Raw genomic sequence first — 72,089 nt, forward strand, 5'->3', positions numbered from 1 at the left:
GTGGTGGCGCACTGCAACAGGTTGCCCAAGGAGGCTGTGGATGCCCCATCCCTGGAGGCATTCAAGACCAGGCTGCTCTGGGCAGCCTGGTCTGGTGGTTGGTGACCCCGCACATAGCAGGGAGGTTGAAAGTAGATGATCTTTGTGATCCTTTTCAACACAGGCCATTCTATGATTCTGTGATTACCATTAATTCTCTTACTGTTTTATTATACTTCAGCCACATGTAAGTTCTATCTCCTTACTCTATTTTTTCCATCTACTTGTCACCCATGTATAAAAATCACCCTTCTAAAAATTACAGACGTAAAAAACAAATAGTACAGTTCTAGCCCTCACCAATTGAGGGTTAGAAACATCTTTTCATCCAGCATGACTCAGCCTTGTCTATTCAGAGTTCCAATGCCTGCAACCATTGTACTCACATACACTCAAGAAATCTGGAAGCACTACCACTATTAAACAATTACTTACCACAATTACTATACCATTACTTTTATCTGAGTTCTCTGTATGGCATCCAGTTCTGGGTGAACTTGCTGCTCTAGGGAGAAAAAGCCACTTAAATATAAGTCAGAGATTTAAAAAAAAAAAAAAAAAAAAAAAAAAAAAAAGCAGTTTCCCCAGTTTTAAGCTATGGAATATTTATAGTATTATTGTACAGCCAGAGTACATTGCAAATTTTGCCCCTTTTTTCTTCTATTGAAAAAAATTCTGCAGGAAATGCTTCTTAAGTAAAGATATTTGAGACATTCTCTTTAAAAATGTAATCTGCTATCAACCATTGCTGGCCAAGACTAGATTATCATCAAAATTCACACTATGCAGTTTTGTTTTTTCTTCACAATAGTCAGCTTTTTACCTGGGTGTTGATTACATGTTTAAAAAAAAAAATCACACACAGGAGTAGGCATCTATATTTTATATATAAAAAACAGAAGAAAATGAAATATCAGTCTGAATTAGATACAGAAATCACTGAAGTACAGAAGAGTATTTACAGGCTAATAAAAATATATTCAGCTTAACTAGATATGATACATTTGTTGTTAAATGTTATACCTCCTATAGGAATGACTTTATAGATATTTGGACACGTACAATAAATACTTGGATTTCATTTGATATAATGGTCGATTAACATATATTGAGGTGGATACAAACCATCTTCACTGCCACAAATACACTTCTACAAAGGAAATACTACATAGTCTTTGATCAGAGTTAAATTTATTGCCATTTAGCACTTTCCTTAACTAACATGCTCTTAATTAACATTGGTCCCAGATGCCAACAAGCACTGTCTACCTTTAGCTTAAAATACAGTTGTCTCAATGAAGTTTGTTTGTTGTTGTTTTTTTTTTTTTAATTGGCAAGGAATTATCTACTAGGAAAAAAAATGCAGTTTTCTTTAGAATACTATTTTATTCTTGAAGTAAAAATATATATACATGCCAGTAAACGGTTTCACACTTTACAAAATAAAAATGAAGTCTGAATACTGCCTTTCCTCGGAAATTCTTCCAAGTCTATTTCTTTCAACCTCTGCGGATCAGCAGGACTGAGTCTTCCAGTTACTGACAAAGGAAAAAATACACATTTGTCTACTGAATCTGGAAATCTCAACTTGCAAACCTTTTCTCAATTTAAATATTAATCTCAAAGCATATCAGTATGACTACGGCACAGAAGGATGTTAAATCAGCTGGTACTAAGGATGGAGTATAGCCACTGGAGTGTCTGTGCAAATTCCTCCCATTCAGGGCTTTCTAAACAAAGATTATAAAAACTGCAGGGAAAGAAACACAGTGATGATTTACTGATACCTGATTTGTCTGCTCTTAGTCATTCTCCTCAGCCATTTTCCTTCTGTTGATCCCATACATAGATTAAAAATAGACAACAGACAAAGGATCCAGCAACTTCCAGATGATAAAGAAAAGCGTACAGCATCGTAACAGGTGGACAAGGAATGTCAGGAAAATAACTCCAGAAATACTCTCCCACCTCAGGCTGGAATAGATCAATGGGCTAAATGGAAAATGAGCTATGCCAGAAAGTAAGGAAGATCAAATAAATAAAAAAAATTAAACTTCCTCTCAGATACAGGGAAAATGTGCAGGCAAATTCAGTGCTTTTAAAAAGCTATTAGATTAGTTGGACCAGCCTCACTTCTTACAACTGCAGCAAAATTTTATACTGCTATGATTTTCAAAGACAGTAAAATTACTACTCAGCTTTAAATCACACTCTCTACCAGAGAGCATAGAGTGTTCTAGGCCACTGACCATTTCAGAGTGCATTCTACTTTACTAACTGTGAGGAAAAAATATAATAATAATTAAAAAAATAAAAATAAAAAATACCCACAGCAATCTGAATGTGAAGTTCTAGCAGTGGATTTATCTGCTAATTTGTACCCAACATGCCTGTAATTTCTGATGCATCAGAAAAAGAAGTATGTCTGGTGACCTGTTTCTTCTTTACACAAATTCATTTTTAAATACTAGTGCCTGTGTGGTGAAAACTGTACAAGTTTGACTATTCTAAAAGCCTTCAAACAGTATGCCATATGAGAAAGGCTATTACAAAAAATGAACCAAGTAACTCCACTGAGTGAATGGAACTCATGCATAAAAGCACACACACGAAACAATCTTGTAAATAGCAAAGTTAAGGGATTTATAAATAGAAAAATCTTTGAATAAAGTATATACATTTTTAGGATTTTTCTATTAACATATATATAGTGCTCCTAGGAGAAACAAGCAACCGTGTTCTACATCACAATTTTGAAGGTAAAATTAATTGATGTTACTCTAAAGGCCATCCAGGTTTTTTTTTTCTTTAGGTACATAATATCCTACATATTAACACTTGCAAAAATGTCTTTTCACATTAGTTCCACTGTCACATAATAAAATCTTTTCACATTACAGTCCAACAGCCTGCAAAGCAGTAAATAAGAAAGCTATCTTAGCAGGGTGAAATAATAAATGTGATTACAAAGAGAGTCTGTGTATGGAAAAAAGTTGCATTTCACCTAAAGATCTACAAGGTCAGTTCTTGTATATCTGCAGTTATACAAGAAACTGGCCAAGAAGCCATCCTCAACATTTCCATTTGCAACCATGCCATGGGCTTTTAGATGTACACCAAATAAAAGCTAGTTTCAGATACACTGCTGTTACAAAAACAGTATTTTTTCTCTTTCAACAGTAAGACAATTACAGGTTAATACAATCGCCCAAAAGTAACAGATAGGGCCAGACACTGTACAGTTCTGAGCACCTCCTATAAAGTACTATGCACTTTATTTTCACTTCTTTAAAGACTACTTTGATCTGAAATACGTTCAGTACCTATGGAGAGTACTCAGCATTTCATAAGCTCAAGCTAATAATGACCAAATCAGACAGCTCCACACGGGTAGTAACCACATCCATTGAAGAAAGCACACTGAACTGATGATGTTCAGAAAAGAATACCAAAGGGCACATATAACTGTGGATGTCTTTTTAAACTAATTTTGTTGGTAAAACCCAATAATACCCTGTTTAAATATGCTCGGAGCAATTTTCATATGGAACAATTAGCAGTGAATTAATTAAAATAATAATATCAAAAAGCTCACCCATTATCATGGGTCATAACTAACAACTATTCCATTGTTGCATTTGGGTTTTGATGGCCTTGCTTAAGTAAGAAAGTTTTGCTATTCTGAGAAAACAAAACAAAACAAACCAACATTATTTTTGGAAGTTACAAATCAAAAACTCCAAGTGGAAAATTCAGGTATGCAACAATACAATTCCCCCTCACCTTCCAGAGTCAAAGCTTGTTTCGCAACAAACTGAACACTGGTTGTCCCTTTAAAATATCAAGGGGTGAAAATAAAGCTGGTCACATCTTATTTTCCTTCCTTAGGGATATAACAGAAATTAAAAGCTGAAGGTATTGAGGTTATCTTTTTTAGAAATCCCATGCTTTGGTGCTTATTATTAAAAGGAAATTAGTTTCACATGCTATGTGTTAAGTAGCCATTGTGTGTCAAGCAAAAGACAGTTTTCCACACTTAGAAATGCTCACAATGAAGCCCTGAGGTAACTGCCTTTTTTCCAGGCAACAGTAACAGTTCCCTTTGACTTTTAATTACCATTTTACAACATACATTTGTATACGCAAACTCGGAGCAGTCAATATTGATTATCAATTGTTCCCAAAGATGGGATCTGTCCAGTTGCTTTTGTTTGTTTCTTCCTTTGTTTCTTTAGGATAAAGACTCAGCAGAACGGGTTAATTTGGGTGCAGCATCTCCTAATGAAGCTTCAACTGAATTTCCCAGGTCTCCATTTTCATGTCCATCAATACTTGGTTTCTTGTCAAACACTGCAAGAAAAAAGAAATTTTATATAAGGAGAGAAGTAATCTTGGGAATCGTAGATTAGTGAGATTTATTTCAGAAACCAGAAAATGTCCTGAAAAGAGTGCTAAAAATACAAGCTAATGTTTTAAGCAAAACACTACAGAAGGAAAACATGAACTCTTGACACACATCTCTGATCTAGAAAAAACATACTTGAAGAAGTGAACAAAATAAAATAATAGCTTACAGGGAATTAACTACATCTAGACTAGTCAGGAAAAAATAAGACCAACTGGGAAAAAGTGATTAGGAAAAAAACAATACACAAAACCCACAAAAGTTAGTTAATTCAGTTCTAAGTAAACCAGGCCAACGAGTAAGGGACCAACCAAAAGAGCTTACAACTTACTAGTAAGTTAACTGAATTAACAGAAGATAAATGTTACAATTAATACAAGAACAGTGTTCTCTAGAAACTGGTTTGCACACTGAGACCTCACAATTAAATACAACACTTTTTAGAAAGGTTACCTTGTGAGGGTTTGACATCCACATTTACTTCTTTCCTATTAGAACCTGAATTTGCCCCTTCTTCCAATTCATCAAGATATAAACGATAACGATGTCCACTCTCATCCTCATATTCTACGTTTTCATCATCTGAATCAACTTCTGGAGCAACATACACTACTTCAAATTCAATCTCGCCTCTCTAGAATAAAACCAAAGTAGGAATAAATTCAAGGGGACATAGGTTTAACTGAAGCAATATTGGCCCAGCCTTTTTCTCATAGATTGTAAGACACAACAGGACACAGTGTAAGGTGATGGAGCTTCAGGAATAATACTCTGTTTGACTGAAAACATTAAAAGTCAAGGTAATTCAATAGGCAGAATAAAGGAAGTGCATAAATTTGCCTGTTGTTAACAGGCCCCAACTGACCTGTTGGGAGAGGATAGTTACAGCTTCTTTATGTTTTGCATCTCTTAGATTAACTCCATTTACTGCCAGAATAGCATCCCCAACATGTAGTCCTCCACATCGATCAGCAGGTTGCCCAGGATGGATTTCAGAGATCAGTATTGGAACACCATGCTCCTTCCCACCCTACAGAAAACAAGAATTTTAATCAGCTGAAATGTGCACTGGCAGAAAACCAGCATTCTAATACCTGTTCTTAATGTGCTTATTTCAACTTTTATTGTAGAAACTAAGAATGAATGTTTTGGACAAAAAGAATATCGAAGTAGATGGTATGAGATGTTTCTCTTAATTCTTCTCCCCTGAGAAGAATAGCCAAATTTCAAACTTAGGGCCTAAGCCCAAAACAAACACTGAACATCTAACTTTTACATAAACTTAAGGATTTCACAATCAATCAGAATGAGTTGGATTCTTCAAGTCACACAACTATAGCTACAAATTTACATAATGCAACCTTTTTGATTGCTGTGCTCTAATGATATATTCACTGTTCCATATTTTATGAAGTGCAAATTTAAATTGCTTCTTCTTTGTAATGGAAAATAAAGCATTTACTGTGATTGAAATTCCTAGTCCTTCATGGTCTTCTTTAACTAGCAACACTTTTCTGATTGGACCAACACCTTGACTCTTCTTTAAGGCATCTGGATCCTAGTTTGATATAAAATAAAACAAAACACATAAAAACTCAATAAACTGTAAATACAAACACATGAACCAAAAAGTGATGCATTCCTGACTTTTTTTTTTAATTATTTGTAGAAGGACAGTATATCAGCAACAGACCAGCACCGGGCATGTCAATCCCGAGTGCCTCCTTACAGATAGGTTACAAAATCAGAAAAGGTTTCTTATTATGCACTTCTGACAAGAATAATTATTTCAATTATTTCAGTGATGAGTGTTGTAATTACACGTAACTTCCAAAAGCAAGAAAAGTAGCCATATATTAAAAATATAAAGGGACTACATAAAGGAATGCTGATCACTGTTGGAATGTTGTACGACAAATTGTAACTTAAAGCTAATCAAATGACAGATGCAATACAGTCCCAGAAAAGGGTTTATTCTTGTTATATTAAAAACAAACTACATCATAAGCCATTCAACTTAAGACTAGAAAAGAAGCTAAATTAATCCAAGTATTTATTTTACTGTTGCATTTGTGCATATCCTCAAAATCATACACACACATAAAGCATATTTTATACGCCATTAAGAACATAAGTAGTAAGATCCATCTGAACAACTAAGATATTTAAAACAGGTCAATCAAAGTAATGCCCTTTCCTGAAAGTGTTTGGTTTCATGCACTGAATGCTGGGGATTATTAACAGTTCATGTGCTAGGCTAGCTAAGACAACGTCTACCAAGGCTACACACGTTAAATTCATATTACTACACACAGCAGAGACAATTTTCAAAAGGACTTAGTGTTCCTAGATAAGGCAGCAGAATTGTCTTTCACATGGTCACTTCCGTAGACATGCTATTCAGAATGGATCTGTCCTCTACGATATCCAGCTCTGGGTTCCCCAGAGTAACAAAGACATGGACTTGTCAAGAGTGGGTCAAAAGAAGGGCCACTAAAATTATCACAGGGCTGAAACACCTCCCCTGTGAAGAAAGGCTGGGAATTGGGGTTATTTATCCTGGAGAAGAGACAGGTATGGGAACAGATGATCTTTAACAGTCCCTTCTAACACAAACCACTTTAGGATATAAAATAATTACATATATATAAAAGTGACAGTTAAAAGAACTCAAAAGTGAAGTGAAAATAAGCACAAAAATCAAAGAACTAACTCCCAATTTTTTTTCCTCAAATATCAGAAATTACAGAGGAATGAGTCACTCTTTCAACTTACATGTCCTGGTGGTGCTTGCATTGGTCGTTTTAGATCATTCCTACCTCGACAAGCTCTAATAACAGTTTTGTGACGGTGAAGGTGTATTTCTGCTTCAAGCTGATTCCAGAGCTTGTCATGAGCAGGTCCCTTCATATCTCGACCCAGTAACTGAATCTGTTGAACTCTACAAATGACAAAGAGAATAACAACACACTATAAGGCAACTTAAAATCAGTGCACTGTACAATTTACGCTCCATCAGACTACAGCATGCAGTCATGCAGTGACTAGTGTAAGTGCAGTAACTGCAAGTTGTGACAATGATGAGCATGTTAAACTTAAACAGCCATGCATGTATACAATTCTTCATAAGCTTAAAGGGCTTGTAAACAGCTCATCTACCACACAAAATCCAGAAAATTTTATAAAAAAAAAAAAACAAGAACACAACCCTATGGCTCTTCTTTGTAATGTGAAGCATTTTGGGATTCTTCCTTGTCTAATTAACTGCAAATACAAGACTCTTCCTACTTGGACTACTCTTAACTTTGGACCTGCCTTTGGGGATGCAGAGGAAGAGAATAAACAGAGTTACAGAAGTGACCATTTGTGTGACTAGCACAACCTCTTAAACACAAAGTTGCAAAAAGCAGAAGTGGCTGGGCTTTCCCCATGACCAGAGGCTCCAAAAACTGTCTTCAGAAGACTTATGCAGCTATCTTGTTTTTCATTTAAAAAAAAAAAGAAGAAGAAAGGAAGAAAAAAACCAACATAATAGATGGAATAAGTAATGTAAATTTTAAGGAGGAAATTTAAATCTAGTTGTAAGGGCAACAGACCCACAAGAAAAGATTAAAACTGCCAGCTCAGTACAATGTATTTAATAGTGCTTACAGCAAGATAAGAATTAATATATTGCTGAATCACTACACAAATATAACAAGCAAATTAATGATCAATTAGATGGACAATGCAAGAACATAGTAAAGATAGATGTCGAACACAGATAAAGTGACTGATCAATATCAGTCAGATCAGAACTGCCTCATCATGAACCATCTCTTGTCTCCACAAAATAAGTACAGAAGGCAATTTCTGTACTGCTTTCTTGGCACTTCTGCAGGGATAAAAAGACAACTTAGATGCTAAAGAGTGGGATGAGTAAAAAAAGATCAATGCAGCAAAGCCAGGTGTCTGAGAACAACGGTATCTCCAGCCCACCTCAACACACAGGGCACCCCGAGCCCTAAGCATAGGCACTAAAGATCCTTGCAGACCTTAATGGGACTGGAGAGCTCAGGAATAGGAGCATAATTGTAACACCATGCTGCTAACATAGATGAGAGTTGTATGCATCTAAGTTTACCATAGTTATCTACTGCCAGCTATCGCAGTTATGTTGTAGAAATATCACACTCATATGCTGCCAAATTTAAACCAGCATAACTGACATTACTTTATCTGCACTACTATGCTTGAGCTATCACAGTGATATGTTAAAGTTATTAGAGACCAGTACATGTATACTTTAGATAAACATGTCACAGAACCTTTTCTTGCAAGAGCATACCTCTGCACGTATCCTTCCTGCTAACAATTTTAAAAGTTAAGGAAACAAAGGTTTATAAATAAACTAAGAATAACTCATACTTAAAAATATACTCATGAAGGCTGTGTAACACAGTGATTTACCCAACAGGAAAATTTAAATCTTTTAAATTAAACTTCTGGAGTACAATATGATTTTTGACTGGCTTCACTGTGGTCATTCTACCATACTTATCACTAATACTTATGAACATAGTACAAAACCTAGGAAAAGAGAAACCAACAAATGCTGTGAGAGAACACTTACTGGTTGCAGTGGAGAAGATATTGAACAAGGAAAAGTCTGATTTGGTAACAGAATAATAGAAGGTCAAGAAACCTACAGCATCTATTTATGTCTCTCTAGCCCTTTAAAAACTGTGACTTTATATATATTTGTTGATGTTAATGGTGTTATGATGTCATGGTGTTAAGAAATGCCAGGCACAGATCAAGCACACTGTGCCACATGCTCTCCAGTATTAAACAGAAGTCTTGTAACAATAACAACTAAAACTCATGCTAAGGACATGGATTGATTTTACATGCCTTCCAGCTAGTTCCTTATCTAAGTACTTGGCTGCCAATCTTGCTCCATAAACCTCAGCCTGAAGAACAGCAATGTGTCGACGAAGAGCTTCATTCTCTTTTCTCAGCAACTTCACCTCAGCTTCCAACTGAGCTTCCTTGACTTTTTCCTTCTTGTTAGCTTCAAGTTCTCTCTCCTTAGAAGACAAAAATAAAAAAAAAAAAAGAAGTCAGAAAGCTTTTATCAAAGTTAATAATAAAAGAGCACTTAGTATTTCTGTGTGAAATAATTCTATTTCTAGGACATGCAGGAAACAAAAGTGACTCTGTCACTGCAGCTACTGCAGCTACGAGGAGAGGTGGCCTTGAACTCAACTTTGTGCTCTCAACATTATTTTTATCCTGCTTACAACTCCTGTACATTATGCATATACTATCTTAAAGTCCAAGGACTGAAATAAGCAACAGCACTTCTTGCCACTCTCTGTAGAGAGTCACATTATTGCTTTTTCTTGTGTTAAGATGGGAGATTCGTGCAATAAGAGGGAACATTATTTTTAAAATAAAAAACCACAACATATCTCAAGTGGATAATATTCTTTAAGTATTTTAATGAGCTTTTCATATGCTTAAATGTTCTGTAAGTTTTTAAAATGACCATTATTATCATGCAAACAACCAAGAAATGTCCAGCCAGGGATATTTCCAAGTTAGATTCCTAAGACCACAAAAATAAGACTAGACATTTTATATATATGATGCTACTTACCCTGACAAAATTAAAGAGATATAAGTATAAATTAACTTCATCACAAAAAAATAAAAGGAAGAAAGAAAGAAATCTATCACCCTTCACTACCTTTCCCCTCCTCATGAGAAAAGAATTACGGAAATAAGAATTACTTCCACAGTGCTCCACCACAACGTACAGATAATGCATAGCCATTATCTTTTCTAAAACCCAGATCACTGGAACTAAAAGGAATTAGCACACTCAACTCAACTCATCATCCTACTAAATCAGCTACAGGAGGAGTTCATTTGATTGCTTGTATCTCTTGTATCTTGTTTTATATCTCTTTTACAAAGCAGCAAGAACAAACTCAGCAAACAGCAAACCACGAAAACAGCAGACACAGAGGATTTATTACTGTTCCATTTTAACTATGCTTGCCCACTGGAAAAAGCAATAAGAACTAAATTCACTAAAATGCATTTACTTGTATCAACTACACTACTAAACAAATAAAACCATGAGGTGCTACTAAAGAAGCAACAGGACAGAAACAAAATTTTACAGAACTGGCAAGACAAATCTTTTAAGAAATGGTGAATGTATTTTTTCATTATTCCAAGCGTGGATAACAAAACAACAGATAAGGGTTGTATTAATACATTTTGAACAATTAAGCCAGGTTGCTACATAGAAACCAAAAAGAGGTATTTTCACAACATGTATGTAAGCATTTGTAGTCCTTTGCTAGAAAGACAACTGTGGATTTGGTGGACTCTACTTCTCTTTCATCTGTTAAACACCTGTATTCGATTCATCTAACTAGATACATTACACATCTCTATGTATTGGCCAAGAACTGCCCAGCACATTGCTCAGAAAGTGTGAAACAGAGATTCTTGCAAGCACAGTAATTCTTACACTGACCCAGCTTCACATCCGGTTTGACTTGATACATACATTACAAAACCTGCCACACAGACACATCTGGTCTCTGCTTTGGGTTTGGAGTTGTCTTGTGAGATGACTCCAACTACTTTCCAACAAACCTTTTTATGACCTGCAGAATACACTCATAAATCAAGAATTCTGGCTAATCTACATTTGAAGAACAGTAGTTTCTATAACTATTCCAGTTCTCTCTGCTGTAATGATGGTTCTGGGCTATTTTAATATATGTCTACTGCCAGCAGCTGGAAGGCAATTACAGAAATTCAAGGGTGCCAAAACACTGTGTTGCATCTGACACATACTTCAGCTGTAAGAAATGTTGCAGTTCAGACACAATACTCATTTTACATTAGCTGGAGAGTCTGCCTGCAGCTAGCATTTATTTTAGTTATATACATATTGCCAAGACTGCATCCAGGTGCAGGAACAGTACAGGCCCACTGTCAGTGTAAGCATTCTCTTTTAGGAGTCCTTTCATTTGAAAATTTGAGAAAGGACTAGAATTTGAAGCAGGCGTATGAAGGTACAGCACTTACACACAGCACTTCCTCATTAGATATCATAAAGTAGTCAGTTTAAAAACAGAGTTTTCTTCTGAATTTGATTCATTATCTAAATTCAATTTAAAAGAAAATCATCTGTTATTTTCCTATGTGGAATAACTTTTAATCATGCATTTTAAATGGTGTATTTAAAATAGGAGGAACAACATAATCCCAGTTTTCTTCCTATTTTCTCCATTACTGTGACTGCTGCTCTGTGACCCAGAAGCCACTGGACTCTTTTCAATTGATCACTATATGAAGAAAAGCTGAAGGTCAGCAGTACAGAATCACAGAGGATGTACTGAAAGGATAAGTCTTGCCCTGAGCAACTGCTGTGTAATGTGATAAAAGACTCCAAATATGTGTTTTTTTTTTTTAATGAGCATGTTAAAGAATCATGTTTCTTGCTTTCTGGTGCTCATAGCATTACAGAATTTTAGTAAATATAAAGAACTGTATTTTCTGCTGCTAATACAACAAATAAGAAAGCAAAAACGCAACTGCCATGTTGAGAATCAAAGCTTACAGCTATCAGATGACCAGTGGCTTTCCAAAAAAAAAAAAAAAAAACAAAAAAGGAGCAATGATATTGAGGTTGAGGTATACAATGTAATAAAAGTAGAAAAGCCGTTTGAAAATTCTCAACTCTATCACTGGGAAAGACTGAAAAGGAGAATCTACCTACAGGCTGTTAAACAGGTAAGTACACGACATACATTAAATCACACCCATAAAAAAGGACTGAAAAAAGAGAAAATAAGGAAGAACTATCAGAATTTTCTATCAGACGAACTAAAAATGCAAATAAAGTTCTTCACGCAGCACTTTGCCAAGTGACAGGAAGATGGAACAAGACAGATCCGCCTTGCCAGTTTCTGAGGCCAACATATACAAGTTGTCACACAAAACAAAAGCACTTAATCATTTAAAAAAAGGGGAGGGAGCAATCAGTATACTTACCAATTCATCCACAGAAAGGACAGACTTAAGACAGAAGAAAAGAGTTCCGTAATTAGAGAAACAGGTAATTGGAGCTTTAAGAAAGTGCATTAAAGTAAAAGACCTATTTCAAAAGAAACTTACCAGCAGGTAAATTTTATTACAGGGAATTTCTAAAAACCAAACTGCTGTAATTGCTTTTAGTAGCAATTTTGGTATTTCATTGTGATTATCATTAAAAACACCCTAACCTTATTATAGTATTGAAAACAATACTTTCTCCTAAAATACCAAGAACTATAAAGAACAGCACAATAATATGAAAAGCACTGTAATACTTGAGAGGGAAAAGCAGAAGAAGGTAATTTACTTGCTGTCTGTTCTGACATTTAAGAAGCCATTTAACTGATAGGTAAATAAGCTACATGGCAGTTTTCTGAACATATCACAGAAAAATATGTCTTCTATAATACAGTACTTGATACTGACAGTGGATTTTTTCATTTCAGAAAGCATAACGAAAGGCATTTTACAATAGTGACTTACAGGATGGTGAGAGATAACAAAAAAAAACAACAAATTGTTATGCACAAGAAAATAAATCTATTATGCAACTCCATTCTCATACTAAAAACGTTATCATGCTTAGACTAAGCAAACACATCACCCCTAAAAGCTACAGCTTATAGTGCCCATATTTATATAAAGAATCTACATACAAAAGAAGAGCGGTTACAGTTAATAAAGAAAGCAGCAAATTAACTGCTACAAAAGCAGTTTATTCTTACACCACATACACTATTGACACAGTCTCTCTTTGGCACAGAGACTTCTAACTGCCAGAAGGTCAGCATGACAGTTTTTATTTACCTAAAACTCAGACTTCTCATTTTTACTGTCATTTAAGAAAGTTCAATTTTGCTTGCTCAAGCTATATGAAACTTCACAGATTTCTGTATCTACAAGAGTTTAAAAGTGAGCTTCTCTCCACTGAAACTATAAAATCCCTGAAGGCAAAGTAAAAAAACCTCAAAAGATTAGCCCTCAAGTCTATAAAAAAAGAAGGAGCTACGTGTAAATAAAGGAGAGAATATCAGCCTAGACTGTTAGCAAATTCAACTTCAACATGGATAAAATCTGAAGCAATACAAGAAAAAAATGTACTTATTGTTAGTTGCCTGAAACAGGCTGAGGTCACTTGCATGGAGATTTAATATATCTTTAGAAATTGCTTCTAACAAAGTAAGGAGAAAGAAACACATTAGAAGCATGACTGCATCACTCAGCAGTTAAGTCTCACTAATAAAATTTAGGAATGAAAATCATGTGCTAAAAATTGGTTGGCTAATCATTTTGCTTCATGTAAACCTGAAGCCTAACACTTAGAATATGTGGGTGGTATTTAACTAACTCTTATTTACATGTCCAGTTAATAATGGCTCTAAAAAACCTTTAGCTATAGCTATAATTCAATACAGACTAAACTATGTGCGGATAATCCAGAAAATATTATTCTTTATACTGAACATGCAAATATGTAGATGTAAGAATACAGCTGTAATTCACTTACACCCTTCGGATGTGAAACCAAAAGAATTTGGGATAGTCTTATTTAAAGAACAGCCTAGATGGCCTGAGAGCCTATTGCTGTGTTTTATTTTACATTAATTAACAGGACAAAATAGCAGAGACTATTTTAACATTTCACAGATGGTGAGACTTGCTATTTGGAAGGAACTTGTGAAGCAGTTTCAAAAACAGCTAGATGGTAATCTTTGAATTATGCAAAGAGTTAGAAATCAGAACCTAGTCAGCATTACACCACTTCCTGATTTTAAAAGTATCAGTATTAGAGTATGAATCTTTGCTGCAGATAGTAACAAGGCATACTATATTCTGGATATCAGTCAATGCTAACAAGCTCCACAGTTAAATTACTGTTATCTTCTGGTATACATTCTAAACGTCTAAGTTTCTCAAAACCATATTTCACAAAATTATCAGTTGTCTATTGGTCTTTTTATGACAGTATGTGGAATATAACAATGGAGAGCATCTGTAGCATTCTAAAAGAAAAAGTACAACGGAGAGGACTGTGACATCATCTGCCATCTCCTCCTATGGCAAAACAATCCCATTCCTACTCTTATACTCTTGCTACATCAAGAACAGATTTTTACTTCTAGACTGTTTTATAACATGTGAAGATTTGGTTGTGTTTTTACATTGGAAGCTACCATCTTTCACAACTTCTGCTGCCAGAAAAGCATTATAATTCATCACAATATTTTCTTACTTTGCTTTAATAAACTGCTCAGAAAAGTTCTACGTAAAACTGACTTACATTCTTACTTATTATTTTTAATGGTTCCTAAACACTACCAATAAATCTTATTTTAAAAAGAAAAAAAGTGAACTCTCTCCAACATCTTTAGCATGAAAATTTATAATCAGCTTATTCATAACTCACAAGGAAGAGCTGCAGACAGGAAAGGGGAAAGTACAATCCTCCATTCAAGCCACTGTACTCACCAGCTTTGCCTTAATAGCCCCCGAATCCACATTCTGACCAGTTTTGGCATGTAGCTGAAGTTGGACAGCATGAAGCTGCAAAAGCTGATCGTGGACTTCCTTTTCCAATACTGCTTTCTCTGCCTGGGTTTCTGTCAGTTCAGACTTCAGATCAACTAACTGTGCCTGGAAGATAAAAACCATTGTAGTAATTAGAAAAATGATAATATCAGAACTGACACACACGAATATATCTTTTGCTGGCACATTTTACAGCTAAATGCCATAATACAAATAACAGTACATGCTGTCATGCGTTCCTCTGTAGCCCTTCACAAGCACTCCATCATTTGCAGGCTTTTTTCCTCTGCATTTTCTACTGCATCCATCATCCACAGATCAAGCATTAAACCACTGCACTTGTGAAAATAACAGGAGCTGGATTTTTCTGACAGAGGCCACGACATCTGATGCTGATGTCCACTTTGACACAGAATTCTGTCATTTAAAACTACAATAGGATTTACAATCATAGCAACATGCATCAAAGCACTATTCATACTTTAATACAACTACATCTTACCAGAAAAAATATATATATATTGACCAATATATTAACGGAATTATTAAAGCAGTGCTAAAATCAAAGAACCCAATTCACAACAGATCTACTATCAACAACTTAACTGAAACAGCCAATCAAGTAGGCAAACCAGAAGCCATGAGTTAATATGTCCCTAAAATGTTTGTAGAAAATCACAGTCATGAACTCTAACATGAAAAAAAAAGAAAATTTTTGAAACATTAAAATACAGTCTACATGCATACTTGTAACAGGAATAACAGAACAAATATACATTTTTACCAGGCTACCTGCTATCCATAAGTTCAAGTAGATTTTTGTAAGATAACCTCAATTTTTACAAGCTTTAAAGCTATTACCTACCCATGAAAACACAGCAGATGCCAGGGGAGAATTTTGATCATGTTTTGTACTTTAAAGGTAAATTCAGATTCTATTTTTACTTGCAAAAATCTGGAACTTAAAAGCAAAATGGAAAAGTCACCAATTCTTAAAAAAAGATCTCACATTAATGCAAGGTATTTTAGATATTTAATAACACTATCCTGATGTTCAAATTCACATTGAATACCAAGTCAACGCTCTTCCCATCCAATTACCTTAGGCTGCTTTAAAAGGTCCATATCAGTGTTAAAAAGCAGAAAGGATATGAATATCAGTACTTACTGGGTCTAATTAAGGTATCTAATTTAGATGGACAGCCTCCTTAAGCTTCCAGCATAATTATCAGACATAAGTAGGCTCTTCCAGAGGCGATTCAAGAGCACTTCAACTACACAGCAGCTTGATGAGACAGGTCAAGTCAACCTCCAGCTCAGTGCTATGAAGAACAACGTCCCTGGCTATTCTGCCTTACCCAGTGTCTCAAGGACAAGAGGGTGGGAGAAACCCTGCCAATGAGCTCTGCTGCCTTCTGAGTGAACTGTCCAGAAGAGCTCAATAGCTCTTTTATATCTATATCTATTATATAATATCTCTGACCACTTCCACGGAGCCCCTACAGATCAGGTTAGCATTCAGCTTTTGTGTTGAAGAAACTGACTGCACACACTTTCACTTTCTAACCTTTGGAACGACAAGAAACCTGAATAATTTGTAAACCTTCACAGAATTCTAAAGCAGAAATTGCCTTCCACAGTGAGATTTGGAAAAGGGAGTGCCAGGTGACCTACCAAGGCCTTTATCTGCTCCCCCTGAGCAGAAATGGTAACAGAATAGCAAACAGTCTTCTGGGGAATGTAGTAATTCTTCTCTTCCAGGACAGGTGCCTGCACCTGTAGCACCAACTCTTTAACTCCCAATGCACTACATGATGTTATGATATGGAATACCGAAATCATAAAACCATGACAAAGGCCTTCAGTATGACTCTTGCTACCACTGGTTTTTAATCCTCACTTCCCTCAGTTTACATTATAAAGGAAAGCCCGCTGGAAAACCAGCAGTTCCATATATTAACTTTTGAAAGATGCTCAGCAAAACAGGAGAGGAGTCAGAGGCAGAAAATGAAGCAAGGAACACAAGAATCACAGATGCAGACACGCATTCTGAGAGTACCACTCACTGCATGAGGCTGTGGTACTGCACAGGAGCACAATATCAGACCCTACAAAGATTGTGTTTCAACCTGCACAAGCAAAACGAGGATAAACTTAAGCTGCACAGGCAACTGCACCAATCCTTTTATTGGCAACTTTTCAGATGCGCTCTCCAACAAGGCCACTGAAGGTGAGATGTCATGCATCTCCACGCACACATCTCAATATACCTATAAATGTACTGCACATAGAGCAGGTCAATGGTGGCTGCTCTAGCACTTGCTGAGAAGCCAGCTGGGGGCAAAAGTAACACACACCTACAGGAGACCATTTAGCTTCATGGTTACGAGCATTTAGGAGAAGTCAGTAAAGAGAGAACAGAAACTCTCACTCGTAAACAGTAATGGACAGAGGTTGAAGGGAAGGCTGTCTATTTAACATCCTTACATCCTCTAACTTGCTGAATCAGTCAGAAGAGGAAATGGGAGAAAAAGGCTTTTGAACAGAAGGACATTCCTTTCAACTTTCAAATACTTACTTTACTTGACATATGAATCCAGCAGAACTAAATTATAGTTACAGTCATTTTACACCCTCAAAATACCATTAGAAGCTGTAGCTACATCATATTTATATAAAACCCTTAATCCATAACTAAGGATTATCACTAAAACACGTTTGGTAAGTTCTAAAAACTACCTAGCTGTTCATTTTCTATCTGCATTATTAACAGAATAACTGCTTTTATTGTTAAAATATTTCTAGATTGACACTGGGGGAGCAAACACAGCTCCTCCTCTAATGTTAACATCACACAGCTTTAAACCAGAGAGTTTTCACAAAGCTAGCAATATAAGATAACCTAAATGTGAATATGTAGTCATAGACAGAAAGCACATTATTTTAATTTAAAACACACAAAAATAACAACAACAAAAAACAACATAGCAAAGATGATGTATCATCATTAATCTTCTGTGTGACCATGCCTACAAAGTACGTACTCCTAACAGTTAATAAATGTGGTGTCACTGTAATGCACAAGTTAACTTGAAGACACAAAATTTATTACATGGGAATTATTTTTATATGTTCTAAAATGCTACATGTTTTTCAAGATCGTATGCTTTAACTGTTAGAAGGTCCCAAGACAGAAGCAAGAATCATATGTAATTTAATTCAAAAGCTCAAAAACTTACAAGTCTTTGAACTGATCGAGCAAAATTACTACATTTCTAATATTACATATAAAATGTTAAACTTTATTCCCATTTTAACTAGAAGAGATGCTGGAGTCCTCTACTACTAATCCAATAGAATGAATATAAATGGTAAATATATACCAAAAATATAAACAACAAAACCATTATAACACCACTGTCACAGGTCATGCAAAGGCAGAAGATGTCCTTCCTTTTGAGACCCACCAGTACTGAAGGAGAGGACAGAGAAGAAGAATTAATCTGCAGCAAACAAAGTTTCAAAAATCACAGTAACTGCTCATATTATGGGCAGGAAATATCAGATCATTTATCCTCTTCCACTGAGGCACAAAATCCTCTTTATTTAACATGGTATACAACTGTGCTGATTAGCAAGTATTACACAGTATTGTATTGATTTATAAGCAGAATAACACTTCAGTTTCTCTGCTAACTCATTTGTGAGTCCATACACTAAGCAACATACAGCCAGCAGCAGGACTGAACTGCAGCTCAGGGAAGCATGATTCCACCAGGGAAATCTTACAGCACTACAGCACAGTGAGAAGAGAACTGAACACAAAAGACGCTGTATTGGCACAACTCTTCTACCCTTTTATTCTCAAGGGTGTTGGAAGGTCAGTGCTTTTTGGGATATTTTCATTTCTGTCTCTGACTTGATGAAGTCCTCCTGTACTCTTCCTACACCAAGATTCAAAACTGGAATTAAGTGCCAATGGCAATGGGAAGTGCCTGGTTTTAGGCCTTAAAATGCAAGCCAAAACTTACCGAAATCAATTAAAAAACATTTAAGTTTCTTCTCTATGAAAGGGAACCAGGCCATTTGCTTCAATGCTTCACTTTTCCCATTACTTTTGTCTGTGAACAATAGATAGTAGTTTTCTGAAATGTTCAGAGATCCATAAATGTATCAGCTCAGAAATGACTTCTAACCAAAAGCGCTGAGAAGTTACATAAGCTGAGTCAGTATGGAAAAGACTTGAAGCACTGTCCTCAAGCACAATCACCGATTTCTCAATGTATATCAGAGAAGTGCCTGCTAATTTCTTTGTATTCACTGTTCCACTCATTTACACTGATTACAATTGTCAGCTGCACAAAACCTACCCCGTGGTTTCTTACCTTTTTCTCCTCACTATTAAAAATTAAAGGTACATCCATGTGTTTTTGTTTCGTTTTGCTCTAGCTCCAAGTACCAGAAAACACGTGCTATTTCAGAAAGAGCAATTGCTTCGTGTTACCTTCGCACTGGCATGTAATCAATCTACCTTTAAACTCTAAGAGATAAGTTTGTGATTCAAGTAAATTGCAGATTTTGGTCAAATTAATTAAACAGTACAGCAGTATATTTGTCTTCCAAATGATCTAAAGCGCACAGATTATAATCATGATTTGTATCTCACTGAGATCTTACACCTATGAAAACTGAAACCGGGTATGAAGTAAAATCACTCAAGAATTTATAAATGACTTTTTTTTCCCCCATAGGAAATGAAATAAATCACAGCCCTAAGTAACAAACAAGTACTTATTCCACAGATCATTCAAAAGTATTACTGAAAAAATTAAAAAAAAACAAGAACAACACAAAACAAAAACAAACCTCTCAACAAAACATACATAATGACCTTCTTCTTTAGCTGTTCACATTTCTTCTTCAAGTAGCTACAAGTTATAGGTCCATATGTTGCTATCAATATAATTGCTCATTTTAAATGCATTTACCTGCATTTACAGTCATTGAGTTGTTTATGTCTTACCTTGCATTTTTCATTTGGAGGGAGAGGACAGTCTTAAAAATCAAATAAATATCACTGAGGTCTCATTATTTCATACCATACTTTGTAATTTCTTCAGATGTTGGTCAGAAAAGAAAAATACGCAAACTTCTGAACATAAAAGAATAAAAGCGAGGACTTTGCCCTGGACGACATACAAAGTAAATATAGGAAGGAAATAATGAATAAATGTAACATGAAAAGGAAGTACAGAAACATTTGTGTATAGAAGGGCACAACAGGAAGCACACAGATGGCATACTAAAACCACAAGTTACCAGCTTTCACCATCAGCAGAGCTTGAATGAGGAATCAGAAGATGGCAATATCGTGGTCTCCTAGACCCAAAGCTTCAGAGGGAGCAAGCCCAGAATTACAAAATCGTGGATAGTGGGACGATGGCAATTAATATCACATTAACAAGAGGCAACCTGCCTCTCACTTCTGATAGGGAAAGCAGCTGCAGAGGGGGGCAAGCAGATTGCTGACAGAAGAAATCAAGTAATGATTTTAGTTTTGGGAAAAGGTCTTTCACTTTCTGAGCAGAATAAGTAACAGTTGCATTTGATTTAATGGATATGAAAAAATAATACTTGGCCATTGCCCAGACATGAGAACTAAAATCAAAGCATAGCTGAAATGGAAACAAGCTTACAGGTCCAAATGTTATTTGTGCAAAGCAACGGCATCACTCACCCCAACAAATAGAAAAAAAACAAAAAAAACCTTAATTCTCTCTACACTGAATTGTAGCAAGTGATTTTTGAGGCTTGTAATGACACACTTTTCAGTATCTCAATTTCTAGCTTACATTAAGAACATTTTAAGTATTGTACAAATGATGAGGCATTACAGACACATTAGAAAACACAGATTTCCAGCAAAGGAAAGCTAAGCAAAATAAAAAAACTTCCACTGTAGTAATACTGCCAGTGAGTAAAAGCCATAAGCCAAGCAGTCATTAAATGTCTTCAATGTAACAAATATTCTTTAAAGATTTTTTTAATTTGCCTTTAATCGAAGGTCTAGCAAAAAGAAAGACAAAAACCAGGATCATTTTGGTGTTAGCTCCCTACACAAGGCAACCATTTTATCTGTATGACTGAATCTCTCCATTTCACCTTCCTTCCCTGCTGATTTGAGTTGAATTGCTGTTTGAGTTTCAAACAGGCTCACTACAGGGTAAAGCTGCAAACCGAGCTGCCTGACTCTGCTCCAACCTACCAAACAAAACCAGGCATGGACAGAAAGGCAAAGAATGCCATGGTGTGGAAACATCACAGGAGAGAAACAGGGGTGATAAAACTGGATGGTCTTAGTGAGTCAGGAGGGTGCTCACTATTTGCATTAGAAAAAAAAACAAAAACAAACACCTTTCCTGACAAATGAGTCAGAAGTGAGATTTCACTAGTTCCATTGATTCTGTTATTGATAAAACAGCTTGTGTGTGCAACTTTGACAAGAGTTAAGGTTATGAGAAAGGTCCCTGTCAGTGGATCTTGCTGTGGGAACAAACCAAAATTCACAGACAGATAAAGCCTATGAGGTACTTTTATTTTTTCAATGCGTGCTCATTTGTTTATACCAGGCTACAGAAAGTTTACCAACAAATGTATTTATGCATTTAAACATTTGCTCCTGATCAGGATCAGGAAGTAAACACTGCACCTACTCTTTGCATTCTGCTTCAGTATACGCAAAAAAAAAAACCAACACCAATATCAAGAAATAATGCTCACATTCTTTCGGGGCTTTTTTTTTTTTTTTTTTTTTTTTAAGACAAAAATGTTGCATAGAGGCAAAAATAGGTTAAAAAACTGATCATATTTTACAAACAGTGAAATCATTATTTGTAAGTATTCCATAATATTACACAACTGTGGGACAGAAAACAATTTTTCAAGAGCTGACATGCAACCACTGCAGCTTGTTGCCCAAACACACGCAGATGCAGACACAATATGAGGAGGTCTGGCAGCAGCAGAGATGGGGAACGCATTTAGGAAATGGACGGCCAACATACTAACAAGTTTTCTTGGGAACCACTGGACTTTGGCATCAGCCAAAGATATTATCAAGCAAAGTATTATGCTTCTCTAATAGCTGGGAAAAAAAAAACAATAATTGTGCAGTATACCATCTGTGTCTCTTCTTCACTGAACCATACTTAGGCCACAGCTCCCCAAAGGGCAGGACTATTCCACCGCTCCCTCGGCCCTGACTTATCTGCTTCTTTCTTCAGACTGAGCAATGCTTGCTGCAACTTCTCACAACTCTACAAAGTTTGTAGGACTTGTTCAAAATAGAAACCATGACACAGCACACAGCCTTATTCATTTCACTGTGCTCTTTGCAAAGCCGAAGTGACAGCACTGTACAAAATACATGTTTCTGAATAAATCATACACCTTGGAATCATAATCCCGGATGATCAAAAAAAAAAAACCACTGACTGCAACAAAAGCACAGAATGCTTACCTCTTATCAATGACAAAAATGAGTAGCTCGTCTCAAATCATTTCAAGAGGCTGAATTTGCAAATTTTGTAATGAAATTGTTCATTTCATTATTTTCAGGACCCCAAAACAGGACATGTGACATCAACTTAAAATTAACTAAAAGCTCATATGGCTAGTAAGAATGCTAACAACAAAACTTATAGCTATAAACTTCCTAAACAAATATGAAAGCCAACACCACACACATGGGAAAAAAAAAAGATTTTCCCTTGAATTTAGTGTAAGTATGGAGGTAGCGTTGGCAACTCCCAACAATTAAACAATTGATAACATAACAACATTTTAAAGCATCTTGTAAATGTAAAATTTGCTTTCCATTTCTATGTGAATTGATGCATTAGTTCCCATTTCTGTGGCAGTGTACAGGAACTGCTGAGTTACAGCCTGAACCAGTCACTGAGCACCTGGAAGAGACCCTGTCAGTGCTGGGAGCACAGGTGGAGGCAATTCACCCATGATCAGAAGCCTGGCTCCACCCCTCTTAGATTCACTTAAGCGTTGCCTGCCACTAAGGAAAGATCTCTTGCTGAGGATCTCATCTTTGTGGGGTTTTGCTGTGAGCCTTGATCTTCACAGTTGGGTGAGCATTCTTCTTTTGTAACATCTTCTCATTGCACTGGTCTTGCTGCTGTTACAGCCAGTCACTGATCTTTTTCATCTCTTTCATTAGAATACGTGGTACTACAGCAACATATCATTACTTCATGCTATTACTTTGTTTTTCCTTGATATCAAGTACATGTATTTTGTCAGGTTTTTTTTTTTTTTAATATTACTGTAAATTCTGTTTGTACTTACTTAGAGGTGCACAAATCACAACTTTTTTGTAATTGCTGGCAGTACATTGCTACCAGCCATCTAATTCCTGAATGCCTCATAAATACACTTCCAGTTGCCTATGCTTCTAATTGCTTATGAGGAATACTGAATGCAGTTTTTAGAAATCATTTTGGTAGCTTTATCATTGGCACTATTTTGGAGGTCAGACTAGCTACGCAGTATAATTCATTACACAAAACTAAGAGTTACAAACTAAAATACCCCCATTGCTTAAAATTTGGATCTCCTACTAAGTGAGAGAAAAAGAGAATACAGTTCAGCATTTGACTACTCAATGACTGAAATTAAGGTGAGCTAGTTAAACATGATTACAACTCCATGACTTTTGATATAAGAAAACATGAATTAAATGCAGGTCATCTCTTTAAAAAGGTGAATACTGTACTTCCACTGCCTGAACATCTGCAAACTAATCTAATTCTAAGATACAAGCTGTATCACATCTCATTCCAGATAAACCACATTCCATCCAGTACCAACAGTTTTCAATTTGAAAAGAGAAAAAAAGATTCAAATGTAGAAGTGTAAACAAAGAAGTGACACCTCAGGAGGAGATGGACAATTTAAACACATTTGAAAAAATAAATTAACTTCCTTTTCTTACTAGAAATGTTTCCAGTGTTAAAGGCACATCTGTCATAGGGCAAAGAAATACCTTGGTTATATGTAGGTGCAGTTCAGCTTATTAGTCAAAGGAGAAAGGGGATTAAAAACAAACCAAAGGACCTTTGTACTAAAGTATATGGTCCAATCTTGGTTAAAAAGTACTCCTAACCAACAAAGGAGTTCTGCAGCATGCTCCATAAGATGGACTCAAATTATGTGAAAAACCACCATACATAGCCACCTACGGTTGGCTTTTTTGGGGTATTGAGTTGCTTTTTTTTTTTAAATAGGGATCTTCAAGTTACCCACACACACTACACATGCTTTAGCTGATACAGCACAAGTTACTTAAAGAAATAAGAATTCAGCTTAAAGGAATTTCCTCTTCTAAATCTACTAACTGATTTCCAGTTCAACAGTAACAAAAATACATAGGCAAATAACCTCTTAGACATTTGCTTAAATGCTTTCTTAAACTCTAGCCTGCAGTTAGCTTAACCCAACTACTAAGACATAGGGTGTGCTCTACCAGACATTCCATTCCAGTTTGTTCATTTAAAAATACAGAATTAGGCTGGCAAGCAAAGTGGCAGAGTCAAGCTCAGTTTTCACCAGCACGTTAACATACTACTTTTACTTTCACTGATTTTTTTTTTTTAATGAACATTTAAACAGTGTCAGTCAGCATCATATTTTTTTTTTTTTCAGCTCAAATAATATCTGAACAGGAAAGATAAATCCTATGAACTTCCTCTCACTTAGAAATCTGGTCTCTCACACAGTGACTGTTAGCTTGCATCTGCTGACAGTAATGCTGAGAGACAGAGCCCAAGAAAAATCTCTTTTAAAATGGCTGTCATCTCCTTTTGTTCTAACAGCCTGAGGCCCTCGCTGTCCTCCATTATGATACATTCCTGCACTCGTTTAGCACACTGTATGCTATGCTGGTCAAGTCAAGCTTATCTCAAAGACAATGGCTTCCATCACCTAACAATTTTTTTCTCTTTGATAAGCTACTCCGTTCAAATCTGTGACCAGCAGGAAAAATATGAAAATAAATCCTCCTTCTTTTTAGTTTAACTTAGGGTCATAAATGTTATTAGTATAATTACAACCTTTCACCACTCTAAAGCCTGAGTAAACTTACCTGCATACATCCGCTGTGCATCTGCATGCCTTCAGGCTCCTTCTGATAGTAACCAACATCTCAAGTGATTGCACATCCCTTCCTTTATAGAAACCAGCCTTGTCCTCACGCACTTTTTTCACTGTTCTGAAATATCCCCAGCACAATATTTTACCTAAATTCATCTCTGGCAGTCTGTACACACTTTTGGTGTATACAAAAGTGCCAAAACACTCTTCCATGAAACTTCTACAGCAGGAGCTTCTATCTACTCCAACTAAAAACTAACTGAAGTGTGTCTTAAAAGCAATTACGCTAATTCCAGAACAGATATTAAGCTGATAAAGCACGTTCTGAATTGTGTTTCTCTTTTCTTGCCTGTAAAACTGTGACAAGGGCAGACGATTCTTCTCAAGGAAATAAAACCCACAATCAATAGAACAATATTCCCAATTTTTATCATTAATTTTTTTGTACCTACATAAATAATGTCATTCATGAAAACTCCAAATGAAAGTGCACAAGCACTATAATATTATAACTTCAAGCTGCTAAAAAAATAACTGCAATTTTAAATGTCATGAAATATACCATAACTTGCACCACAAAAAAGAGAATAAAGTCACTGATCATCCTAACTTCAGTATTAATGTTCTTGAGATTTTTCAATACGTAACTCTGTCCTTCATTTTGGACAGAGATTTCTGACTAGAAAAAAAGACAAGACATTCATTCTCAACAGAGCAGCTCCATCTTTCAGAGACTTTAAATGGTAGTTGTCATTTCAAATTTATGACTAATAATCATGAGATCCTATCAACAACTATCAAGACAACACTATAGCCTCCTAACGGTCTATTTCAGATAAAGCTTCCTATATGGACACAGGTATGAAACCTAACACTATTATCAGAAATAAAAATATTTCACAAAATAAAATGTTATTTTATTCACTAGCTCTAGATTTTTAGTATCAATTAGTTCTCACTCTAGACACACTAATAGCTATATGATTAAAACTATGAACTGTGATCCTTTGCTCTTCAACTCATTCAAGACTAAATTACAGTCTGTCACTATTTATGTGTCCAAGCCACGGATGATTTTAATTAGATACCAAAATACAAGGGTTGCTTCAAAAGTAATGTCTCCTACTTTATTATGCTGGCCAACAACATCAGAGGTGATGTTGGTGGTATGGCAGTAGAGGTTGAATCTTCCCACCAACATTCCATTACATTTTGTCACCTCGTGACAGACAGCAGCAGAGGGGCAGTCTGACAGAATGGCGTGTGACACAGAAGTGTAGATGAAGCAACGGTGTGGAATTGAGTTCCTCCATGCAGAAAAATGGCAACCACTGACATTCATCCACACTTACTGAACTCTGACTGAGAGCAAACAGTGGATGTGAACATAGTGAAGTGGTGGGTGGTAAAGTTCAGCAGCAGCAACAGTGCGTCACATTCACTGGCATACATTTTTACAAGGTAGGGCATGCAGGCTCTTGTTTATCACTGGCAAAAAAGTGCAGCTAATGGTGTTGAATGTGCTGAAAAATAGTGTTTTGTAATTGAAAATTTGCGCTATTAAAAAGTGTTATTGTGCTCTTTGTATCTGTGCCAGTTTCCACGGAAATAAAAAGGAGGCGTTACTTTCAGAGCAACCTTTGACCTTTCAGGATCTAACCTTTATAAATTCCTTTCAAAATATTTAAGCATGAAACAACTTTTCAAAGACGTATTTACAAAGTATTAGCTCATTCCCTTACACTGATCTGAAAAGTCATCTGCTTTACAAGTCGGTACACCCACCAGTCCTGTGCAATATGCAATAAATGCTAATAGTCTACTATAAACTCATAAATCTTATTTTACTATGCCTATACAATTAAGTGTGCTGTACAGCTTGACAGCATGCATGCAAACTGTGTACTAAAGCGTATTCAAGTCTATCGCAACATAAATACGAAGAATACTGTAAACATCACTACAGTGAGCACTGTGATGAAATAAAGACTGCAATTAGCAAAACTTCCTTAATGAAGTATTTATTCTACTGTGAAATAACCCAATGCTCTGTTAAGCTCTACTGGTATTTTGCATAACAAGGTTTTCATACCAGGAAGAGATCAGATTAAAACCAAAGCTAATTTAGTTACTTTATTTCCTACTGGAAGGAAACCCTTCAGAAGAGCAAGTTACTGTCAGAAGATTCTTCAATTCCTTCATTGCAATAAGCAAAATACAAAGGACTGCAAGAACCGACACCTCTGGCCTGTCCACTAAAACTTTTGCAACACGCTTACCCACCTGGCTTTCTAAGCAGCTCTCCTTATTCCCATACTTCAAAGCTACTGGAACAAACAACACAAATCTAAAAAGCATGGTCTATAAGAGATACTGAAGATGCTAGCAATTTTTAGCCTAGGGCAAAGATAAACAAATGAAGACTTCTCAGCAGTCCTGCAGCACAAAGACTATTCTCGTCACAGAAAGACAAGAAGGCATCTAACATCTACACTCTTTAATGACAGCCAAAATGACATCCAAATATACTACAAAAGGAAGCCTCAAGTTGGAAAGCAGCTATGAAACAGAAGAACGTAAAATTTCCCAGATTCTCCCTCCCGAGCACTCCAACTGTTGCATAAATCACAGGATCCCATGGCCCTACCTCTTGAGTAACATCAGCACCAGCCAACTCAGCTCCAGCAGATGCTTCTTCCTTCCCACCCTTACTGAAATGCCGGTTTAGACATGAAGAATTCATCATCCTTGAGGTCCCTTCCCACCCATTCTGTGATTTCTATGAATAGTTACTCTCCTCACAGATTGTGAGATCTCAATTATGAGTTCGACTCAGTTCAGCAGGGGGCAATCTGATCTGCTAGGAGTATGAAGAAGGAAAAAAGGGTTTTTTCAGGCCTTTCCCCCTTTTTTTTTTTTTTTTTTTCATTCACTTGTAGACAGGAATAACATTCTAACTGCTGCCTGTAAGCTTGAAGATTCTTGATGCCTTTGTCCCATTTTGCAAGGATCACCAAGCTTCCTAGAGACATAATGCAAATACAATGCCAGCCAGTGGCATCTGCTGCTCAAGATGCTTCTTTCATCACCAAAGACAACTTTTTGTCCCCACAAGCAACTCCGTAACAACACAACCCAAAGCCGGGGATCCGCTGGGCCGGGCCAGGCTCCCGTGGGACAGCCGCCGTCAAGCAGCTCCGGCCCTGAGTGCCGAGCGGTCCGGCTGCCGCCCACAGCAGGCCTCACCCTGCCGGGGGCGGGCAGCCCCAACCCCGCAGGCCCCTCAGCACCCCGCCGCCGCGCCCTCACCTCCAGCTTGTGGTTGATCTGGGACACGGTCTGCGCCTTGTGGCAGAGCTGAGCGAAGCAGGAGCTCAGGCTGGTCATCTTCTGCCGCCCCTCGTAGGTGATATCGGCCTGGTCGGGGTCGATCTCGCCCAGCAGCAGGTCCACGTCCACGAAGGCCTTGTCGAACTCCTTCTCCAACACCTCCAGCCAGCGGAACATGGACACTCCGCCGCCCGGAGCCGAGGCCGCGCCGCCCACCCCTCCGCCGCAGGCCGCGCCGCCCGGCCCGCAGGAGCCGACGCCGCCCGCGGCCGACATCCCGTCGCCCGGCCCGGCCTCGCCTCGCACAGGGCCCGGCTCGCGCCCCCGCCCGCCTCGGTCGCCCCCCTCCCGCGCCCTCACGGCAGTCCCGGCTCTCCCGGCGCGGCCACGCAGCCAGGCGAGCGGAACGTGCCCGCGCGCATGCGCCACGCCGCTGACAGGCGGCCTCGGGGGCGGCTGGCGCTGCCTGCCACAACTCCAGGTGGCTCCCAGGCAGCAACGGCTGAGCTCCGAGACCGCGATCGCGGCCGCTGCGCTCCCAGCCGGTGCCGGCAGGAGGCGGCGGGGGTGTCCGTGAGCGCCGTGCCCGAGGCGGGGAGGGGAGGAGGGGAGCTGAGGGAGCTGCGGGGTCGCAGCCGCAGATTAGTGTTTCCCGTGTCTGTTGCTGAAAAGGAGCGGAAGGTTTAAACGTGACAGCGGTGTTCTTGTCCCAGCAGCCTGTTCCAATGTTTCACTACCCTTTCAGTAAAGAAATGTTTCCAATATCCAAACTAAACCTTCCCTGACTCAATTTAAGTCTGTTTCCTATTGTCCTGTCACTTGATGCTTGAGAGAAGAGGCTAATTCCAACTCATTACAACCGCATTTGAAGTAGTTGAAGAGAACCGTAAGGTCTTCTCTGAGCCTCTTTTTCTCCAGGCTAAATGTAGAATCATAGAACCGTTTAGGTTGGAAAGGGTGATCATTCCCCTAAGATGATCGTTCCCGTACTCCTTTGGGAGGGGGGAGAGAAAAAGGAATTCTTTCTTTACTGCTGTACTCACGAACACTATCAGGAGAGGCTAGTTTTGCAGTTACACTTTTGTGTAACTGTTCAGGCTCTGCAAAGAGGCTAAGATGCAAACTTAAAAGTGTTACATAAAAATGACTGTACCTGGACACCATGCATCTACAGACACTCTGGCAAATGTAATTATACCAATTGAAAAGGTATTTGCATTTCCTAGCTCATTTTGGTTCTGAAAAAAAGAAACTACAGGAAATAAGCTGTTTCTACATGACTATCATTGTTCTTTCTCCAAGGTCTTCACCTTAGATTCACTTCATTTCCTTGAAATGTTCTGATTGATTCTGATGTTGATTTCAGTAGGAGCTTTATTAGCAAGTCTTGTAGAGGTCTCATGCAAGGTGGTTTTATGGCACCAAAGCAGTAACTCTACCTCAGAAGAGAAAAAAATATCACTTGAACCCAGATCAGGGCTCTAATCCTGCCTACAACAGAGTCCCAGAAACTCCTGTGCCAACACAGCACAGGGAGCACAGGGCCCTAGAGATAGTACAGCAGTGGGACTGCCCCCAGCAGCAGCAAATAGCAAGATGATGGCACCAATGTGCCCTGCCTCTGGGCTGCAAGGTTTCTTGCAGAGAGTTTCTCTCATGGCTCTACTTCACATAAATAATTAATTGGAATACAGACAGACAATTTCCAGCTCAGCGGTTAGACCACTCACCTGGAATGTGAAGAAAGCTGTTAAAGCAGGAAAGGATTGCAATTCTATCAGTCTGTGCTTTAAGGAGAAAAGGGTAAAAGCAAACTTCACCACTAGCAGTAGTTTCATGTTTCCTCTGGGATCTGATATCACAGGCTTGACAAGAACCTTACAGATTGATATTACAAACCTGTTCTTCTGCCCTTTACTGTTCAGATTGTCTGCACTGTAATTTGAGGCAGGTAGTAACAAACTGGAAATGTAATAGAGGTGCTTTTACTGTTAAAGCCTTCCACAATGGATACAAAAGCTGCAAATATTTTTATACAGACCCACAAAAAGAAATCTGGCTCAGTAAAGGGGGGTATTCTGATAGTGTCTGAGCAAAGGGTATAAGTGTCTAAACTTCAAACAGTTGCACAAATGCTTCTAAATGAACCAAACTTAACAGAGCAATTGTTTAAGCTTCATTCTATTGTCTGTTCTCCACAGCCATTATACCAACAAGGTCTGATGGGAAATCAAAGTATTTTCTGTATCAAAAGCTAAACTAACATTATTGTTTAAAGTAGTTTTGTTCAACAATAAAATTGCTTCAGGATTACCAGTTTTATTTGCTTACTTTAGTTTTTATTCTGGAGGTATTACACTGGTGAAACGCATATAGAATTATATTAATTTTTTCTTCTTTTTTTCTAATGGAACAGTAATCTAATTTATAGCTAATGTATCTCAATCTTGTACTTAAATGTCATCTGCTTATCTTGAGAAGGAAATGTCCCATAGTTACTACCTAATGTACCTATACTAAACACTACCTTCAAAAATTGTATTTGATGAATTTATGTAAGGCTTTTTCAAATAATCATATAATTTTTTATTTTTTTTTTAAGAGAGTCATTTTCCTTCAGCTTAGGTGTTGATCCTATCTTAAATTGAATTTATTTACAGTGGTATCAGAGTTTTGTGTGTCACTAATTTAACTTTCATCCCTCCTCAATGCTACCTTTGTTTTGTAAGTTCTTTTATATTATATATATATCTTTTATATATCTTTTACATTTTATAAATCAAACAAGGGTTTGTCTCTGCTTTTTCCACTCAAAGATTAGCTTCTCAAATATAATTTCTTTAGAAACCTACCTGTAGGATAATACCTGTCTAATACTTGCTGGACTATATAAAAATGAGAAAGAATATTATATATTATTAAGAAAATCTGCAGTTGTGACATGAAATCATAGTAAATGCAGTTATCATTAGGAAATATTCACATTCCTCACCAGAAATTCTGGGTGAAAATTTAATAATTATTATTAATCAAAATAATTAGTTATGAGTTGAATAATTTCAACTATGCATTGAAATTAGAAGTAGATATCACTGGCATAAGGATATACACAAGAACAGTTTAATTATCTCAAAACTCTACTTACAAGAGCCCTAGAAAATTCTGATCAATTCCAATTATCCTTGAAATGCCTGCCAAAAGCACCCAGACAAGCTTAACTCTGTTCTGTAAGCAAGCAGTGCAGTCAATATACAATCAAACCTAAGAAAGCTTAGTAGTTTTGGTCTTCAATTAGCTTAAAGTGATTTTAAGTAAGCTGTAGTGTATTCCATCCTGATAACATCAACAAATAATTGAAGAATATTTTTAAAACAGAGGTAGTTTGAGTAAACTGATCTAGAGAAATCTGTGCTGCATGGACACAGTGCTGCTACACCCAAGGAACATTTGTAAGCAACAAATAGTTCCAGAAAATTATCTCAAGAAAAAGATATTAATTGAATATTGTTAATGTCAAAAGGACTTCACTGACAGTTTCCTAGTCTGCTCATTTGACCACTTCTATTTCCTTTACATGTGCACATAATATCCATCACTATTTTCCAGAGAATGTAAAGCACCTGTGCTACTTTATTGTAAGATACTTTTGAGTACATACAGTATTTAATAAATTTAAACCTATTTATTTTGATTGATCACTGGAGTACCTGAAAAATTACTTTGTGCTAAAAGAGCAAATGACCTGAAGCTGGGGAAGACACATCTTCATACAAAACAGAACAATATAATACCCTAATCAAAAGGAAAAAATACTCATGCTAACATCTTCCTTGCTGTATATTTGATACCCAGTATCCATGCCAAGACTGGGAAAAGGTTGTGTGAAATACTCTACAAACCCTGAGTTAGACCTATCCCCTTAACAAAAAATTTACAACATAAATTCATGTGTTTGCACATGAGGGTCAGCTCACCTGTGAAACTCTGTAATTACAGCTGCCCAGCTGTGCACGCCATGTGCACATGTCAAGGCCATCTTTTGTGTGGTTGAGTGGTTTGATTGTCCAGCTGGGTGTATAGCCACAGACAGAGGCAGCAAAGGGGAAATGCAGAATGTTTTGCAATATCAAAATATGGGAGAAATTTTGAGATGAAAATTGAGATGAAATTGAGATGAAAAAGCAAGAATTTCATGTCCTAAAATGGAGCTGTAGATGACTGGAATATGCTTTCCGAAAGTATGCTGGAGAGGAGGAAGTTATCCACTGTATTGAAACTTAAAGGGAGATGGATTTTCAGTTGTCATTAGAGAAAATTTCTGCTAACACAGAAACCTTTTATACATTTCTATTTTAGATTATTCCTTCTTTGCAGGCTCAGGGAGGCTGTCTTCTACAGTCAGCACAGTGACTCCATGGGACCTATGAATCACTCACCCCTATCCTGAGGGAACATTCATTCTTAGTGACCTCTTTACATGATGCAACTTCTCAAGTCACTTCCTTGGTTCATCTTTTCTTTTTTACAGCTCTTACTGCAGTCTTCTTCCCATGTTTATTCCCACATATCTACTTAATCTCATTATTATTTTCTTTTTTAATTTTTAAAAATCTGTACAGCATGTGCTAAAAATATTTGGCTTTTATAGCTTAGCAAAATTAAACCATTTTTTTTGTACACATCATGGATACGATTTGGGAAAATGCTGTTTCAGACTCCACCGTGCTTCACAGTTTCAACAGCAGACAATTTTATACAATTTAAGCTCTGTTCTTGTTCTTTTTGGTGAGCAGTTACTAGCAGACTTTTCTTAATGGTTAAAGATACCCACAGGAACTGGAAGAGCCTATACTCTTACAGGCCTCTGAAAAGTCCTTGCAGGCTACAATTGTTAACTACTGATCTGAGTCAGTTTTGTGTGAGCAAAGCCACTGGAAAAGAAAATCTTTGGTATTGGTTGCATGATCCATTCCTGCCACTTTATTTTTAGGTGCAGTCTCAAATAAGGTAATTAAAGATCTATACAAAAAACTGGTGTGTCCAAATTCTAGGTTGAGAATAAATTCAACCATTTTATCTGCCCTCTTTATCCTCCACTCTTCACTCCTTTTGGGACTGGCTTGATTTTTTTTTTTTCTTTCAATCATTATTGGTAAAAACAATAAAATCTAAAAAGCTTTCATCATACCAACCTGTGCTTTTGTTCATGTGTGTGACATTATCTAAACTGATCACTTCCAGGTGTCTGCTTCAGTTACATCTCATCTTAGATGGCATTCCTCAGCACCATCATAAAACTGGCAGGGTCTAAAACTCTTTGATATGTGGATTCTTGTTTAACAGAGTTTCATTTCTTTTCAATGCACTTCACCCTGCTAGTTCCTCAGGAATGCACTGTCACCACAGACAGGTGAAATGTGAGAAATTCAAAAGGGGCTACCACTTTCATCTCCTCTACATAGCCAGCTACCTACTCATTTCATGGAGGAAAAATCTGCTTTAAGACATTCGGCAGCTGCTCCCAGTGTATGAAGATGAACTTGCCTGGAGTTAGAAAGTATGTTCTCCACATACGATGAAAGCAGATAATAATAATATATAATTAAATTGCCTGGAATGTGTCTGGTTGACATTCTTAATTTAGTGTAATGCTCTGAGGCTCTTTGTTTAAGAAACATTTCTGAAAAGTGGTTGAAATTAATTCAACAGATGATTAAGGGAAACACAGTGCTTTTAAGAACAGTGTTATGATTATTTCTCTTAGCAGGTCTATCCACGCTGGAGAAAAGAGTTTGATTCTCTCTGGTAATCTTTGTGACAGATAAATCATTTGTTGTCCCTACACAAAACTATTCTAAATCCAAGTTAAAAACCTCCAGAAAAAAATACTTATAAATTCACACATTCTCCATAGCAGGCCGTTGATAGCATATGGCAGCTAAATATGCCAAGGATTCTTTCAAGCATACGCCGCCGCTTAGCAGCTCCTAGTTGCCAAAATACTTGTGTATGACATCCCCCAGTGACCCAACTGCTTCCCATGCTCTCTGCAGCTCTCAATCCAGTCTTTCTTGCAATGTCTCCTTTCCAAAGACAAGGACCACGCTGACTGAATGAGCTTTCCTTCCCCATGTCTTCAGTGCTAAGACTACATATTTCTTTATGTAGTTTCTACCACCATACACTTTACAAAGGAGCTTTTACGAGCTGTCTTTCTTCTGAGATTTCTGAACACTCAAACAGGGTTTTGAAAATTCATTTTTCTGATTTTAATGTTGACTTGATTTTCTGTGATATTCTAAAGGTAATCGTAGGTTGAATATGCAAAAATTATTTCCAAATATAAATGTACATGCTTCTGTCAAACCTCTGACTTTGATGAAGAAAGAAAGGGCCCAAACATCAGTACTGTGGAAGCTGAAATCTCGCATGAGGAAAGGCTTGTGCAAGAAGATAATATTATTTTTATTAGATTGATATATTTGAAAAGAAAAATCCACCATCAACAAAACTTTAAAATCACACGAGCACCTCTTCAGATCTGAAATTCAAGCAGAAGCAATAGTGAAAGATCCATTAACTCAGCTCTGCACAGGAATCCCTATTGAAAGGTGAGGGGAATTTGCATCAAAATCTGATGAGAAATTACCTCAAGTGATTTATTTTTTCACTGTTCTCTGACAAAGCTGTGCAACCCACTGAGTCAGCTATGCTTCTTCCATATCACAGACCCTGGACTGGCTGGTTAATCACATTTCTGCGTAGGTTAGATATTCCCATTCATCTTTCACTCATGCAATCTTGTGCCTCCTCATCAGTTCTCTTACCAGCAGGTTGCTAGGAATCAATTAAAAGACACAGCACACAATTTTGTGCAAAAACAAAGGCACTGGCTCTGCTGGACTTGTGTCAGCATTTGCACAAAACAAATGGAATAGGATCATCTTTCATAGCTCTCCCTTTAAAATACCTCGCTGCTCAAAGCAGACATATTTAAAAAATTAATGGAACCATAATATTATTCCTGTTTAAATCATTGTTGTTAATATTACATGTCTAAGGTAGTAAACCAATGAAAGTTCCTTCAGTTATTTTGAAAAGACCAAGAATACAGCTACTGCTCTAAAACGTGAAAAGCCGACAGTATGGCACCGTCCTGTGGTGCTACCTTGTAATTACATCTGCAAACTCCGACATTGGACATTCACACAATAGGGAAGGATGAAATATATAGTTCTTCATTAATGCATTTTCAGATTGATTCTGCATCACTCTAGATCTCTAAACTGTAAAGCATAGGGTTTGATCTGAATTATTTTTTGATGATGTTCCTGAGGAACACAAATACGTCTGTAAGACTGAACATCACTGTCTCAGTGACCTCAGTACTTGCGCTCAACTGACAAAACAGGAGCAAAGTCTGTTCCAGGGCATGCTAAAATATACCACAAGTAGCTGTCAGAATGCAGAAAGGCTTTGCACTTCTGTCTGGGTACTTTGTCTCTTTTAGAATAAAAACAGCTACTAAACACATTGAGATAAGTTAAAATGCTTGCTTTAAAACACCATTGCAAATCCTGCTCACCCACTCATTTTTTGCAGCTGATCAAGATGGCATAAGTCAGGCAGGATTTTTCTCCACAGACTGTTAAACATGCCAACTCAACAGGTTGCTTTAGGAACAGGTTTTCTGCTCTTGCTGTTTGGTTTTGCAGACGCTGGGTTGAAGTTCTGTACTTGTAGCACAAGGGATAAAGGAGACAGAAAGATCTCTAGTAGGGAATGTGGCAATTGTCCATAGTAAAACCAAATGCATCAAATAGGCATACCTTTTGAAGACTGTCCCCAGTTCAGTTACCCATTTGTCAAATCAACTTGACATCATTTTCTGTTGGAAAAATAACCAGCCTAATTCTGAATTCGAGGAATAGGATTAGCTACTTCTAAAAACATGGAGAGGATGGAAGGATACAGACAACAACACAAAGCACTGTGGTGAGGGAGAGCAGTTTCCTAAGTGCACTGTTTTGTATGTTACAAATTGCTGAATAAGAAAAAGAGACAAAAATGCATTGAAGTTTCCTAACAGTATCTTATGTCAAAATGTAGCCTTTCAAAACTTTACAGCTCTGGCTGACACAGCTAATGGATACATACAAACACACCCATAGCATAGAAAAAAAAACAGGAGGGGAACCTCAGTGTTCTGCATCTGCTGTGGGGTGCATGAGTCTTGTCTAATGGACAGTCCACTGCTTGATTTACACTAAATGCTTTCAGATGATTCAAACTTGTAATTTTCAAATCCAATAATAATTAAACTTTCATTTATATGAATTACACAATACAGGTAACTTAGATTCTTACACAATCTTTCAAAAATGTATGCCAATCAACAGCACTCAGCTGTACGGCAGATATTCAGAAAGCTCATAGAATGTTTCAGTTTAAAAATAATAGCTGCAGTTGTTTTTTACAGTTTCTAATGCTGGGTCACAGAAGATACAAAGGTTTTACAGCCCCACTATAAAACAGGTCTTTATCTTTTCCCTGCTAATTCTGTGGTGGCACATTTAACAAAACTAGGAAAGTGGAGATAATGTGGATGTTTGCAGATTAAATGTCAGGTAATAAATAACACTAATTTCACATACCTGCAAATGTAAAGACACCTTATCACTGTTTTAGTTTCTTACTCTTTGTAATGCCTGCCAACATTTTAACCCAAGCAAATTGCAGTATTGTTTTTGCTGTTTTTTCACTGGGATAAAACACACAGTCGTAATATCCTTTTATCAGATTTCATGGTATAAAAAGGTCTTTGGTGCTTAATTCACACTACACATTGCTGAGACAATTTCAGACCTCCTGTTTTGGAAGATGCATTTATCCTATCTTTTAGTTTTTTTGTTTTTTTCTCACAGTGGTCTGAGTACCGCTTGCCCAAGAAGATGCAGCTGTGACCCTGCCCAGTCAGTGCAATGCTACAGAGCTACAGAGATCCCCAGAGAGATTCCTTTCACTACTAGAAGGCTTTACATCAGCCACAGCAAAATTAAGCAACTCCAGGTAGGAAAAATCCAGTAGAAATACCATATATGATGTGCTGTGTCTGAAAGTCATATTTCCCAAGTGGTGGACTTACGAGGGAAAGGAGAATCTTATTCCAGGTACTAGAAGCTGGTGAAATTGGTGCTAGATCTGTTTTCAGTTTTAAACACTTGTGAAATATATGTAAAAATATACCCATGTTGTTTTTTTACATGCAACTCAAAAAACTTGTCACACAAGTAGACAAATGTTAATTTGTTTTAACCACTGACTTAAAGAGTTATTTTTTTAACTTCTGGAAAGCTTTTGCTGTTTTTGATGCAATGTAAATATTTTCCATAGCAAATGGAAAGGTTTTACATAGCTAGAATGAAACTGAATTTTTTTCCCCCTCCTGAGTTGCAAGTTCTAGATAAAACTGCTATTAGAAATAACAGTAGGAGTTAGTAATTAAGGCTTGATCACTCACTGTTAGAGATTGATGCAGTGTGAGATGATAAAAGCAATTCTGGGCCTTCCTAGTGTTGTCATCTACCTAGAGCCATAAAAACAACTGGTTTGTTTTCTAATTTATACATCACTGAATCATATTATTAAAGTCATTATCAGTGCAAGTTATGTTTTTCTGTTTTCCATCCTAATATATTTTTATGTAATAAATATAATTTCTGTATGTCAACACCAGAGAACTATAACCTGTATTATGCATACTTCTTATGTATCACTTTATTGCAAATAGTAAGAAATGCACTGTTTTGGAAAAATACATTTACTTCTTAGTATACTTGTTCTCTCACAAAGAACACATCCTTAACTGCATCTTTGATTTTGTTCTCAGGACTGAACAAAATGGGCTAAGACAACAGCTGGGATACCTGTTGCCCATTGAGAAACAGCCTGAATCATTTTGCAGTTTAACTCAGTGGAAGTTTACTCCTCTTTTTGCTGTTACTGTTGTCCATGATTTTCTTATTGTAGTTTACATACCTACAAGAGTCAAAGTTTATTCATATGATACAATTATATCAATGTTCTATGTGCAATGTGTTAAACTAATTAACTCTTTAATGAATTTATATGAGGAAACAGGTCTTCTGTTATATATACAGAAGTATTGTTGTCTTTTTTTTAAATCAAGATGAGCCATTTTTCCTTTCCTAGGCTATTTGTCCATGCCTGTCAGCTACTCCTAAGATACCATGTACTCAGCACTCAAGTACTATGTTCAGTTTTGGGCCTCTCGCTGTGAGAAAGACATGGAAGCCCTGAAATACGTCCAGAGAAGGGCAATGAAGCTTGAGAGGATACTGGAGAACAAGTCTTGGGGGATCTGGGGTTGTTTAGTCTGGAGGAGGCTTAGGGGAGACCGTGATCTTTACAACTACCAGAAAGGAGGTTGTGATGAGCTGGGGGTCAGTCTTTTCTCCTGTGTAACTAGTGACAGGATCAGAGGGAATGGCTTCAAGTTGCACCAGGAGAGGTTCAGGTTAAATAGGAGAAGTTTTTTCTCTGAACGAGTCGTCAAGCACTGGAATGGGCTGCCCAGGAAGGCAGTGGAGTCACCATCCCTGGAGGTGCTCAAGAAACATTAAGATGTACTAAGGGACATGATTTAGTGGGGAAATATTAGTTGTAGGTAGATAGTTGGACTGAATGATGTTGGATGTCTTTTCCAACCTTGGTAACTCTATGATTCTATATGAGAAAAACAGCCTTAGGTTCTGGCTAGAGAAAAAGGCAGGTATTTGTTACAAAGCATTCAAACATTGGTTATAAGCAAATAGAGCAGTAAAATAATTTTTTGTGACCCTTCAGGGCAAGCAAATAGTGTGTAAAACCATCTAAGGAAAGAGTTTTTCACTTCATACATTAATTTAACTGAACAATCAGTATGCCTTACTTCTACTATCAGCTTTACTCAGAAATAAGTCATTTATGCTATTTGTCTGTAATTATGTAAATTCTTTACTTAAGATTAAATGGGGTTTGTGAGTAGATTTTTTCAGTCTTCTCTGACAAAGCATACTTTTGATGTCCTGACATTGTTAATACATATGCTTAATTTAACACAGCTGAACAATTCTACTGGCTTACATAGTAGTGTTTGTAGGAACAGGTTTTGATTTCTGGTTGTAAACTACATATGTGCAAGTGCTAGGGGAACTCTGTAGTTCTTTGTTTGTTTTTCCCTTTGTCTTTTTTGTTTTTTTGGTTTTGTGTGTGTGTTTGACTGATTGTTTCTGTTTTCCCTTACTTTCTAACTGCTTCATTTGCAGCATCTTAGAAAAAAGAAAACATTTTCATAAAGAAGTTGAATCTAAGCCTAGACTTTTCACAGCCAACCTCCATCAGTCTTTCACACATAATTATTCACATATAATATGGTTTGGCAACTAACAGCCTCACAAGAATAAGCAAATATTCTCTCAAACTGAGCACTAATTACTTCTGAACTTTACAATGGTCAATATTGAAACAGTAAAGAAATTGAAAAGAAGTTTATATGCTAAATACAATATGTTTTGAAGAAAAGGAAGAAAAAAAAAGCAGATCTGTTTTATTCACATCAGTTTTGCACTTTTTCTTGGTAGGGTTGGTCACTATTAAATGACTAGTTGGGTTTTTTGCTTTTGGTATTTGTACAAACTAGGAGTTGTTGCAAACAGAGTTTGCAGTAACAAAACTAGACTGCTTTTAGTATCTTCTTTCAACAATTTTCATAACCTTCATTTGAAGAATAAAACTATAAACTTTTTACTCTCACATTTAGTTTACTTGTAGGTATGTTAATACTTGCTTTTATCTGTTAAAAGAAAATTGCTTCTTTGGCCCACAGAGTAAGGAGCTGTTTTAAGAAACTGGTTTAAAAAAAAAAAAAAAAAAAAAAAAAGCCCAGTTCACAAAGCCTGATAAAGCCTACAAATAGGTGGGAAACAACTCAGAAACATACAACATACAACAATTGGGTAAATAAAGAAGGAAGGAATCTTTTATGTCACCTTCTTAAGATGATTAAAGATACACAAGTATGATAGTCAAATGTATATAATCAGGATCATAGAACCAAACCACTATGCAGAACCTAAGCTACAAAATGATTTATACTCCCTTCCTTGTACATTTATCACTGGGATTAAACAAACTTTGTAGTGTCTCTCAATGAGACTGAATCATGCTGGCAGTTAATGAGCCCAATGGAAATAGCATGCAGACTATAATGTTAGTTTAGCATCTGCTGCTGATGAGTACTGATGATGCTTACCAGACACCTGAAGGGAAAATAGAAAAATACATTTCCTACCTCTTCCTTGCAGAACACCTGCTCATCTTGCTCTGAGCTTTCTGTCATTCCCTTATAAATGAGTTTTTAGAAAACAAGCATGTAGGCCAATGGGCAGCAGCTCCGAAAATTTCAAAGAAGCTGTTTAAGTAACTCAGGTGTTCTAACAACCCCTAGATTCACCCTCATTCCATCCTTCTTCATTTCTTGGTTTAGAGTAACTGCCAGATTCATTCATTTCTTAACCTGAGACACGATAACATGCTTGATATGTACACAGGTTCCAAAAGAACAGAAAAAAAGAAACAATTACTATACCTCTATATATATATGTTGGTTACAGCTAACATCTAAGTTTCATTTAACACTACAAAGCATCTGTTAATTACTAAGTAACATAAAACTAAATTGTTGTAAAAGCAATTTGTTCCACACACATGATTTTCAGACCAAATTGATCTTATACTTTGATCTCATACTTTTGGATTGGTCATCTCAATATGGTGACATTTTCACTTTAAAAAGAAGAGATAGTGGAGAGGTTGAAAAAATACAGCTTTAGCTTCCTGCCAAAAACTCATAGTAGGAAGAAGAGGTAATGAGCACATATCTGGAGAAGTAATGCTGCAGTAATGATATATAGAAATGGCTGTATGATAAACACAAAGCTGCATGTGTAACAACTATCTATGCACTGCAAGGATTTCTGCCACTGGTGAGATTAGCTATCTATTTTATATTGCCTATCTGCCAGGCAGAAATAAATTCCAGTGACGCACTGGAACAGGTTGCCCAAGGAGGCTGTGGATGCCCCATCCCTGGAGGCACTCAGGGCCAGGCTGGATGTGGCTCTGGGCAGCCTGGTCTGGTGGCTGGCAACCTGCACATAGCAGGGGGGTTGAAACTAGATGATCATTATGGTCCCTTTCAACCCACGCTATTCTATAACTCTATGACAGTATGGACTTAAACAATACAATTCTAGAAACATAAGTAAATACAGGCAAACTGAAGGTACCTATAGTGACACATCTTTTGTTACTGCACCATTTCTCTTAGTTTCTTATTCTATAAGAACATAGAGTAGCAGTGGTCAGAGCATCCAGAACAAGCAATCTGTGAGGTGACTCATAAATACTGTATATTGTCACACGAATTATTTTTATCTTTTATCTCTTTAAGATTACTGACTTCAGAAGAATGTCAGCCCTAGAAGAGCTAGTCCTGTCATGCAGTGGTACAGAATCAATAGAAAACAACACTTTCAAAGCTCTGAGCACCTTGAAGTCCCTGGAACTCTACAAAAACCAACTAAAGCAAATACCCATCTTCCTCCCATCTGGCCTTGAAATTTTAAAACTCGCCGATAATTCCATCAATACTTTGCATGCGACTGATTTTGAAGGTTTGGTGAAACTAAGAGTGCTTGATATCAGGAACAACTTGATTGCAACTCTGCCTTCGAGTGCATTTTCTTCCCTCTTCAATTTACAGAGTCTCATTCTGGATGGCAACAATATGGAATCTGTGTCTGCACCACTTAAGCTTCCAAGGCTGAAATATCTAAGCATGGCTGACAATAAACTAAGCTCTCTCCCAACCAGCTTCTTTACATCTTTCAAAAATCTACAGTTTCTCAGTTTAAGTGGAAACTTCCTGACAAAAGTGCCCCTTGACCTACCTAAATCCTTGCTGTCACTAAAACTAGAGAAAAACCAACTCAAAACAGTACGACTTCAAGACATGAAACATCTAGAAAACTTGTCTGAGTTCTTCCTTTCAGAAAATCAGTTGACATCAATAGATGGTGCCCATCTCCTTCCTAACTTAACAACATTGGAGCTCTCTAAGAATCAGCTCCAGGCTCTGCCACTCAGACTGCCAGGCAGACTGCAGAAACTTGACTGCAGCAATAACCTGATTCAGAAGGTGACAGCACAAGAATTCCAAGGACTACAGGACCTCAAACACTTGTTTCTTGACAACAACGCTGTCAGCATGTTTGAGGCAGGAGCCCTTCAGCAGTGTGCGCAGCTTTCTAACCTAGCACTGGAACAGAATCTCCTTATTTCTATCCCACTGAGGCAAGTGATTCTGAGAACAGCTGATCCACAGACATCATTTCTCCATCCTTAGATTTTGAGAATGAGGGCCAAAGTGAAAAAAATAAATTGCTTTCTGACCTAGTCATAGTGGAAATCTACCCATACCATAAACCATCTGTCATAACTGGAACTAATTAGCACTGATTAGGTGTTTTCATTATATGTGTGGTCCCCGGTGATCCTTCTTTCATATTTCTCTGCCAGTAAGGCTGCTTTATTTAACTAACATGTGAATAAGAGGAATCTGCTAGGAGAGTATAACAGTGATTATACAGAAGCTATACTGCTGCTTAGATTTATCTTCTCCCATTACACAAAATTGGTAAAGCAGTCAATAAAAAAGAAAGTTAGCATGTTTAAAGCTGAAGTTTCCACCAATCACATAGTTTACTACTGTTAAAATGTTAAGATTTTGGGAGATGAATCTGGTCTAAAAGAATGTGTTTCTTGGTGGATATTATAATTAACACCTTCATTAAATTCACACATTATAAAGTTCTTGGATTGCTTATAAAATCTCCTGCTTCAGGCCATAAGCAAAATTTCAGCCAAAGGAGCACAGAAGAAACATTCGTTGGGCTCACGCTACCCCTTAATGCTTTGCTCACAGTGCTGGTCCTGGCCATTATCAGAGGTGGTGTGTTAAACCAAATGGAAGCTTGCCAGATATAAAATGGCAATTTCGTTATTTCAAAAAGCTGTGCAATAAGATGGCATCAAAGTAATCATGTAATTCCCTTAACATTAACTTCTCTAACACAACTGCATCATTAAGCCCTGTTTTCATGGCTTGTGGACAGGTTTAACTGCACAAACAAATAATGCAATAAAATTTCAATTTGTTTACCATGAGATCCTTCAGCATTTGAATCTATTTGGTTGAAGCTTTACAATCAGAAAGTGATTTAGTGGTGTATAAATATTTGATTTCAATCTGGCTTGACAGGAATGCTTAATGCTTTCTAGTTACATTAGTATTGCCTAATCCATCTTATTTTACAACCCTCATAGTCAAGGGAATTAACAGGAAGGAGTTCTCTATTAGCCTCTAAGAAATACAGCTTTTAGGGAGGGATTGGGTTTTTTATTTTCAGCTCAACACAAATTTCAAGGAGAGGCTGTAAACATCAAGTAGGAAAGAAATGAGGAGAAGCAAAATGAGCATACTTAATTTGTGTGCTCCATGTACCTAATCTACTTGTGTGTGTCCATACAACTACCTCCTAATCACCAGTTAGTTGCATGGATGCACAGCAATAAAAGTATTACTACTGAGAGAACTACCAGTCACCAGTATCAGAAGTTAAAGAATATAGTTAATGGGGCACAATTAATAGAACTTAGCACTTGTTCAGTTCAGGAAAAAGAAAGGTTATTTCCTTTTTATCCAAAAGGTAAATAATGACATGAAATTTTCTCTAGCTGAACAACAGTCCAAGTATTTTCAGGTCTCACAGAGAAGAGCCCAAACTCCAGAAAATCTTGCAGAGAGTAACTGGTCAGAATACAGGACTGATGACAGCCTCTGGAGCATCAGCAGTATGGCTGTCACGGTCAGCTCCTGAACGGACATGGCTTCTCTGCCAGCAGCAGCATCACATACCCAAATACAGTTACTTCTTCAAGAACAACAGAACTTGAAGTCAAACAATACAGCTCCAAAGACCAACATTGGTATGGTGAGATTGTACAGGCTTTAGACTGTAATCTGGATAAACATTCCAGGTGATATCCTATTGCCTTTGACATCATTGGCTCTATGATTTTACTGCAGAGAACATCTTTAACATTACAGTGTCATATTAGACAACTATTATCATTGACTGTATTTAGGTTTCAAAATCAATTAATTGCAGCCATAAGCACTGGTAAGACCAGTGGAAAGACTTACCATTTCAACACATGAAATCCTCATCTCACCAGAGAATATGGCACAATAGAGAACTCCCTTATTCTCCTATCCCCATTGAAGGTGGGGAGTCTGGGTAAAAAGGTCAACTGCCTTTCAGCCCAAAAGGTCAAATTCAGCTTCACAAAAACATCCAGTGAAGATTACAGTGTGCCCTCTATTAATTCTCAGAGCTATCTCAAATCATTTCATTGACATAAAGCCGGATCAGCCTTTGTGGTTTATGGGACTTTTGCTCAATTTCAAATAGTTATTGGTATCATTACTTACAGTTTGTCTGAGAGTTTTCCTGAACAAGTTTCCTTAAAATCCCTAACCATGATCTTAATCTCTTCACCTTGCATACTAAAGGAGTAAAATTCATTTTCTTAAAAACATTTCACACAAATTAACTGCCTTCTCTATTAAGCACCTTTCACTGACTAGAGCAGAAAAACAGATTGTAAATAAGCTAGACTTCTGAAATAAAAGTGTTATCACACAAATTATAATGCATCAAAGCAAGAATGATATCCATCATCTAGTATCGTATCTCAAGGTACTGGCTTTTTAAAATTCTTTTAAATACAATCACTTATAATTCTCTAAAGTACTATTTCAAAAGACCATAAAAAGCATTTATGTTCTCCATGTTGCTGCTTTTTAAAGTATGAAGTATATTATCAGCTGGACTACTTTTAAGTTTTGAATCTGCTGGCAGGAAGAGAACAAAAAATAGGGGAAAAAAAAAAGAAGAAAAATTCTACTTCTAGTAAAAATTTAGTTATGAACTAAACAGCTTTTTAAAACAAATCATACACAGAAGTACTTGAGGAGTAGAATTGCCATGCTTTTCAAAACTTTTGGTCTTTCATGTTGTTATCATTTGATCATCAGCATGCTTATGGCATTAAATAGTACAAAAAACATTTTTAGGCTTACTTGGCACTCAACTGCATATGCAACTTATCACAACTAAAGCAGGTTAGTGTCGGTCAGAACTGCAATAATTTGGGAAAACCATTCAAATGTGCATAGAGAATATTCCAACAACTTCAAATTAAAACAAGGAAAAAAAAAAAAAAAAAAGACATGAACATTTCAGTACCAGATTTTTTTTTCCACCACATTTTTGTCAGAGATAGTTCTATTTAATATGCTAGATATGCCTGGGCACAAAGAGAATCAGTATAATGAATATAACAGATTTGTGTTGTTTTGTTTTTATTCAGACTTCCAGATACCCTTGCTAGATTGGATCTAAAGGGAAATGACATAGAAGATGTTGGAGAACAAGAACTGAAGGACTTGAAGCAGCTTCAGGTTTTAAATTTAAGGAACAACAAGATATCCGCCTTGGATCGCAAAGTCTTAGAGTATTTACCTCGTCTCCGGCATCTCTATTTAGATGGAAACCCTTGGAATTGCACCTGTGACCTTCTGAGGACCAGAGGAGTGTTAATGGCCAAAGGAACGGATGTCAGGGGAGGGCAGTGTGCAGCACCAGCAGAACGCCGAGGAGAAAGCTGGATGTCTTCCAAAAAGATTCTGCAGCAGTGTGAAGATAATTTGTCTTCCACAGAAAAAGGCAAGGAGGACAGAAAGAAAATGAAACCCAACGAGGCCTCCAGTGTTGCAGTAAATATAGATGATGATGACTACGATTATGAACTAGATTAAAGCCATGGTTAATCCATCATGAATGTTAAAGCTGTCTAGAGCTGCCCACCACCACCAGTATCCCAACTGACAACCAACTTGCTGTGTTGCCATTAAATTTTCCTCTTTAATGTGTGCTATAAATGCTAATAGCTGGTGACAAAGGGGCTCTAATAAGTATGCCATTATAAACTGAAATTTGTAAAAATAACAGCTGTTTTGCCATTAGTACTACGTAGCTTGAAGTAAATAAGAATAAAATTATTATCTCTTAGAAAAGTACTCTGTAACTCTGTATGGAATTTTTAATAGTAAAGCATTCTTATGGTTCCATTTAAAAAAAAAAAAAAAGAAAACAGAAAGAAAATCCTCCAATACCGAACGGTATCATTACCTGCAGTGTGGTGTTCAATATACTTAAACTCAGTTCAGGATGGAGAGTAACATCAGTGCGGTCAATTCCTCATGACTATTTTCAGGTTCTTGCTTTTGACATGTTAATTTCAGTTTTCCAGAAATATTTGCCTGACAATTTTATAAAATCATAGAATCATAGAATGACAAGGTTGGAAACGACTTGCACACTACAAGTGCCCCTTTCACTGGTGGGAACCTTCTAGACTTTTGCTACATAAAAGGGCTTCATGGTGTATGCATCAAATCTGATATATGTGCAAATTTTATCAGGCAGTTCTCAAAGTGCTTGAAAATTAAACAAAATTGGAATACCCAGACCACTAAAACCAGAGAATTACAAACAGTAATCTAAGGGGCTTCCTGACAGTTCATAAATCTCAGCTGATAAGTGAGGAGTAAGCACACCAGCAAATTACTTTTCAAAGCAAACAGTTTCTATTATTCTTTATCTTCTGTTGGCATTCCGTAACTGAATAATCACTCACATTCATTGCGCCTGTTTTGTCGGGTGTCAGAGCGCAGCTATGGGACCACGGCACCTCTGCAGAATCCATTGGCACTTCTGTTTCTTAACACACTAAGCAGTGTAAGTTAGAGAGGCTTACATTATTTTTTCTTTACATTTTAACTTTTGATCATGTCATCAGCTACAATTGTTGGTAGATAAAGATTTAGATGTTTATGGAACAGCACAAGCTTCCTAGCAGTTTGAATGTGTTGTTTTTATGGCTAATAATGGTTTGAGAAAGGTTTTCTTGATAAGAGAAGCTATCTTCTCACTACACTACTTTTCATTTAGTTCTATAATGATGGCACACTCTCCCTTGTCACTTCAGCACTTCATTTGCACAGGCCAAAGCTGGAAGGCTCTTGCACGGGAATGGGAATCTGCACTTTATTGGCTATGTACAGCTACAAGCCAAGACATAAAACCTCTCCTCTATCTCAGCCAGATAGAGGCACCACGCTATACTACACACGGGTTCAAAGAACGGCAACAAAGCTGGTGAGGAGTCCGGAGCACAGGCCTTATGAGGAACGACTGAAGGAGCTGGGATTGTTCAGCCTGGAGAAGAGAAGGCTCAGGGCAGGCTCTATAACTCTATAACTGCCTGAAGGGAGGTTGCACTGAGCTGGGGGTTGGCCTCTACTCTCATGTAACTAGTGGTAGAACTAGAGGGAATGGCTTCAAACTAAGCCAGGGGATATCTAATCTGGACTTTAGGAAATACTACTTCTCTGAAAGAGTGGTCAGGCACTGGAATGGGCTGCCCAGGGAGGTGGTGGAGTCACCGACCCTGGAGGTGTTCAAGGAACATTTGGATTTTGTGTCAAGGGACATGGTTTAGTGAGAGCTATTGGTGACAGGTGGATGGTTGGACTGGATGATCTTGAAGGTCTTTTCCAACCTTGGTGATTCTGTGACTCTGCGACTAGAACGAGGCTGCCCCTGCAGACCCGAACATGGCCCTCCTCCTACTGGGGGCAGCCTAAGCAGGCACTGCTCACACGAGGAAGGCGTAGGGGCAGAACGAGACACGCCGCACGTCCCAGAAGCACAGCAGAGTAACTCCGCCCTAACCTCGCCACGCCCCTACGCCGCCAGGGGGCGTAACCCCAACCCGCCGCACCCCTCCCTGTCCCTCCTCGTCCGTCCGCACCCCTCCCCGCCTGTTCCCTTACGGCCACGTCATTCGCTCGCCGTGGGCGGAAGTGGCGTCAGCTCGCCGGGCGGCCAATGGGCGGCGCGCATGTGGCGGGGTGAGAGGTGAAAGATCAGGCGGGGCGGCAGGAAGATGGCGGTGCGGGCGGCAGGCGCCGGGCGAGAGACGCGGACTCTGTGAGGCGCGCGAAGCGATGGCGCGGCGTGCGGCACGCTGCGGCTGAAGGCGGCCGTCGTGGGCCGTGCGCGGAGCGCTCCCCATGAGCGCGGTGGGGGGCCTGGCGTGGCGCGCGCTGCACGCCCTGCTGCGCGCGTTGCTCTGTCTGCAGCGCGCGCTGCTGGCCGCGCCCCGCGCCTGGCTCCGGCGCCGCGCCGCTGCATCCTGCGCCTTGCTGGGCCCCGCCGCGCGCGCCCTCGCCTTCCCCGGCGCGGCCCGCGGGGGCCGGCGGCCCGCTAGGAGGCGGCCCGGGGTTCGAGCCAGGGGCCGCGCGGACGGGCGGGCCCTGCAGAAGCTGCCGCTGCACGTGGGTCTGGTGGTGACCGAGGAAGAGCCGAGCTACGCGGACATGGCCAGCCTGGTGGTGTGGTGCATGGCGGTGGGCATCTCCTATGTCAGCGTCTACGACCACAACGGTAAGTGGCGGGAGTGCACCCATTATGGGGGGGGGGAGAGAGAGGCGGGTTGGATTGGCCCTGGGCAGCTGAGCTGGGGAGGGCAGGCCTGCCTACGGCGGAGATTGGGGTTGGGTGCGCTCTGAGGTCCCTTCACTACGAACCGTTCTGTATCATTCAGTGCTTTCCTGTTGAGGAGGCAAAGCCAACTATGTGCGATAATCTCCGTTGATGGATAATCTCTGAGACTGCGGGAGCCAGCAGCTGGGGAGGGCTAATCACATCCAAGGTGTGCTGCGTGCTGTGCTGCTGCCCTCTCTAAGGACGAAGCTTCCTGCTGCTGGTCTGGCAGTGCTTTTAATGCCTCTCAGAGATACTAGGGAAGGCTAAGGTTCAGCTGCTGTTTCTAACCTCTTCTGAGGGCTGTCAAGAGATGTTATGCACACTGGATTAGCTCTGTAGATCTGTGAGTGATTAGGCGGTGCTGTCTGCACTATGTGTCTTCTGGTGGTCTTTCAGGAAAAGCTCAGTAGTGCCTTCTACCGGAGTAGGTAGCATCTGACGTGGTCAAAGATATGGAACTTAGAGCTGTGGTGGCCTTACATTTATCATAGGTATGTGTGGTTTTTAGAACTACTGCCATTGATGTTGTTGTTGCATCTCTGGTCCCTCACAGATAATGCAAGACCCAGACTTTTGCAAAATCTTGTAAGGTCTTTCTAAGAAACTGTGCTTAGCACCAGTCCCATATCAGTTTAAATTGACCTGTGTACAGCTGTTGCAGAACTTTGTTATGCTATGTTTCAGTGGGAGAATATTTCCTCCTTTGAAGGTCGAAGAGTCTTCTAAATATTTGCACAACACTTTGAGGATACACTGCCTACTGGAAAGTCATTAGTGTGTTGATGGTTTTGCTCTCAGTTTCAAAAGAATGCAGGCAGATGAAATGCTACAGAGCAAGCATTGGTACTACACAAAAGTTTCCCTTGTGGCCTGAAGAGGAGAACTTGATTGTATAGTCCTTGTATTTTCTGTCAATCCTCAAGTAAATTATCTGCGATGTTCTCCAATTCTGTGTATTTGTGTTTAATTTCTTTTTAGATCTCTGCATTGTACTGCAAAAATATTTATCTAAACTGAGGAACAGATCCATTTGAAAGCTATATTTTTTTGTTGCCATGGTTTTTCGTATTTGAATGGTTGCAGGGTGAACCTCACTGAGGAGAGGTAGGCAAGCATAGATACTGTCACTGGTCCTGTCTGTAAGGGTGAAACCAGCATTCAGCTTGACTGTTTCCACTAATAGCAGTTACTTCTGCTTCTCTGGAACACGTGCTGAGATCCAGTCAGACCTGGGACTGACTGGTACAAGGCTGTGCATGTGATAAACAGAAATGATGTGGCTGTCCTCTGAGGAGTGGTGTAGATGAAGTAACCCTGCAGAATGATTGTCAGCTGCTCAGAAAAACTATTTTGAGTGGAGATCAGTATGAGCGTAACTAATATATGGAAATAATAGTCAAAGTTGTGTGCTGATAAGCTTTATTAATACCCTTAAGCTTGAAAATAGAGCAATCATATCATGACTTTAAAATGAAGGAATGTTTTATCCATAGTTAATTTTATTAGTCCTTAGATATCAGAATATACCAGTTTAATTATAAGCTTGAATTCTGATTTTTTTTGGTACATAACTGATGAAGGCAAGCCTTAATCCACAGCAACTATGTGGTTTAAATCATTAGCTATTGCCAGATTTCATGCTTTGTGAGACAAACCTGCTGTTATATATCCATGTTCTTTACAGATATCAGTGCATTTTCTGGCATACCAGCCATGTCTGCTTTCTGCACAGAGCCTTTTAAATTGATGTCATTGAGTTCTGAGCAACTAGTCATTCAAATGGCTTGAGTACGCGTTTCTGGTAGTAGCAGATACATTACCTTTCTCTTGGCGCTGAGCTCCTTCCTGTGTGTGGATTGAGCATAGGGAACTTCCAAATAGGCCTGTAGCTACATAGGACATTGTAGTACCCTGCAGTCTTGTTGCTAAATGCAGTTCTGAACCATAGTGGTGTCTGGAACCCTCAGCAGAGTATTAGTAAGTGAAGGTAAAAAAAAAGACATGTACAACTTCCTGTTATTAGTAGCAGAGGGTGAACTTTAATTATGCTTGTTATTATAGTAGGTGAGGGTTACTTCTGGTATGCTGATCTGCTTCAGTGAGATCCTGTGCTCATACAGTTGTACTTTGGAAAATATTTTCCAAATATGCAGCAAAAGTCTAATGAGGTTTATGGTGTGCTTGTGTGCCTGAGTTATTTAATTTAATTGAAGTTTATTTAAATATAGGTTTTGCTCAAGGATTTGTTTTTGTAGGCTTATGGCTTTCCAATTGTATTCCTTGGTAACAGCCAAGCTGTGCTAGTAGAGATGTTATCTCAGAGGAAATAACTCAGCCTTCTCACACTTGAAGATTACAGCTGCAACTGCCTTTCACCACTGTTAAATGTTTTGAACTTCTTCTGTTATTTTGCTAGTCATAGGGCATTGAGTGTTACTTCTGTTCATAGTGAAGCTTTCCTGAAGTGGTGTGGGACAAGGATAGAGCAATTTCAGGAGGCTTGCAGTCTCTTGGCATCTGAATGCTTTGGGTTCCTGAAGAGATGCTTCTGGTTGGAGTGTTGTTAAAAGCCTCGAGTAGTGCTTTGTTGGACTTGAGTTTCTCTGTCCTGGGTTTAGCTTTCTGGGGAGCTGTTTTACTTCTAGCCAATTTCTCTTTAAGAAATTCTTTGAAATAATAAGGTACAGTAATAATAAAAAGAAAACATTTAATGAGCTGCAGGCTAGGCTTTTAGGCTCTTCTGGATTATTTGGTAGTTTAGTTGGTCTGATTAACTTACAAAACTGAATATTTGGCGTACTTTCATGAAAAGGGAGTTAAGTATGTTGTGGCTTTGTGTTACTGGAGTGCATTTGTGTCACACTGAATCTGCTATGGGTTTTCTAATTCTATGAAACTTGGCATTCGTCAGCTGTTCTGGTGTTCATTAGGTAGAGTCTCTAGACTGCGTGTTTAATGTGGTCTAAAGCCAGTCTATACATACTTATAGGTAGTATGGAAGTAGCAATGCTTTTTCTCTTGATTACTAGTGAATTCGTGCAGGGACGTTCTGTACTAGAACAGGAACTGTGGGAGGACTGGTCACTGAATTCTGATTCTGAATTCTTCCTGTTTGCTAGCTGTAGCTTCGGTAGCTCTAACTAGCTACAGTTAGAGCTCTAGTTAGAGCTAGAATGAAATTTAAGTGACTTCAACTGTTTTCAAACTTTGTTTATATATTTTTCAGGACTTCTGGAATAGATGCCATTTTCTTGTGCTCAGTGTCCTGTAAGGTACAATGCAACACAAACCTTACTTTAAGTTCAACTTTAACATGTCCAGTTTTGGGCCCCTCACTGCAAGAAAGACATTGAGGCCCTGGAACATGTTCAAAGGAGGGCAACAAAGCTGGTGAGGGGTCTGGAACACAGGCCATATGAGGAGAGGCTGAAGGAGCTGGGAATGTTCAGCCTGGAGAAGAGGAGGCTCAGGGGAGACCTCATTGCTCTCTATAACTTCCTGAAGGGAGGCTGTAGTGAGCTGGGGGTCGGCCTCTTCTCTCGTGTCATTAGTGATAGGACCAGAGGGAATGGTTTCAAGCTACGGCAGGGGAGATTCAGGCTGGACATGAGGAAGTATTACTTTTCAGAAAGGGTGGTCAGGCACTGGAATGGACTGCCCAGGGAGGTGGTGGAGTCACTGAGCCTGGGGATGTTCAAGGAAAGGCTGGATGTTGTGTTGAGGGACATGGTGTAGTGGGAGCTATTGGGAATAGGTGAACAGTTGGACTGGATGATCTTTTAGGTCTTTTCCAACCTTGGTGATTCTGTGATTCTATAAGACAGATATGGAGACCCTGGAGTTTGTCCAGAGAAGGGCAGTGAAGCTGTGAAGGGTCTGGAGCATAAGTCTGAGGAGTGTCTGAGGGAACTGGAGTTGTTTCCTGTGTAGAAGAGGAGGCTCAGGGGTGACCTTATTGCTCTCTACAACTAGTTGAAAGCATGTTGTGGTGAGCTGGGAATTGGCTGCTTTTTCTGTATAACTAGCGATAGGACTAGAGGGAATGGACTGAAGTTGTGCCATTGAGATTCAAGTTGGACATCAGGAAAAACTTGTCTCAAAGAGTGGTTGGGTGCTCAAACAAGTAGTTTGGGGAGGCTGTGGAGTCACTGTGTCTGGAGGTGTTCAAGAGACATCTAGATGTTGTACTAAAGGAAATGATTAGTGCAGAAATATTAGTGGTAGGTGCACAGTAGGACTGGATGATCTTGTAGGACTTTTCTACCTCAGTGACTGATTTTAAACTGCAGCCAATGTGATCCAACACAAGGATGCAGGCTTTCATGTGTTAAAACAGTTTATTGAATGTATGTTTTATGAACTGAGTTATGAGTTGATATTTCTCAAGCTGGTTATAGTTGCAACAAGCCTGTTCTGAGTGAGCTGGCGCTGAAAGAGTTGAGAAAGCAAATGACTGGAATGCTATGGAAATGTGTTCTTTCATAGGCTTAGGTTTGGTAAGGTTTTCTCTTGTAAGGAAGAGACAGTTTTTCTCCTGTGATTGCTTTCTTCTGTCTTGCTTTAAATAGCAGGGCAAATGAGAACATTGAACTGTAAGATGCTACCAGTCCATGGGCAGGTGTTGGTTTTGGCAGTCTGGCCTGACAGATGAGTGGCTGACACCACCTGGTGTTCTGTATGACAGTGGTTTCTATGATTTGACTTGTTTGAACTGATTTATCAAGTTTCTTGTACACCTGCAGACTTCTGCTTACATGCTGCATAGTCAGTCTCTAACCTTTAAGTTCTGCAACACCTCAACTGACTACAAATGGGCAGGGCTTGTAACTATTCCAAAGCAGAGCAAAAGGTATGAAATAAAGAATCATGTAATGGAGGACTAATGCAGAAAGCTGACTGCTCTGGTTTGCCTCACTTGTAGTGTGGCTGGGAACTAATGATCAGTGGTGTACTTATAGCTTGTGTTGTGAAAAGAAGAGAGATACCTAGAAATAGATAACAGGTTCTCTGGTGTATTTTTTTTAATAAACAAAGGTTTTATACTCCATGGCTTTTGGAATGGTGATGCTTAAGTGTGTACAATCCTTGAAATGCACATTTTTATGAGTTTGCTTTCAGAAACAAAGTAACAGTAGAATACAAATGTGAAATTTTCACTGCATCAGGAACAGGAATGCTGCATTCTTCCTTGCTTAACAGCAAACAGCATTTTCAGAACTAGCTTGAACGTATTTTCAAATAAACTATAGAACCGCACCTTGTAGACAATCTGATATTTGAGATCTTTTAAGGGAAGAGTGGCACTGTCTAAGCCACAGCCATATAAAATGATTTCTTCAAGTCAAATGAGTGTTTGGTCCACGTGTCTTTCTGCAATACAAAGCAGTGGTAAGGACAAGTCTCTTGTGCATTCAGTGAGAAACATTGCTCAGGGACAAGTTCTTAAATACCTCACTTAAAAAAGCATTCAGCTACCTTCTGATGAGCTTCAGGGTCATCTCCGCAGGAGAAATGCAGGTGCATCAAGGATAGTGGATCAGTTGGAATTGTGATTTGGAGGTCTTTCTCAGAAAGTTGGGCTAGAAATGCACACTACAACTACTGTGGCTTAGTTTGTTACACTGCTGTTCCTGGAATGAAAGAGGATCCAGTTCTGAACAGCTGTATAAGGCAAGTGAGCTAAATGAGAGTAGAAGCGAAATACTTGTGGTTTAAGTTTTCTAATGCTTCTGTCTATCATGCTTTCTGCCTTACTGATATTTGTTCATCTGTCAATGTGAGATCAATTATAAGTATCATTAATGTATGTAATGAAAGTTATTTTGTTGCAAGAGATATTCAGGTTGAGAAGAAAAACAGATGGATTTATCACCTGTTAAGACATAGACTTATTAAAGTCTATATAAAACACTAACTACTAGTATAGTAAATGCATTGCATGTTTTCATGTAGGGGTGGGGAAAACACACTAATGTGTTATGATCCTAACCTAATAATCTATGTTTATTCAGACTACTACTGATGTGGAAACTGGTGTATATGTAGCAGTTTCTAAACCTAGAATCAGGCTGAGGTGATAAATTGGAATGACTGGAAGTTGTATACAAGTTCAGTATTTCTTGAGTGGCGAGCTGATTGTGTGGACAGTTTTTAGACTGGCTTGCAGAAGTCCTTGCCATAAGATCTCTGAGTGAAACTTAAGCTCTTGGTAGCAACCCCTGAATCCAAATGATAGGAACTGATACAGCTTTTATGTAAATATGTGCGTCTGTACTTTTTCATTGTAAAGTAAATATTTAGGCTTTAATGCTTAATTTTACTGTAGTTTTTAATTAGAAATAGTGTAGTGTAACTAAAAGCTAGAATTTTAGAACAGCAATCCCAGCATGTTTGCTCAACCAAGTTTTTGTAGACTCCTGAACTCAAAATGTGCCAATGATAAGCATGCAAGTATGAAAAGACTGTGGGATCTGTATCAATTTATTGCATGATATAGCTTGTGAAATACTCTTATTAGGAAATCTTTGACATTGGCAATTGCATGAGTGGACAGTTGACCTGATGCACTGATTTAGTCTTCTGGCTCAGTTCATGGTGAATTGCTCTGTTACATTTGTTAGATAACTTTACTAGTGTGTATGTAGTAAGTGAAAGCAGATGTCAGCAGCAAATCTACAGCAGTGTGGGGCAGAAAGGAAACTAGGTGTTATGGTGACATGATGGTCCTGTGCAGTTTAGGATATTGCTGTCTCAAACTGTTGCTCAGCATGCTGAAGACAGCAAAGTGATTCTTTAGCCATCTCTTATGCAACTGTGAATTGCTATTTAAACTAGGCTGTGTAAAAGAGGAACAGAAGCATGTGAGAGTTGTCTCCCTGTATATGCTTTTGCAAGGTCACTGGAGTTAGTCATGTGCAATAGCATTTGCTTTTGATTCTTATCATACTTGCACATTCCAGTTTGAAGCCAGTACTGACCATTTGATTTTCTTCCTCCAACGCGGTGTCAGATTTATTTTTGTAGCACTCTGTAGTATACGACTGACATGTAACTCTTTCTTAAGGTATTTTCAAGAGGAATAATTCAAGACTGATGGACGAAATTTTAAAACAGGAGCAAGAACTCTTAGGATTAGACTGCTCCAAATATACAGTGGAATTTGCTAATCAAGACAAAGCTGATCAAGGTAAGGTGAATTGAGAGTGGACAGAGACTAGTATGACTTTAGTTGTATACAGATCATAATTCTGCTTTTACTTAAACACATTTGTATGTACTCTGACCTTTTCCTTCATTAACACCTGATTATCAGAACACATACAACATTCCTCTGTTAGTATTAAGCTTTCAATATCATTGTGCTCATAACTCATAGTGAGGTCTTGCTCTTCCCTGTGCCTAGGCATCATTACTGGGTAGTCCAGTCTGTTAGGAAAACTCTTGTGCCGGTGACCCCTTTAATGCATCAGTGTAGCTCAGCTTTCCACTGCTTGAGTGAAATTGTTTTGCTGAGAGACTTGAAAAAGGAAGGGAACTGATATTATGTTGGTGGTGCATTCAGTTTTTCTGCGAACTTATACTTTACCTCAGAGTTGAAAGAGCAGAGCTTTTGGTTATCATGTTAATGTGTAACAAAGAATGCAAAGAACATATAGAATACTAATCTGTCAGTATTGATATGTCAGTTTAAAGACTGTTTCTCTGTATTACAAATGGATCAAATATTTTCAAGAGTTTTTTTTTTGTGGTGGCCTTTCATAGATTGAGTGTGGCTGTTCTGATGTGTCTTCAAAAGAACACAAAATAAAATTGTAAGCAGTTAGATTCATTACTGACATAAGTTGTGTATTTTAATGTTAGTCTGCTTTGTATTTAACCCAGTTACTTCAATCTGGGTTTAATACACCAGTTATATGTAGCCTTTAGCTTCCTTGGTAAGTTTACCTCTTAGGTACTTTATCCTGCCTCACAATAGCATTGGCATCCATGAGATTATGCCTGTGATTTAAGAGGCTATTTTACAACAATTACAGTTCAGTGGATAAATTCTGATAGTGTTACATAGTTCCTACCTTCTCTGTATTAAGTAATCTTAGATCAGTGTTTCAGCATCACTTTTGGAGTGCTGTGGAAATTCTGTAACCATATTTGGGGAGAGTTGTAGCTTAATCCTATTGTCAAATGAATGTTCAAAGTAGTTAAAGCACCTTCTTGTAAAGGATTAAGAATTAGGTCTTTCTACATTAGTTGCTGCACCCAGATCAGTAATTCAGTGCCCAGTTCTTAGTGCTTTTCATGACTGCATTAGAACCTATACAAATTTCTCTGGAACAATTTGCATTTGAAGATTGACTTTTATTAAGCCATTCCTCACAGGCCTCCCTCCTCAAAATAGTTGCTTTAGGCTTGGTTTTTAACAATAGCAAACCCAGAAGCTTCTTCTTATAACTTCTTTAACAGCTGAGTGATATATACGTAGGATTAGTTGTACCATATGTGAAGTCATGTATTTTTTTTGTCATACCCTATGAATACTTAAAGCACATTTAAAACTGTATTTCTGTTACTTCTAAACTATGTTTTGTACTTTCAGTTTTAAATTGCCAATCTACATTGAAGGTGCTGTCTCCAGAAGATGGAAAAGCAGACATAGTAAAAGCTGCTGAGAACTTTTGTCAGTTGGTAGCACAACAGCAAAGAACATATACAGACCTGGATGTGAATGTGTTAGACAACTTGTTAAGTAGTAAGTATTATATGGTCGCTTGGGAGAAGGGAAACATTACACAATTGATAACTAATTTCACTTCTTATATACTTACAACATGTATGCAGCCTATCAGAATAAGTTATGCTGAGTGCCATCAAACATGCTCAAAACTCTTGCTGTTTTGCTGCTTAGATCTCTTTAAAGAAAAAGCTCCAAAGGAAACACTAAGCTAGTTGGAGAGTCTCATTTTCACAGGAACTCACAAGCTTTGTGGAAAAAAGTACTTCTGAGATAAGCTGAAACTAGACTTACAAGTAAGGTGAACTTCTTGCAAGCTAGCATGCTGCAAGCCTAGGTATGAGTGGTGAGTCTTCACAGGTTTAGTTACAGAAATTAAAACTGCCTAATTGTTGGCCCTGAGTTGAATGCAAATAACAGGGTACTTGCTGATCCTTTGCTGCTGTGTAACCTATGTCAGTTATCTCCATTACTAATTCATACTAATTCATGAGATTACTGACTCTGCACTGAAGTTGCATGGCTACTTGCAATAGGTGTGAAAAGGGTGGGGCTGCCTCCATTGCCTATGAGGGGGAAACAGCATTGTGAAAAGGAGCTGGAGTACTTGCTTAACTTATCTAGATGATCAGTGCACATGAAGTACAACTGGGTTCAGGTTTCAGTTAGCACAGTTCAACTTAGATTTCTGCAGGCAAGCTGTGTGCCTGGTACACTGTTACAGTGTGGCCTTCATTAATTGGAGTCTAGAGACATTTTCCTCTTCCCTCCCTCATCCCCTAAGCAAGTGATCAGCTGAGTTGCAGAATGGATCCACTGCAGTGCAATGGGAGTTCAGACCCTTTAGTCTAAATTTTCACTTTTTGAAGCATGTGGCATCTTATCTTACAGTAGTGAAGTTATTAAATGGTTATTTAGTATGACCCCTGAGGAAGCAACTTAGATGTCTAGCCTGTTATGCCTGAAGGAAATTTAAGAAAGTGGGTAATTGCTTCTGTAGATCAATCTCTCATTCTTGAAGAACTGGTGCCGGTGATACCATTATACATATTCTGGCCATTTATGCTGAAGTAGAGTTCATCAAACACTTGTTCCTGATCTACTATCCTTGCATGTGTCTATTGTTCAAGTAATGCATGATAGCTGAGCACAGAAAAATCTAGATTTTTTTAGTCTGTTAAAATTGTAAACTTTCAAAACATACTGTGTGGCTTGTAACTGAAGATAATATCTATAATGAGTCCTGCTTACTAATCTGTTTGTTTTTAATGTCTTAAGACAGTTGGAAGAATTAGTCTTCCATAACTGACGTAGTTCACAAAACTACTCATTTTAGTTGTCATGTTTAGTTTCAGTGTTTGCTCAGTTGCAAAGTATTGAACATAAATGCCTGAGTTGCTGATTTTAAATCCAGAAGGAATTCTGGAGAACAGTACTTAAATAGCAATAATCCTGGGGCTTTTATTCAGGAGATTTCTGTAAGCTGCTAACTTATCGCATGTTGATTTAAGTACATGGTAATATAGTTTTTTATAACTTCCTCATGTAGAATGTGCTTATTGAAGTCTGGTTTTAAAGTGATGGGGTTCTAACTTGTGTCTTTTTAGATTCTTCATTCTTGCTCGAATTCTTACAGCCTAAGTTTTCCTCAGTGTAGCTGAGTATGAGTTGTTCTCAGCAAGCTTTCTTTCAGAAAAGTAGGTGCCAGCTGTGGTATAGTCATAGGATCATAGAATCGCTCAGGTTGGAAAAGACCTTAAAGATCATCGAGTCCAACCATGACCTAACCATACTACCTGAACTCTAACAACCCTCTGCTAAATCACATCCCTGAGCACCATATCCAATAATACCTCCACTTGCTGTCTCCGTTTCCAGTAATGAGTATGGTAATAATACTGTTCAAGTTGGACTAGTTAATCTATGTGGAGAAGCTCTACATAGATAGCAGCTCTACAGATTCATTCATGTTTCCCTCATAAAACTCCTGACTTAAGAAGGATGTTGTGAGATTTCTTTTCCTTGAGTGTCTGAGCCTCCTCGCCTCCTCATGGATGCTGTTCCCAAGCCCTTCTATCTTTTGTGTGCTTGAAGAGTGCTTTCCTTCTGCTCTGAGGGAGTTTCCACATGCAAAGTATCTGTAGTATTGATGCATTTAGGTAGAGAAATGGATGCAGGGTAGAAAGCACAGTACTGTATTAAAATAGGCTGTTCTGACAGTAATACTACACACTGTTCATTTTCCTTCTTCAGATAGGAGCCAGAAGGAAATATTAGAATTAACTGGGCTCTCTGAAGGTCTTTTCCTGTTTGAAAAAGTCATTGCAGTGTTGGAAGATCCTGCTGCTGAACTGGCCAGCTGAGGAGTACTCAGCTTCTGAATCAGCTGATGAGTAAAGCTGTCCACTTCCACCAGAATCCCCACTTCTAAGTATTTGCTGCTTCCCTGCAAAGCTGTTTCATACTAACATACTAGCTTACCAATAAATAAGCAGCTTCAGCTTTATACTTCTCTGTTCTCTTTGAGATAAGCTCTAAACTGTGGCTTTAGTGGAAATGCTGAGGAAAATAGCTTATTTGTCTCTGAAAAAAATTTACTGTTGCAGTGATTCAGTGAGGAGGGAGGATATGAACTTTTTTGAAATCTTCAGCTTCAATTCTTGAACGGAGATAAAGGGGAAGAAATCATATGAGACCTTAGTTTTGTTTTGTTCTTCCTGATGTTAAGTTCTCTAAGTTTAAGCTAATATATGTTTTGTTTAAAACAAACAAAAAAAACAACAACCTGAAGTTAAGAGCAGTAGGCAGCATTGAATTTTGCCATCTGCTAAAGGTAAGAATTACGCAGTGCAAGCACTCTTGCAGTTAAGTTGTGGAATTAGGATAGTAGGAAGGGCAACAGGAAATATCATGGAGTAATCATTGCTCATAGCAGCATTACAGCAAAGTAGGATTATGACTGCTGAAATGCTTTTTGAGGTGAGCTGGACAAGTGCATGAGGAACAGTTTATCTTTTTGGTCTCCTTGTGGTATACTACTGTTTTCCACATGTTGCCTTAATAAATTTGCTGAAGTTAGCAGAGAAGGCTGGACTAAGACTGTTCATTCTAAGCATGTTGCCCACCTGTCAGTTCTAGTCTGTACTATTTCAGGTATGACAAATTGTACAGAAGGGGCTGCTAACTGTTGTCTTCCTTGAAAGGTCAGTACGGAGCTCTCATGGTGAACAAGACAGCAAGCTACTGAAGACTTAATTAGCTTTTTCTTAAAATGGGGAGAATTCCAAGTGCATAAACTGTAGTACTTGGTCTTGAGCTTTCTGGGGAGTGATATTTACTGTCTTGAACAGCTGTTTATATGCCCAGTTCCAGAGACTGGGTATAGATAATGAAATTATCACAGTGCAGATTAGACTAGTTGAACAATACTGGCTGCCGTTTTACAATATGATGGAGTGTGAGTACCTAGTGAACTGTCATGTAGTCGTGCCCTGGGTGGATCATGTCTGCTTACTAACAAGAGAAATAAGGCAATTTTTTTTCTGCTCAACTAGGAAGATGTCAACTGCAACAGTTTGTCTGAAACTTTGTAGTAAAAATTTTTACATGTCTGTGTAGCTCTATTCTGAGCAATCTGGCAATTAATCTGGCAGTACTTCTTAAAAAGATTTTTTTTTTTAATGAAATGTCCTTGAGGTTTTTTTTGTAGTGGCTCTTTTACTGCACTTGACAGTAAATCCCCATAGTTGAGACTACAGTAAGTATGTGTTGGGATGTAATATGTTCTGCTCTATTAAAATCAAGTTTGCCAAGACAAAGCTAGAACAAGTCAGCTTTTAACAGCACTGTTATGGTTTGCTGTTATTTAAAACAATCTAACTGTTCCCATCAGTGCCTTATCAAGTATTTGAAAACTAAAAGCATTCAATTGCAAAGCAGATGCCTTGAGACTTAAACAAATTTTATGGGGAGTTTGACAAAACCTAATTTAATTTGTTCTTACAGGTACAAGTGGATTTCCAGATCCTGATTTAGTCTTGAAGTTTGGTCCTGTGGACAGCACATTAGGGTTCCTTCCCTGGCACATCAGACTAACAGAGATCATGTGAGTTGTCTATAATTCCTATGAAGTCTCTGTGACCTACCTAACAGAAATAGCTGTAAAAGGAAACATGTTTAAACAAAAATATCCAGAACTTGATGTCAGGGTTTGAGTTATTAAATAAGAATCTGTCATACTTCCTGCATTGTTGCTACTTCAGTCATGGTGAGGCAACAGCAAACTTCTGTTACTTTTTATTCTCTGTGATCTGATCTAAGTTCAGTTGGTGTTCCTTAAACGGTTTCTAGTACCTTACAGCTTTCTGTGCCCTTTATATTGTTACATTGTCCTATCAGGGAAACTAGATGATGCCTCTAGATTGCCATTCATCTTTAATAATTAAACTGACTGTAGTTGCTGTATTTCTTAAGTCTGAGAGCATTTATAAGGGCACTGAAAAACATGTCTGGACAGAACTGTTTCTCCAACTTTTGCACAATGTGCAAGTGCCTTCTGTAATTTAATGGGCAGGTTTCCATTGAAAGGATGGCAGAATACTGACAGCAACTTAATTACTATGGAGTTGCATGAGGGCTACAGTATTGAGAAACTCCACCATGTTGCAAAGACAATAGCTTGCTTTCAGTAGGCTGCTGGGCCATATAAATCACTGGTATTTATAAAAGCTTATTAACATTTTCTATCTTGCTTTCTCAGTTCTTTGCCTTCCCACCAGAACATCAGCTATGAAGACTTTTTCTCTGCCCTCCATCGCTATGCAGCCTGTGAGCAACGCTGGGGAAAGTGACTTTGGGCTGAGCGCACTGAGTTGTGCTTTCATGGAAAGGAATTTATGTCTGTTTACAACCACCTGTGACCCATAAGTCTGGTTCATAGTCCTTTCTTAATTTATCAACAAATTCAATAAAGTGTCTTACCTTTCTAAAGAGTCTGTGTGAATGTGTGAGAATCTGTGGGGAAGGGGAGATCTGCAGGTTTGCTTTATCATAAGACATTTATTGCAAGCAAAGCTCTGTACACCTGAATTGCCCTCACTTTTATGTCCTATGACCAGATCATGCAAGAACTTGTGTGAAATCCACAGGACAGTGTAGGTTAGAATATTATCCCCTTGAAGGTTCATGTCCCTCAGCTTTATTTCTTTCTAGTTCTTCATGGTCAGTATTTCAGAACCAATCACCTGATTTTGTACTTACTATGTAATGTTTAAATTTTAGAAGTCTGTATTGGTTCTGTTAATAGCTTAATAGACTGCTACTTAGCTGTCAGGGCTAAGTCAGCAGTAGCTCTAGAAGTGTGAGAAGGTTCTATTAAAGAAGAATGGAAACTTCTGTGGTAAGTGGATTAGGCACTGTGAATCACAGAAATAACAAGGTTGGAAAAAAAACCTACAAGATAATCCAGTCCAACCATCAATGGTATGCTTATTAATGCTCATACTATGCCTTTTTTTAAAAAAAATAAAAGTGAAAAAGCAAAATATTCCTACAGCTTTGAGTGATATTTCTATCATCAGGCCCATCTTCTATGGGAAATAAGTGTAGACATCTGGAATTATAGAATTCTAACCTAAAGTGACAAGCTGGCTAAGGCTCTGGGATCACCTATGGGGGGAGGGGAAATCTGAAAACATGCTAGGTCAACTTCTGCAGCTGCTGCCACTTGCTTGTTGTGTCTGTGTGCCCAGCAGAGGAGTGCTTAAGCCTTCTGCTAGGTTTATTTTGAGCTGAGAGTTAGAAGCTTGAGTGGTGTTTCACAACAAATGAGAAGTTCAAATAAAGCTGCAGTAACAAGCAAGTACCTCAAATCTGAGAACATGGCTAGAAACACTAGCTAAGGAGTCTTCATAGTGGAATGTCTTATTCTAGTTACACTGCATACTGAAAGTGCTTGGAAGTTAACTCATTGTAGCAGTATTTGGATGAATCAGTATCTTCAGAGCTGTGTTATTTGAATGTAAACATGAGTGTTTCAACCTTCTGGCCAGCATGCTAAGAACTGCTAGATGCTTTGTTCTGGAAGTTTTTTTTTCCCTTTACCTCTCCCCTTTTGGAAATGAGCCTGTATTTATTTTCTTCAGGATCTATCTGTCATCAGAAGGAAAAATTTCCTGGGGGAATTGCAAGACTTTAAAATACACAGTTTCACAAAGAAGGAAACCTAATTGTTGTAATAATGTTTTAAGAGTCTGCATAAGCTTAGCTGTAGGCTTTGGTTTGTTTCTGTCATGCTAAGATTAGATTTCAGTTATAAGAGATGGCTGTGGTCAATTTCATTTCATGAAAGAAAAACATGTTTGATCAGCTAACGTTCTTAACATGAAGTGACATCCCATTAGAGCTAGAATATAATTGGCTGCCCTTTACAGTTTGGTTTCTGATGTTTGCCAGTTATTATATTGCAGAGAAGATGCAATGTTTCCTGGGTTTGCATTTGCCACAGGAGTGGATTCTCACCAAGAGTTAGGCTTAACTTCTGTTTGGTGAATGGGTAGCATGCTGGAGTGGAATCCTGAATATTGAAGGTTAACTGCATTATGGATTTGACTTTACCAATATGAAAGGTTGTGTGTAAATTACCGTGTATGCATGCTGGTATGTCACTAAAGCAGTTCTGGTGCTGGCAGTAGAGGGAGAAATGAGAAAAGTTTATTTCTCAAAAGCAATCTATTTTTGTGTGTGTGTGTTCAGCTGCCAAAGAATACTTATTTTATGTGAGCTGCTCTTGGTCCTCTGATTCCTGCATATCTCTACTAACAAACCTTGTTTTCATTGTAGGTTGATCTCAAAGTCTAGAACTTTTCTACGGAGGGATCTCTAATGAAACTAAAATGATTAGTTCAGCTGCATTTGATTCAGCTTAATCAAATCTCTTCTGATGGCTAGTTTAATTGTAAATGTCTATCCCAAAATTAATGGAGTTGAACTAATCCATGTTGGGATTATTTTTACTGTCCCTGTGTGGGCGATCCTCAGTGAGCTGTGCCAAACGCACTGTGTATCCACCACTTGGTCTCTGAATGTAAGTTGCTGCAGTTAGCACCTCCCCAGCTTGCTCTGTGCAATCTGTGGTATAGCTGTGATGTTCTGTATGGCTGTAGTCTCTGGGTACCTGTACATAGTGTGTAAAACAAATTTTATGATAAGGGAATCATTTTATCGAATTTTATTATTGGAAGTTAAATCTGAATCTGTAAAACAAGAAATCAATAAAAGACTATAATCTTTCTACAGCCTGTGGTGATACATGAATACTTCTATACTGTAACCTTACACATACTGCTGCATTGCTGAGAAAGTAGGGAACTTCACATTTCATGCCCTTTTTATACTATTCCTAAATTATTTGTTATATTGTAGGAACTAGGGATTTTTTTTTTTTTTTTTCTGCTAACCACTCTCAACTTCTAAGAAGCTCTTTTGAAAGCTTTACTATTGAGAATGTTTACTATAAAACTGTTAGATAGCCCTTGGAACATGCAAAACTCGTTCCTGGTTACTGAAGAGCTTGCTGCTTCTGGCCGTGGCTGAGTCAGTACTGAGCTGGGCTTCCAGATGTCACTGGTTTGGATCAAGGTCAAATTGGGGGCATGGAATAAGCATCTGCAGATGTGTTGGAAAGTGTCATTGGGAGTCTTGGTGACCGTGAACCAGCTGTGGGCCATTGCTACAAAGACCAATGATCTGGGCTGTGCTGAGTGTTACCAGCAGGTCAAGGGAGGTGGTCCTTCACTGACATCTGGTGAGACAGTGCAAATCCAGCAAGGGCTGTACTGTGAATTGGAGAAAAGTTATTTTAGAGAGGATCTTCACAGCAAACCATCTAAAAAGGCAAGGGGTCAGCATATGATACTTTAGCTGGTGCTTTAACTCGGAGGAAAGCAGTAGATGATTAAGCACAACTGGGACTGCTTGGCTCGTTGCACATAACTGAAGGAGCGTGCTGGGTCCTGGCAGTGGTGAGTTTTCAGTAAGCCTGCAAATTAACACTTGGGTCTCAGAATCCCAGCTATATTCTTTACTCAGTTGTTTCACAATAGAGGTTTTTCTTTGTTGCCTCTCAAAACACTTTTCAGGTTTGTTGTTTTTTTTTTTTTTCCACCTTCCTTACCCAGTGATATTGGCATGCTGTTCCTTGGAAATGGAAGCTCCTGATAGAAAAACTGTAGCATTACTGAAAGTAACTGGTACACCCTAGATGATGCAAGTAAAACTACCAATGGACAGTGAATGCAGAGGAAATCCTGTGACTTCTTTCCACATTAGTTTACCCATAACTTCACAATTGCCAGCATTAAGCTGCTCATTGAAAATCAGTTTGTGTCTGGTGTGTAGTGTGCTTCCAGAGGACGGGGCTCTCAGCTGGCTTTTAATAGTCAGTACAGCACCAGTGGCTCTCCATCTATAATGCAGTTAATATTCATTATTGAAATTGTAAACTAAGAGTTCACTGTATGGTGAAAATTCAACAAAAACCAAGTTCTAGCTCATGCTACACAAAACTTCTTGATGAGTGCTGCTGTGAAGGTTACAGTTTGTCCCATTTGCACCACACCATGAATGACTAAATAGCTTATAGCTATTTTCTAGGAGCTAAGCTGCTTTGATAAGCTTGAAATTCTAAGCCAAATGAATCAAAGGCCACACTTTAAACCTCTGCACAACTTTTCCCCTCAGATCTGACAAATTTAAACAGGGACTTTCAAGCACTTCATCTGCTGTATGTTCTTCTATTAAATACAAGGCCTCACTGAATTCTATTGAATCAATTTGTGGAGAGCCTTAGGATTGCTCCTTAATTGCATCCAAAACAACTTTTTCAGATGATGAATAACGTTATGTATTATAGAGACGCATGTCTCAGCCTTCACTTTGAAGCACTTCACAAATTAATGTTTAATGGAACTGTTTGCCTTGAGGTTTTTGCTGCACTATCTAGCTGGCTGAACATGAACACAAGCTGGGGCTGTTTCATCTCCCTGACAAGCTTTGCTGCTTTAATATGGCATGTGTTTTCTGGCTGTGTCAGTTTTCAGTACTTCTCCTGTGTTTGTCTCCTTGGTCTGCAAAAAAAGCTTAGGCCTCCCCTTGCAACAAAAACAACAGAAGCCTCTAATGGATCGATTGTTTAGGAAGCATTGTTTACAATAATGTTTACTTGAGCTAAACCTTTGGCTGCTGTGACAGATTTGTAATACAGCTTAAGTGAGCATTAGAGGTTTGGTAGCTGATTAACTAGAAGAAAAGGTTTGTCTTGCTCCTTGGCTGCAGGTGTTTATTGTAACTTTAATGGAAATTTTCTGATCCAGCTATCCAAGTGAAAAGCTTCCTGTGGGATTTTGGGTTCAGAAATTCTACAGAAGTCGCCTCTTGGTGAGGTGCCTACTAATTTCAAGAACACAAAGGCATCTGAAAAAGTGTCTGCTAACACCAGGACGCTTTTTGTTAATCTGATTTCATGAGCCGTTCTGCAACTGGCAGCTCTTGGGTGTGAAAGAAAGGCTGAGAAGGTTAGTTGTTCAGCCTGGAGAAAGCTCTGGGAAAAACTCATGTGCAGTCTTCCAGTACCTAAAGGGGGCTTCTAGGGAAGATGGGGAGTGACTTTTTAACCAGGGTCTGTAGTGACAGGACATAGCTTTAAACTAAAAGAGGGAAGAGATTTAGGTTAGAGATATTGGGTGAAAATTCTTTACTCAGAGGCGGTGAGGCCCTGGCACAGGCTGCCCAGAGAAGCTGTGAGTGCTTCATCCCTGGAGGCACTCAAGGGGCAGGTTGGATGGAATCCTAGGCGGCCTGAGCTGGGGATGGCAGCCCTGCCCACAGCAAGGGTTGGGGCTCAATGGGCTTTAAGATCCCATCCAACCCAAGCCATTCTGTGATTCTATGATTGTTCTTTGTGCTTGGAAATTGGTGGACAGTCCAAGAGAGGATTAGTGAGAGAAAAGGAAAGAACTGTTCTAAGCAGGGGATTACAGCTCACTAGCCAGTGCTCACTCTCAGTCTCTCCTCCTCTCACCTGGTGAAGGAAGGCTTTAGAGAAAAGGCCAAGCATTTTGCTATGGGCACTGCTAGATCAGGAACATTGCTTGCTTTTGAATTTGGAGAGGAACATCGAGGCTGGACATTCACAGGCTTCCCTTGCAGACTTCATGCATAGCTCATGTATTTTAAAGAAGTTTCATCTAATAGAAATAGTGGTTGTCTCCCTCAAGCACTAACCAATACACCTGCAAGACCTGCAGCTCATTTTGAGGTGAGTGCTCTGTTCCACAGCTGCCTAGTAAGCCCAGCTCACTGCCCAGCAGCTGCACTGATTACAGCCATGGCCATGCAAGGCACCAGTGATGGCAGCACTGCACTGGCAGGTTTCTCCCCAGACTGCCTGACATGTTGAAAACATCTCCTACCTCCTGGTTATGTTACTGAGGCCCCATATGTTCTGCTTGAGTTCCTATGTGCAAGCACATTCTGGAGACATAAAACAGCATCTGTGATGGTGCTCGCTACCTTGTAACTCTCTCTGTGCAGCTGCTTCTGGCCATGTTTTATTTAACTGGCTCTTCTCCAAAGCTCAGATTGGCTTCATTCTCTGATGCTCAGGGCAGAGCTGAGGACACATGTGGATGGAAGGCTGAGAAGAGGGTTGTTCCCATCTTTGGCTGCCTCTCCCTGTCATCCTATCATCACCACTACGGAACACCACATTGCCTGCATGGGCATGAGGCTTCCACCTGGCCACGTGCTTTTTCTTGCTTGTGTGTGACATTTTGTGCTGATTCTTTTTTTCCAAAATAAATGAAGAGGTTGTCTTTCTTTAAGAGGATGCATGTGGTTCTGTTAGTAGCGAGTTTTTAAAATATGGGAGACGTGGCAGCAATGCTGGAAGAAGAGATTTGGGGGGGATTCATTTAAAGGGAAAGAGAAGAAAAAAAATAGGTTTCTATTTATGTATCAGCTCTGATTTGAATTTGAAAGTGGGAGTGAAAAGATGGAGCTTCTCCTAGCTTCACCAGCTCAGCTGTACTGCACACACTGTGTATGTATGCAAAATGATCTGATTGATGCTGCACCAGTTGTGCAATATAACCATTTTGGTGTTGCTGAGCTATTGCTTCCCTCTCTCCCTCAGAATCCTGCTGGTGGATTCTAAACTCTGATATGCTGTGACTGTGCTTATCCAGTTATCTTTTTTTTATTTTTTTACTGCGATATTGTCAAGTGAGTTTGTGCTTCCTACAGGAAAACTGAGACCTGTCGTTGTTACTGCAGTGGGATGGGGTCCTTTGCATTCATGAGGAGCCTAAAGAGGTGGACAAAGCGAATGCTTTGTGGTTTGCATTGTATAAATGTTTGTGCAGCTGAGGGAGGTGCTTGTGGAGACCTGCAAATATGGAGGACAGCAAAAGAAGAATTCCTGCTCTGAATTCTGCTCTTTTTAGCGTATGTTTGAAAGTGCTGCAGTTTTCACCTTTCACGTGCCTGGTGTGAATGGCTGTGCAGCAGCTCTAGAGAGAAGGTGACATCTCCACTAACCCAGATAGACATGGGAGCTGTGCAGGTCCTGCTTGGATAGGGTTTCCAGAATGAAAAAGAGAGCTCATCTGGGAAAGCTGCGTGGGTAGCCATGCAGTTACCATGTCTTGAAAGCTCCTGCCTTCTTTGTGGAGAGCTGCCCTCCTCAAGTCCATCACTTTTTGCCAATGAAGTGAAGGAGTCAGTTTTGCCTTCAGTTACTGACCTGAAAACAGCCAACTACTGAAAGATCACTGCTCTTACAGTAAGAGCCAAAACTCTCACTAGGTAACAGCTCTGTCATGAAGTCAGCAAATGGGAGATGACCTCTTCTTCCTCTCTTTAGGCATACTGGCCCCATAAGTACCTCACATCTCCATGGCCAGAACTCATTTTCTGACAACAGCCCACGAGTGACCTCTCATGATGTCATTCTGGCCTTAAGTTGTTTGCAATCCTATGCATCGTGTCAGCTTATCGTGATCATTATGCCTCTCAGATCAGCAATCTATTAAATGCTGTAGTGCACGTTTTGTGCAGGAAATGAAAGATGCAGCATGATTGTATCATCTGCACTTTCAATTTTCACTGTATAAAAGCTGCTACTTTTAGGTGTTTTTAAATATATATATATATATGTATGTATATATATTTGGTATCTATCTTTGTTCTCTGTGTAAAAAATGGACTGCAGTTTTACTGAAGCAGAATTGCAGTGTTCCTAAGCAATATAACAACACGTTCTCTATTAAGTTAAGCTACTAGTCTAAGAGGATTATGTCTAAGAAATAAGGAGTAAATTACTGCATAAGGGTATGGGCATTCTGTTTGTTTGTTTAGAAAATTGCTTTGAATGTGGGTTTCAGTATCGTAGAGTGCATTGTGTGTTAAGCAAGCACCCCGCCTTCTCAGAAAGCACATTTGTGAATAGACGTGCCAAGGCTGCAGGAGTTACTATGAACAGAGGGGGCACCAGCACCTCTCTAAAAAGAGGAAAAATTAGGATGGCTGTAGAGAGCATCCTGAGCTGCAATGTGCTGAGAAAGAAAGGAGCGTTTAAAATTAAAATCTCAGATTAAATCTGTACCATGGTTTAATGTACAAGATTCTGGATATTCTGTGTTCAGCATAAACCAGGAGACACTAAGGTGTGGATGTGAGGTTTGTGCCGTTTGGCCTTAGGGAAGGCAGCCACAGCTGCAGAGTGCCCACTGTCTCTCAGGAGGGCGTGGGATCTCTGCAGAGGTGACAGCAAAGGTCACACACTGCCACGCTGATGGCTGCCCAGTGGGAAGCAGGAGGAGGGAAGAATCGTATCGTATTGATTCCAGGTCATGTCTGAGGGTTTTTTATATCTGTTTTAGCACAGCACAGTGCTGGGAGTCCTCCTGAGGCTGCCCTGTGGGAATGCAGCATTGCTTGTGTGAGCTCAATTCAATCATCCCCATCCTTCTGCAGTCAAACTGCTGTGTGAGGGGATGGTGTCCCGTCCCCAGGCTATTAAAGAAAGGAGCTGGCTTCCTCTCCCTTTTATCTTTAAAGCCTCTTTTGTTGTTTGTGGGATGAGAGAAGAAAGTCGCCTGCAAAGGGCTGGAGCAGGTTTCTAACATCAGACACAAGGACGGCAGGAGGACATCCTGTGCTGTGGAATTTGCAAGCATGCAAAAAATGAGAGTTGGTGTTATTAAAGAGGACAAAAAGAAAGAGCAGCTTCAAAGCAAACTGCTCGGTGACATAGTTTTTAAGAGCAAACTGTTGTGTGTGAGGATGGGTTTAGCAGGGTGTTCAGATAAGGGATGGGACAGAAACTTAAATAACAGAGAATGAATTCTTTCTGGCCACATGGAATCTGCAGATCTAGTACCCCTATGGCCCTGTAAATAAAGAAATAGAGGGGGAAAAAAAAAAAGGCAAAGTCTTTCCGTGGCTATTTTTTATGTCAAACACAATGCTGAGCTGGCATCCCAAAAAACTTTACTTGCAAAAATGAACTGCCAAACTGTGCCCTCAGCGACCCAGCCTGAAATAAATAAGACTATTGAAAAATGTGCTGAGCATCCTTCTTCAAAAATTCAGGCCTTTAGGTACAGCCAAGGACCACTTTCCAAAACTTAACATGAAGCTTTGGCTGCCTTGAGTACCTGTGTGCCACCCAGCCCTACAGCAGCCTGAGACCCCAGCATCAAGGAGCCTTGGGCAACTCTTCTCAAGAAACTGACAGTGTCCAATGCTGCTGCTCCAGCTGATCTTTCCGTGTCTTTGTTCAGCCACTCATGGGTTTGGTCTCCCTCAGCTGGCATAAGGTCAGTGTAAAATTTAAAAGATGCATTCAGCATCTGGACAAAAAAATACATGTTATTTTTCTAGTGCATTTGGATCTGGTTGGTGGTCACCACAAAACACATCTGCCTTTCTGATTCTC

At 38.7% G+C, this 72,089-nt stretch overlaps 3 protein-coding genes across 3 annotated transcripts; 2 read left to right on the forward strand and 1 right to left on the reverse strand.

Annotated features, from left to right (window-relative positions):
- Positions 1-903: 903 nt before the first annotated feature.
- On the reverse strand, positions 904-28,843 carry GOPC (golgi associated PDZ and coiled-coil motif containing). Its single transcript, XM_042895268.1, has 8 exons — positions 28,547-28,843; positions 15,017-15,181; positions 9,338-9,513; positions 7,220-7,385; positions 5,907-6,002; positions 5,310-5,474; positions 4,898-5,078; positions 904-4,389 (listed from the first exon to the last, which is right to left on the reverse strand). The coding sequence occupies exons 1-8, from the start codon at positions 28,841-28,843 to the stop codon at positions 4,271-4,273; spliced, it is 1,365 nt and encodes a 454-aa protein (XP_042751202.1). The 3' UTR covers positions 904-4,270.
- A 6,869-nt stretch (positions 28,844-35,712) lies between these two features.
- LOC122194307 (nephrocan-like) lies at positions 35,713-46,571 on the forward strand. Its single transcript, XM_042895275.1, has 4 exons — positions 35,713-35,738; positions 37,492-37,636; positions 42,081-42,982; positions 46,124-46,571. The coding sequence occupies exons 1-4, from the start codon at positions 35,713-35,715 to the stop codon at positions 46,569-46,571; spliced, it is 1,521 nt and encodes a 506-aa protein (XP_042751209.1).
- A 2,319-nt stretch (positions 46,572-48,890) lies between these two features.
- On the forward strand, positions 48,891-63,082 carry NUS1 (NUS1 dehydrodolichyl diphosphate synthase subunit). The gene is made up of 5 exons (XM_042892602.1): positions 48,891-49,263; positions 56,429-56,551; positions 57,959-58,111; positions 62,099-62,198; positions 62,853-63,082. Exons 1-5 carry the CDS (start codon positions 48,891-48,893, stop codon positions 62,941-62,943), a joined length of 840 nt encoding a protein of 279 aa, XP_042748536.1. The 3' UTR covers positions 62,944-63,082.
- The last annotated feature ends 9,007 nt before the right edge of the window (positions 63,083-72,089 follow it).

Source organism: Lagopus leucura, unplaced genomic scaffold (genome assembly GCF_019238085.1).
Source record: "Lagopus leucura isolate 7727_CA_CO unplaced genomic scaffold, USGS_WTPT01 Super-Scaffold_73, whole genome shotgun sequence".
Lineage (NCBI taxonomy): Eukaryota > Metazoa > Chordata > Aves > Galliformes > Phasianidae > Lagopus > Lagopus leucura.

Bases quoted from the DNA above. Each gene is read 5' to 3' on its own strand.
- GOPC (XM_042895268.1), bottom strand. From the start codon at position 28,843: ATGTCGGCCGCGGGCGGCGTCGGCTCCTGCGGGCCGGGCGGCGCGGCC. The intron at 6,003-7,219 runs GTAAGTTGAAAG...ATATCAAACTAG, and splicing joins TGCAAGCACCACCAGGACAT to GATCCAGATGCCTTAAAGAA. The intron at 5,475-5,906 runs GTAAATGCTTTA...TGTTTTCTGTAG, and splicing joins GACTAGGAATTTCAATCACA to GGTGGGAAGGAGCATGGTGT.
- LOC122194307 (XM_042895275.1), top strand. From the start codon at position 35,713: ATGGCACCGTCCTGTGGTGCTACCTT. The intron at 35,739-37,491 runs GTAATTACATCT...TTTTTCTCACAG, and splicing joins CCGTCCTGTGGTGCTACCTT to TGGTCTGAGTACCGCTTGCC. The intron at 37,637-42,080 runs GTAGGAAAAATC...TATCTCTTTAAG, and splicing joins GCAAAATTAAGCAACTCCAG to ATTACTGACTTCAGAAGAAT.
- NUS1 (XM_042892602.1), top strand. From the start codon at position 48,891: ATGAGCGCGGTGGGGGGCCTGGCGTGGCGCGCGCTGCACGCCCTGCTG. The intron at 56,552-57,958 runs GTAAGGTGAATT...TTGTACTTTCAG, and splicing joins TCAAGACAAAGCTGATCAAG to TTTTAAATTGCCAATCTACA. The intron at 62,199-62,852 runs GTGAGTTGTCTA...TTGCTTTCTCAG, and splicing joins ATCAGACTAACAGAGATCAT to TTCTTTGCCTTCCCACCAGA.